Genomic DNA, 72,089 nt, shown 5'->3' with positions numbered 1-72,089 from the left:
GTACTAAGTCCGCCTTTCCTTTCCTGAATTAATCTGTTTTCCTTAATTATCCTGTTTTCCTTAATTATCATGCTTTCCTTAATTAGCCTGCTTTTTTGGGCTTTATTTTACTCACTAAGCATCATGAATTCATCACTTTTAATATTTTTTGCACAAAAACTTAAATGATGTTAATTTAACAATTATTTCCTCAAAAAGGAAGAATTATAAGAGAAAAATTACAAATTCCTATATAATTTAACCCCAAAATATACTCATAATTAGCAGTTATCAAACTCTCATAAATTTAAAGTTTTGTTTGTCCTCAAGCAAAAGGAAAAAGTTCAAAGTTTACCAATCACAATTCAGGAGATAACTGCATACATTCCCAAGAAAAAACTTCATTAGCCAATTCTTAAGTTCACAGTTGTCATAAGTTCATGAAAGAAGCAGAACAAGATGCACTTCAAATGAAATGATTAACAAGAATGACAAATCACAAGGAATAATCACCAAACTTCAGTCCTCACAAGGCTAGTGTTTCTCTCAATCCCACAAGTGTCTCGGTAAAAGTGTTTCAATTATAACAACTGAATAGTAAAATTCTCAACTTTGCACATCATCTTAGTTAATGCAATCATCCATGCACAATGTGGATCACTAAGGACTTTAATAAGCTTGTAATGTGGCTGGACTAACAAAGAAATCATGGTTTTTCTAGGATTCAAAGCTTAGGATCTAGGAGAGCATTCACTCCCCCAAATTAATAACAAACCACAACTTAGAAATTTTTACAACACCAACCTTATTACTTTGCTACTTTTTTCAGCATAACTATTTTCTTTGATGATGGCTTACCCCAGCTTTTATTCTTTTAAAGTCATTTTTTTAATGCAAATGTAACTAGACATTCATGATGGGCTTGAGTAAAACCATATTTTGTGACTCAATTCAACTTGTACTGTTTATTCGTTTTCCTACAATAGAAAATCACCCAAAAATATTCCCCCAAATCTGGGACCAATTTTTCTGGGTCCATGAGTAATCTCCTACAGACAAAGAAAGGGTAGTTAGTAAATATCACATTTTGGGCTTGGGTTCCAATGACAAAATTGTTACATTAGGCTCAAAAAAGGTGCAAGAGATGCATTCATTCACAGGATGACTTTTTTTGGCTAAGTAGCTGAATAAAATAACAAACAAGGCCTTGATCATTTCCACACCATACATGCATTTCAAGCAGTCCAAGAATCATGCAAAATCAGAAATTAAAACCAACCGTTCTCTCACAATTTAAAGATCACACAACTTACCAATTTTCATTGAAGTATAAAGGTTCTCATTCCATACCTTTCTATCAGAAATACCAACATTTTCACTCTTGTATTGTTAGTTCACATTCCATCACTTACACTAACGCCTACTTGCACGAGAATCAGTAGTTCACAAAAATATCCATTAGTGCGCAGTTCATCTCACTCATGCAATTGATTCACTCAAAATGTGTTGCAACAAATCAATAAGCACCTCCTCTATCATGCATCAACTAAATTAAAGCTATTAAATGACTGAATTTAAACTACTAAAATTAAATTGTCCTAAATGCAAGAAATTAAAATGAAAATAAAATATAAGAAAATGAAAACAAAACAAAATAAATAAAGACAAATAAAGAAAATTAAAGAAAAATCCTGATCAAAATTGGTCTCAATCTTGTGTGGGCCCTGGATCCCAAGCTTCCAAAGCAACAGTGATGTCCGCAATATAATCATCATCGTCTCCAATCTTTGTGGCATCATCATTACCAGTACGAGAGGTATCACTCCCACTTGTTGATGGATTGACAAGTGTACTGATTGGTCCCAAGTAGTAAAGTTAAAATGGAAGTCCGAGTGTTGAATCCACATGGACTTTGTTTGTACTCAAATAAATGAATATTTTATTAATAAAAGAAGTTAAAGAAAATTGACTTGAGAAGGTTATGAAAAAAATAATAATTTAAATTGTATGAAAATGAAATCAAACAAGAGGAGAAATTAAACAAGAATTTAAATTGATTAATTAAAGATAAAAAAATTAGAGAACCCAATAATATTGTAGAAGTAAATTCAGAGGATGAAAATGGTGAAAACTTAACTTACGAAAATTACTCTTTGATGTAATGTTGAAAACTTACTCTTTTGTAACGTAAGTCACCAGAGACAATATCTATAGTGACATCTTATGTTTTTCGTTTGTACACTAACATGAAACATAATACTATGTGATTCCTTTTGTTTATTGTTAGTGTCACACAAGAGTGGACCTTCAATATGTTCTTTTTGTTTATTATTCAAAAACTTCATAAGGTTTTTAAAAAGGTCCATTAAAGACTATTTAAAATAAATATTTTACATAGTTTCATAAACAACACTATATATTACATATCTATTTAAAATTTTATTTTGAATTATAAAATAACTATTCTAAATAAGACTTTAAAAAAGAGCCTAATATTAGCAAAAAAAATATGATGAAATATATATTAAATATCAAAATTTCAATCAAAAATATTTTCACTACCTTTTTTTAACTGTAATATTAAAAAACATAACAAAAATGTTAAAATACAATACTGAGGACCACATTCATGCTACATTTACATGCAAAATAAAAAAGAGTCAAAACATAATATGCAATAACTAACTAAAATAAGCTTAAAAAATATATATTTATATGTCAAAAAACAATATAATATTTTTTTTAAAAAAAAAAGATCACTTGGACGAAACCTTCGGCAAAACATGTCCGGAAAGCAAAAACATGGACGCTGGCTAGGGTGCGAAAGGCCATCTTGTTTTGTATCATGCGTGAGTTTGGATGACTATAGTACGCTGGAAGGCAAATCTCACCTGAGCCATAAGATGTGTCATTAAAAACAAAATCAAAGAATAGGATTTATTGATAGGTACCTGTTTAAGATAGATCATATTAAAAAATATTTGGCAAAATAAATATTCCACTTGTGTGCATCGTTATATATGAATTGCGTGTTTTTCCAGAGTGTCTGGGTCATACAATGCACATACGGACAAAACTCAACCTTGTATGGTCCTGCCAAAACAATGTCATATGTTCTTTTTTTTTACTCAATTTCTTTTCCTTTTTTTTGTCATTGTTGCATACCATGTTTATGTATCCAAATAGAAGAAAAAAAATTGTACCAAAATAAAAACCCACGTTCCATTTTATTAACAATAAATTCTTCTTATAAAAAAACAAAAAGTTATTAATAAAATTTTATACTCCTTATTAATGCAGTATCTATTTCTTGGAGTGTTTATATCCATTACTAACATATAATTAATTATTAAATTATTAATGAAGCCAAACCTACCAAATAAAATAGTAGTATAAAAAAAAGATTAATAATTAATTTATTTCGGTTTTTACTAAATTAGTATTATATCTTACCCCCTTATTAAATGCTATACATAATGATCCAATTACAGTTTTTTTTATAGAAAATGATACATTTAAGAGTGACCATTTTTTGTTACAATTAAATTGTGTTCATAAACGGGTAGATAAATTGAAAATAATAAAAATAAAAATTAGTATTTTATTATATGAATTAGATTTATAGTATAATGTTGAAAATTGATTCTATATAAACAAGAGCAATAAGTAGGCATTTATGAAATTATTATATTATTTTTTTTCATTACTTTATTATCTAAACTTTAGTGTGTTTATGTTCAGAGGAATAAGTAGGTATTTTATAAGTAATAATCATATGAATATTAATATTATCTGTATTTGTAGAAAATTTAGTTATATTAACTAGTGATTTATAATTGCAACCATGTTATGATTATGATTTATGATGAAATATTTAATATGTTAAATAATTTCTTTAAATATATTATTAAGTATTTGGTGTTTTATTTACCATCAATTGAAGAAAAAAAAAGTAGCACAACTAAATAAAAAATTTTAATTTAAATTGTCAACAAATAGGTTGAACCAAAATTTAATTTGAGATTTTTTTTTATTCGTGAGAATTTAAGATAGTATGAAAGAATTTATAACAACTCATGTATGTTCAACCAGCTAAATTAAACTTCATTCACATTCAATTTGAGCATGGTCAAGGCCTCCAAAAAAAATTAGGCCTAAAGAAAGTATTAATAATTATAAGACTCATATTTTCTTATAATACCCATAAAAAATAATACATAAGAAATATAGTTTTAATTTCCGGTAAGACCCATAATTTCATTGTTTAGTTTCCACTTAAAATTAATTATTCGCTTATTTCTATTAATTAGTATGTCTCCTTATTGGCTATATCAAAGGTCTCTGAATCTGAATATATCAATTTTCATTAAAATTAATCTAAAATCTCTTTTCTTATAATCGCCTAAAGAATCATTTAACATTGATTACTTATTTATATAATAGATCAAGCAATTACCGCATTAAGAAATAAATTTGAACAATTTAAAATATATGAAGATATTTTTGCTTTTCTATTTAACATTAAAAATTGAAGTCTTTATTAGATAGTAATAATTTAAAAGAATATTGTCTTAACCTTGAATGTTCATTAAAACATAATAATCACTTGGATATTGATGAATTAGATTTATTTACACAACTAAAAATTGTATAAGAGAAATTATAGAAGTAGTAAATGATACATCGGTGGACGTAGGAGTGTTCACCGTACGGGTCACCCACGAACCCGAGTTGCCCCAAACTGATCCAAACAGTTTTGGGTTAGATCATTTATGTATTTAACTTAAAACAAAATCGAACCGATGGGTTGGATCGCGAGTTTAGATTTATGGATCCAATCAAAACCGATCAAAAGTTTTAGGATTGTTTGGTTTGACGTTAAATACTGCTAATTAATATTGGGACTCCAAGTGTTGGAACTACTAGTGTTGAAACTTCTTAATGTATTACTTTTAGGTACATTGTTATTTGTTTCACCTTTTTTCATATTTATTTTTTGTCATATTTATAATATTAATGGATTATATTTTGTTTATTTATGTCAGCAAATATGGTTACAATAAATCTAGTTACAACGAAACTTATTGCAAGAAATTAGTTTGTAGAAAATAGTTGTGATTCAGACCATTATAATGAATCTCATCAAAAAATATTTTATTTTAATTTGTATTAGTCTATTTTAGAATATTATGTTGGTAATATTAAATGAATCAATTTTACTACTTACATTTGATAATATTGTATTAATTATATCGAATATTTAGAAGAATCATGATATAAAATAGTAGTTCTAAGGAAAAAAAGATCAATTTTAAATGAGTAACCTGTTGGCTTGAACCGAACCAATTCGAGAAAAAAACCAATTCAGTTTTAAGTTTAGTTACAATCCGATTCAATCCGAACCAGTTTTTTTTAACACCGCTAATATACCGATTGATATACTTAATTATATAAAAAAAATTGATTCTTTTCCAAATGCTTTTATTTCTTATAGAATAATGTTAACAATTTCCGTAAGTATTACTTTGCCGGAAAGAAATTTTCCAAAACTAAAATTAACTAAATCTTATTTAAGATTATCTGTATCTCAACAAATATTAAATAGATTAATTTTAATATCGATTGAAAAAGAAATATAAAAGAAAATCAAATATAATAAATTAATAGATAACTTTGTATCCTTAAAAGCTCCAAAAATAAGTTTTCAACAAAATATAAATATTTAATAAAAATTTAAATGTGGTTTGCAACAATGACAAAAAAAAAGGAAAAAGAAATTAAGAAAAAGAACATGCGACATCATTTTGGCAAGGGCCATACAATGTTGAGTTTTGTTTGTATGTGCATTGCATGACCCAATGGAAAAACACGCAATCCATATAACAATGTGCACACATGGAATATTTATTTTGTAAAATATTTTTTAGGATAAATAGTCACTTTTATCCCTAAAAGTGTAATTCGCTGACAAATGTGTCCTTAAAAGATCTAAATGCAAAACTTAGTCTTCGAAAGTGTTAAAAGTGTGAAAAAATATCCTGCTGTCAACTTTCTTCTGTTACCTTTAAAAAAGTTGCTTACGTGGCATAGAAGAACAAATTTGTCATAAAATTGATTGCCAATGTGGTCATGCTGATTAAATTAGATGAAAATATCAATAAGAAATCATTTTTGGACGTAAATGTCAGTAAAAATTTTATGGATCAAATTGTCAGTAATTTTTTTCTTGGAGGAATTTGTCAGTAATTTTATTTGGACCTAAATGTCAATACCTTATTTTGGAACAAAATGTTAATTTTGTGATATATTTTGGTCATTTGGATGAAAATAGTCATCAATTTTGGACAACAATGTCAATAATTTCATTTTTAATGGGTAAATATAATTTTATAATAGATTTTTGACATTTTTTATCGTTACAAACATAACGTCACAATAATCACTTAAAAATAATTTGCAAAAATAATTTATAACAAACATAATATCAATAATATTGATTATGAATAATAATTTTTCTGTCACAACAAAAATTATCCAAAATAAATATTGTACCAATATACCAAAATAAGCATTGTATTAGTGTATCAATCGTTACAAATTTATCCAAATTATAATAATTAATCACTATCTACTATAAACAAAAGATTAATCTATCTCATATTTTAGTTCTTCGAATCTTGGCGGTTGGGCATTCCTGGGGTAGGTACGAAGCTCATGTAATTCGGTTGATTCTTGTTATGAGATACTCCATCTGGCATTATAATTCAAATTGGTGCTAGAGGCCTAAGTGGAGGTGGTCTAAATGCAGTTGACATCGGTGGAAGTATTAAGATTGTTTCCTACAACAGTTATAAATACTGATTAGTTATGCATAACATAATTTAACAATAACCAATCAATAAAATGTAAAAATCACGCACATGAGTTGGAGTTGGAACATTTTGAGATGAAGCATTTTCAGCATTAGGAATTTGAGTAATTTTCAAATTAGTTGAAGGCTATTCAACTTGTGGAGCAGATTGAGAGCCGTTAATCTCATCCTACATATATGTAAAATAGTCATTAGCCTCTACACAAATTTAACATAACTATAGATAAATAAATTATTGAGAACTAACATTAGTAAGTAATCATTAGCAACTAACATTCCACATGGATAGCACAAATTTAATGTAACTATAATAAACAAATGGTGTATGCAGTGACATCCTCCGAAAGGAGTAATCATCAAAATTTAGTCTTTAAAGGTAACCTTTTGCAACAAAACATAGTAGCCAAATGATTGCTAACTATATATATATATATATATATATATATATATATATATATATATATATATTCCCTTCTTATACAACACAAACAACATTTAACAATAGCATACCTGCATAGTCAGAATTGCATACTCAGTGGATTAACAGTATCAATTCATAGCATACAAAAAAAATGGATTTAGAACAAGTAGATCAGTTAACAACAAGTAATCAGTGCTTAATCTGTTACAATCATGCCCCCCAGGAACAATAAAAAACTTAGTCAGATGACCGATTAGAAAACTCAGCATTCCCATCATGTTCTTTAACTTCATCATCATTTGCATATTATTCACTTCAGTTTCAATTCCAACAACTTCATGTTCTGTTTCAACTCCTGTTTCAACAACTTCAATTTTTGCATCTTGTACACTAGTTCCAAGTACTTCATTTCATCATCTGAACCACCTTTAGCACCATCAACATCCATATCTTTAATACCATTCTGAGTACACTCTTCAACAACAACCTCAATCACATTTTCTGCACTGCAATTTATAGGCATTCCATGTACTTTAATCACTGGCCCAATGTCATTAACAGGACCCCCCTTTGGATCATCATTTTCTAAGTATACAAGCACTTTTTTTTCTGGATCAGCAAGCCCAATTTGGCATATAGACAACACATCACGATCATTCTCCAACCTTTGCAAACCAATACCAGACACCAAGTAATATATTGAAACAAACTTCACATAAATGCGGCAAGCTTTGCACAATTCTTGGGCTGTCCAGACATTAACCAAATTTGTTTCAACTTCCTTCCAAACACAGAATTCACCACCAACATACTCTAGTGCCCCATTTGCATTTTGTATGAATTTACCATTGTGGTGCAAAATAAGACTGATTTCATCAGACATCCTATAGAGAAACATAATGTGGAAGCAATGTTTTCCAAGTTTATTTTGATGATGCCAAAGACTCAAGTCAAGAATCAAGAGTCAAGCAAGTTTCAAGAATCAAAGAGTCGTTCAATCAAAGCAAGTTTCAAGAATCAAGATTAAAGTGAAGATTCAAGAGAAGACTCAATTAAGATAAGTATTAAAAGAGTTTTTCAAAATATTGAATAGCATAATTTTGTTCAAGAGAATTTTTCAAAAAGAAAAATCTTTTACCAAAGAGTTTTACTCTCTGGTAATCGATTACTGCCTTGGTAATCGATTACCAATAGCCAACTTTCTTTTCAAACTGATTTACAAAGTTGTAATTGATTACCATAATCATGTAATCGATTACCAATGTTTTAAAATGTTAGATTTCAAATTTCAAGAGTCACAACTTATGATAAAACATTTTCAAATCATTTCAAACTTGTGTAATCGATTACACAATACTTGTAATCGATTACCAGTGTTTGTAAACGTTTTTTATTTTCAAATTTAAACATGAAGAGTCACATCTGTTGATGTGTAATCGATTACACTATAATGGTAATCGATTACCAGTGACTTATTTTGAAAAATAAATTACCAAAAGTCACAATTCTTAAAGTGACTAGTTTCTGAAGATTTTTTAAAAGTCACAACTTTTAAAGTGACTAGTTTTCAAAAGAGTCAGAACTTTTAAAGTGACTAGTTTTCAAAAGAGTCACAACTTTTAAAAAGTGACTAGTTTTGAAGAAATTGCCAAGAATCATAAACTTTTAACTTGAGTCATCAAATGACTATAAATATGTGACCATGGCACGAATTTTAATGTGGACAATTTTCAGATTTCTTTCATTCATTCAAAGCATTCTTCTAAGAGTTTTTTTTCAATACTTTCTTTATTCAAGAAAAGTTCATTGGCCAAAAACTTGTGCTATTCTTTTTCTTCTTCCTTCTTCCTCTTGCCAAAAGATTCAAAGGACTAACCGCCTGAGAATTCTTTTGATTCTTCCTTCTCCCTCTTGCCAAAAGATTAAAAGGACTAACCGTTTGAGAATTCTTTTGATTCTTCCTCTTCCCTTTAAACAAAAGATTTTAAAGGACTAACCACCTGGGATATCTTTTGTTTCCTCTTACAAAGATTCAAGGGACGTACCGCCTAAGAATTCTTTGTCTTAACACATTGGAGGGTACATCCTTTATGGTACAAGTAGAGTGTACATCTACTTGGGTTGTAATACTGAGAACAAGAGAGGGTACATCTCTTGTGGATCAATTCAAGTGGAGGGTACATCCACTTGGTTGTTCAAAGAGAACAAGGGAGGGTACATCCCTTGTGGATCTTTGCTTGTAAAGGATTTTACAAGGTTATTGGAAATCTCAAGAACCGGTGGTTGCTTGGGGACTAGACGTAGGCACGGGTTGTGGCCGAATCAGTATAAATCTTGTGTTTGTTTTTTTCTTCCCTACACTTTTTATCTTTTCGCTATGTACTTTTTATTTCCGCTTTACTTTTGTCTAAGTTATTGTTTCTATTCTTTACTTTCTCATAACTTAGAAGTAAAGCCTAATTGAATCTAGTAACATTAAGAAGGATAAATTTTTAATTAGTCAAGACATGTTCACAATTAATTCAATATCCCTTCTTAATTATTCCGAGGCCACCTGATCCAACACATAACAAACATTAATTGTATTTTCACAAATAGAGAACACAAAAAGTTTCAGAATGTAGAAGCAAGCTTCATGATGATGAATCAAGTTGATTCAAGTAGTTTTGATGATAACAAAGATGATGACAAAAATCCCAAAGAATGATTTCAAGATTGAGTCAACAAGTTCAAGTCAAGATAAAATTCAAGTTTCATGAGAAGAAATCAAGAAGATTCTAGAATCAAGAGAAGTTTGCTTTCAAGACTCGAGAGAAGATTAATTCAAGATTCAAGAGAAGAAATCAAGAAGACTTCACAAGGGAAGTATTGAAAAGATTTTTCAAAAAACAAACATAGCACATTTTTGTTTTTCAAAAGAGTTTTTCTCAAAATTTTCTAAGTTACCAGAGTTTTTACTCTCTGGTAATCAATTACCAGTTTCCTGTAATCGATTACCAGTAGCAAAGTTTGATTTCAAAAGCTTTTAACTGAATTTGCAACGTTTCAATTGATTTCAAAATGGTGTAATCGATTACAAGATATTGGTAATCGATTACCAATGCATCTGAACGTTGAAATTCAAAATCAATTGTGAAGAGTCATATCTTTTCATAAAATGCTTTGTGTAATCGATTACATGGTTTTGCTAATCGATTACCAGTGACAAGTTTTGAATGAAAAGTCAAGAGATGTAACTCTTCCAATGGTTTTCAGGTTTTTCTCAAGGTTATAACTCTTCCAATGGTTTTCTTGACCAGACAAGAAGAGTCTATAAAAGCAAGACCTTGACTTGCATTTCAATTAACTTTTCCAATTTACTTTTGAATATCTTCTTCTTCTTCTTCTTCCTTTGCCAAAAGCTTTTTGAGTTTTCTGGTTTCTAAACTTTTTTCTTTCACAGAAAACAAAAGTGTGTTATTCATCTTTTTCATTCTCTTCTCCCTTTGCCAAAAAGAATTCGCCAAGGACTAACCGCCTGAATTCTTTTTGTGTCTCTCTTCTCCCTTTTCCAAAAGAATGAAAGACTAACCGTTTGAATTCTTTTGTGTCTCTCTTCTCCCTTTGCCAAAAAGAATTCAACAAGGACTAGTGTCTCTCTTCTCCCTTTTCCAAAAGAACAAAGGATTAACCGCCTGAATTCTTTTGTGTCTCCCTTCTCCCTTTTCAAAGAATTCAAAACGACACAGTCTGAGAATTCTTTTGATTCTTCCCTTTCCCTTAAACAAAAGATTTCAAAGGACTAACCGCCTGAGATATCTTTTGTTTCCCCTTCACAAAGTTTCAAAGGATTAACCGCCTGAGAACTTTGTCTTAACACATTGGAGGGTACATCCTTTGTGGTACAAGTAGAGGGTATATCTATTTGGGTTGTTGTAACTGAGAACAAGAGAGGGTACATCTCTTGTGGATCAGTTCAAGTGAAGGGTACATCCACTTGGTTGTTCAAAGAGAACAAGGGAGGGTACATCCCTTGTGGATCTTTGCTTGTAAAGGTTTTTACAATGTTGAAAAGAAATCTCAAGGACCGCAGGTTGCTTGGGGACTGGATGTAGGCACGGGTTGTTGCCGAACCAGTATAAATTCTTGTGTTTGTCTTCTTCTTCCCTACACTCTTTAATTTTCGCTGTGCACTTTAATTATCGCTTTTACTTTTGGTTAAATTTCTATTTCTGTTATTTACTTTCTTAACTTAGTAGTAAAAGCATAATTGATTCTAGTAACATTAAGAATGATAAGTTTTTAATTAGTAAATGTTCATTAATAATTAATTCAACCCCCCCCTTCTTAATTATTTTGAGGCCACTTGATCCAACACAGAATGGAGAAGAGAAGACAAATTTCATAATAGAGAGGAGAAGAAGTTTGAGAATAAAGAAGAGAACACAAGAGAAAAGGTTTGACGACAGAGGCCAGATGGACGATGACCACCAGAAAAAATGCGATGGTGACAACGTCGTTACAGTCATCATCGAAACCCCAAAACAATCGTTTGTCGACGATGAAGACACTAGCCGACGACGGTGCCATTACGACCAACCAATAAAAGCCATACACATAGAAAAAAAAATTAAAAAAGCATACAAAGGCGACACAACATACGATAAAGTCCAAACCAGGGTGTGCATTGTTGTGGTCACCATCGACGGGAATGATTGTATGGGTGTGCATTGTCGTGCGTTGTTGTGCATTACTATGGTTGGGAGATTTTTCAGCAAAATGAGGCTGTGGAAGTGTGGGAGATGAAGCACTTCTCTTGTAGAAGTTTCTGGAAGTGTGGGAGATGAAGAAAAATCAAGAACATACAGAATGAAGAGTCAATTTTGGGTTGTGTAAAAAATATCCCTTTAGGAACGAAGAAAATCAACAAACACCAAAAAACCCTATTTCCCATAGTCGAGCAATATCAAAATTCACTACATTTGCATATGACAAATATGTCCCCACGTTGGCAGCCATGTAGGTAATTTTTTACTGACAAAATTGTCTCTCTATGCCACGTAAGCAACTTTTTTAACGGTGATGGACGGAAGTTGACGGCAGGATATTTCTGTCAGTGAATTACACTTTCAAGGATAAAAATGGCTATTTACCCTATTTTTTAATATGATCTATCCTAAACCGGTACCCGTCAACAAATCTTATCCTTTTATTTTGGTAATGACACATCTTATGGCTCAGGTGAGATTTGCCTTCCATTGTACTATAACCATCCAAACTCACGCACGGTACGGAACATGATTGCCTTTTGCACCCTAGCCAGCGTCACATAAACATGTCCTGGGGTCAGGAAACAAAACATGAAACTCCACTCCAATCTCGCACAACAAGTCCAGAATTGAGTGACCTTAACAACACACATAAGGAGCCATACAGGGTGACGCTTCTTGTTGACTACAAATAACACCTCCTATACTGACTGAATACCTGAAAAGAAGAAGTCAAATAAAATGGTGCATCCTATTAGTGGACAAACGAAAAACACAAGACGTCACTCACGATCATGCCTTCTACATTTTATATGACAAAAATTACCTCTAGTAGATAAATAATTTTAAAACTCTACCGCTTTGATAAATACTTTTAAGAAATAACCACTTAGTAAATAAGAAGTCCACATAAACGGGAAGGATATGAAGAGGCCAGGAGATTAATGATTATTGTATATCATTTTTAGGGTGACCTCAATTGTTGAATACGTATCTGCGGTTGAAACTATTGTTGTTGACTATATTTAATTAACGCTAATGCATCGTTCCAAATCATTAAAGTATAAGCCGTGCATATCATTAGAAGCTTAAGAGCTATGATACAAAGCGTGGGAAGCGTGCTGATATCAACCACCAAAAAACATAATTTAACAAGTATTCCAGGGTTTAAATCCTAATTGATCTTTTGATATAAAATATATCATGTTGGAAAGAAAATATACATTTTATGTGCGTTTAATCTCCGATAAAAATTAATCATCGCCTTTGACGGATCTACTTTATACCAATATCATGATAAAAAAAATAAAATTTTATAATTTATACATAGCTATTATGCAAATTTTTATGGGTTTAATTTTTATTCTAATTTTCATTCAGTGTAAATATTATTTATATCATCAATTAATTAGAAAATATTTTAGATATGACTTTTGAGTTCCAAATATTTTAAAAGTTACTAAACTTTTATTTATATATATATATATATATATATATATATATATATATATATATATATATATATATATATATATATATATTAATTGGTAGTGTAAAAATCTTTATACTTGTTCAGCACAAGTTCAAAAAGAGGCACCATCACGTACTTCACCATTTTAAGAGAAAGCAATGGTTCTTCAATAGTAAATTGCAGAAGAATGAGGAGGACCTCTTCAATGGTGATTAAAGTATTCCGCATCAGAGGAGGTATATTTGCCGGCAAGAATTTCGATGCTCAAATCAATAAAGATCAGTCAGAGTCAGTCATAGTAAAGGAAGGATAATGTGTATCTTAAGGTAATTAGATTGGAGTTTTTATATTCTTTATGTCTCTACCTTTAGTTACCAATTAGAATAGGTCATTAGGCCTTTCTTGGGCTGAAAAACATTCAACAATATTTTAATATTACTAATTAATTTTTAACTTTTATTACATGAATTATTAAAATAAAACTAATTTTAATGAAAAAATAACAAAAAATTTAAGAAATTGTGCATAAGTTATGTTCTTATAAATGAAACTTCGGTTGATTTTAGGTTCTTGCTAGTACAGGATGATATGATAATCAAGTGTATTTTTCTTTCCTTTAGGCCTAGGTCTCAATTTTTTTATAGACCAATGTTAGTTATTAATTATTATATTTTGTTAATAAGAGAAATTGAATCTATGACATTTTTCTCTTCTTTTTCTTTATATTACCAAATCAATACGTTAGATTCCAATTGAGAGTAGTTCAGCCACTAAAAATCAGAATCACTACCAACATTTCTCCTATGTAGGGAGCATCATCAACTTAAAGTTTGTAAAATACCCCTCCACCTCAAAATCCTCAAGATGTAAAACAATAGAAAGATATAAGATTAGATTACTGATGAAGAAAGAAGGGAGAGAACTGATGTCATAGGTTGAAATTCTTCTATTAACAAAATTAATGAACTAACAACTCACTATTTATTAATAATAATAAAAACTCAAAATGTAATAGCCGCCCCCATACCCCTTTCTGTAACTTTTATATGAAAAACCAATTAGTAGTTCTTAACATTAACTTTGAAACTTGAAAGGGCAGTGCAATTGTCAAACACTAATTAAATGACTACCCCTTTAAGCCGTTGCATGCAATCCATTTTCCAAATGATTACTTCTCTGTTTTGTAACATTTTCCATGAGCGATGGAAGTGGTTGTGGGTTAGATTAATTGGTTCACCCTTTCTCTTTGACCTTCCCAACCTTTATCACTTTTTCCCACTTTTTTAAAATTAAAATTTTCATTCAATACATGGATTCCATATATCTAAACCCTCGTGAAAGTCCTTGGCCGTGTTGACTTGCACCCATTTGATGGCTTTATTACAATTCTATGAACACAAATTCATTCATCCAAAGTAAAATAATAATATAGGAATAAATAAATTATGTAAGAGAAATCCCTTAACTTCTAAATTCTAGAAGCTGTCCTTGATGATCATATAAAGAATTTTAAAGGAGAGTTTCATTGTCGTCTTGCTATTGTGTGATCATGACATCCTAACAACAATAACGTAGATGAACCTTACCTACCAAATATTGGGACATATCAATTAAACTATAAAATACTACTCTATATCCACATAGCACTTTTCTATTGTTATAACAAGGCATGTGTCTGCAATATAACCCATCGAACGATTAAAGAAAACCCGTTGACGTGTGCAACAACAAATTAGACAATGGAATTGTTGGTTTGGCACTAATGGAATTTTGTTACACCTCTTTCATTTTCCGATCTTCCCGGCGAATGTACATCAATTGCTAAACACAAAAAATAAGTGGACGGCAAGGGATGCAAGATAGATAGATAGAGATGCATTCATATTAGTGTAACATTGAAGTCAATAATAGGTAGGCAAGTTACTTGACCTATAATTAATTGAAGATATATATCACAAATATTGTAGTTATAAAATTAAAAAGTCGTTAAAAATGAAACAAAATAACATAGAAACCAATTATGCACATCGTGTGGTATAGTTATAGCATGATTAGCATCCACATTCAAGAGTTCTAGAAGTCAAGGAATCTCCCCACAATTTTTCTTCTAAGGTAGTAGGTGAAAATATGTACTTATAAATTTCATTAGCTTACACTTATTTTTTTCCAGCGGCATCAATCATTCACAATTTTATGTCGTCTTTCTCATATTTTAGAATCAGAAGTAGTAGCTTGTGAAAGAAAATTATATACATACACAACAAGGTTATTGCAATTGCACATATGAACCAAATGAGTACTAAAAGGAACACATGGAAGTCTGTGATCTTGATCCTAAGTTGTTACAAGGTTAAGTGTTCCTTGGAGGAATCAGAGAAACAGGTCTTAAAACAAGGTTCTTTCCAGAGGCTATGCCTATCTGATGTGAGCAATTCAAGCTCCACTCAGGCCATTGAAGATATTTCAATTTCATTCGCTGGCTCAAAGCTCTATGCATTCACACTTGAGGAGCTAAGGGAAGCAACAAACAGTTTCTCATGGAGTAACATGCTAGGTGAAGGAGGGTTTGGACCTGTTTACAAGGGTTTTCTTGATGACAAACTTAGGTCTGGTTTGAAGGCTCAGACTATAGCTGTGAAAAGGTTGGACTTGGATGGCTTGCAAGGTCACAGGGAGTGGCTGGTTAGTTTGCTTTTCAAGTGCCCTTTTTAACTTTTTTCATGATTAGTCCTCCCACAGAAACCCCATTTATTTGGTTGTCACATCAATTTAAGATACCGACATATTTCTTTTGTTGACAAAATACTACTACACTATTGAATAAATACCTTACAAGAATTAATTGAACAGCAACATCTCAGGAAAAACTGTTGTTTTGAACATATTTTCTTTTCTAGGCAGAGATTATATTTCTTGGACAACTAAGGCATCCGCATCTTGTCAAGTTAATTGGGTACTGTTATGAGGATGAACATAGGCTTTTGATGTATGAATACATGCCAAGAGGCAGCTTGGAGAATCAACTATTCAGAAGTATGTCTCTTTTCTCTCTTCTACTTATCCTCCTTTAATTTTCTCATTCTTTCCTCAAAAGGGTAGGACTGTACATGAAGTTCATAAGGTCATTTGTTGCTGTATCTCTGATTATATCAATAGTAACTCACCCAAAGTCAAACATGATTACAAGATCAAGCTGAATAATGATTATCAAATGATTTAGATTTTTGGATGTTCTGTTCCATATGGTCAAGCACACCTAATTGTTTCAAACCTCTATGTTTTCTTTGGATACTGATGAGTGATTACAAATTGACAATCCATCATATTAATGCAAAAAATTTGGAGTCTTACCATAAACCAAGGTTTAATAACAGCTTCTTTTGTTCTAATACGAACAGAATACTCTGCCGCCATGCCATGGTCAACTAGGATGAAAATTGCATTAGGAGCTGCCAAGGGTCTGACCTTCCTACACGAAGCAGATAAGCCTGTAATATATCGCGATTTCAAAGCTTCAAACATTTTACTAGACTCAGTATGTTCTTTGATCTCTTCTGAAGAGTCGTGTTATATCTCTTGCATCATTTTCCTTGGGGTCATATCAAGAAATTAACTTACTCTTAATTTTTGTCATTTCCAAATCTAGGATTTCACAGCTAAACTCTCTGATTTTGGGCTAGCTAAGGATGGCCCTGAAGGGGAAGACACACACGTAACAACACGCATAATGGGAACACAAGGTTATGCTGCTCCTGAGTACATCATGACAGGTATATGCACTACCATACAAAATGTTTACCAAGTTTCTAGCATGAATTGGCACATAAAAAGTAAAGGGGGAAGGGATACTATTTCATTTCTTAATCCTAAAAGCATGTTACAAGCCTCAATAAAAACTTATGCAGTGCAAATTGAACTTGTGCCTTTCACATTACTAGAAATTAAACTTCCCTTTATTTTGTCACTTTATTTAGTGCATGTTTCGAAACTCCTCAGAAATCAAAGAATCACGTCAATTCAGCCCAAAAACGTGAAAGTTACAACTATTAGCTTCTGGTTAAAGATAGAAAATCACATCCACATCGTGCAACCAAACGCACTATAATTTCTTATGTCCAAAATGGTAGAAAGTTATATTTGATGAAGCTAACCAATTACTCATTGTCTGTTTAATAGGTCACCTTACAACCAAGAGTGATGTGTATAGCTATGGAGTGGTGCTGTTGGAATTGCTTACAGGAAGACGAGTAGTGGATAAATCTCAGTCAAATGGAAGGAAGAGCTTGGTGGAATGGGCAAGGCCTTTGTTGAGAGATCAGAAAAAGGTGTACAGCATCATAGATCGTAGACTAGAAGGGCAATTTCCCATGAAAGGAGCCATGAAAGTTGCTATGTTGGCTTTTAAATGCTTGAGTCATCACCCAAATGCAAGGCCCTCTATGAGTGATGTGGTGAAGGTATTGGAGCCACTTCAGGACTATGATGATGTTTTCATTGGACCATTTGTGTATGTTGCCGTAAGTGAAAATGGTGACAAACATAAAATATAGAAGCAACACTCCCCAGCAACGTAGATAATATATATATATATATATATCAGATAGCAAAAGGTTAAAAAAAAAATGTGGTGTTATTTTATAAGGTACGGCATGGCTTGGTGGTCTTCTGTCTTCACAATCATGGAAGGGGATTCAAGTAGTTCTATGATCACATCTGAACTGAGGCCAGAAATAGAGAGATCAGCTGCAGCAAAATGATGTTTAGGGTGGAAGAAGGTCTATCACATTGGAACATATGGTGTTAGAAGTGGTATTGAGTTTTCTATAGTTGGATGATATACACAACAATGTACAAGCACTAGAGACTCTAGTTCAGAATACACAAACTAAAATTTAATCACATGTAATGTATTTGGAAAAATTATAGTTGGGCTGTGTTTGGACATGATTTTGGATTTCAAGTTAGTTTAGAGAAAGTGGAAAAAATTAACCATTGAATCAGTAAACTGTAATCTGCACATATTAATATATTATTAGTATGATTCTTGAAGCTAATATCGTCATTGCTATTAAAGGGTATGGTCAATTAATTTTAGTGCCCTCAAATTGTTACGTGTGTTTTGAAATGAACTAGGTATAATCCTGAGGAAATGACTCCTTATGTCCTTGAGACATTGAGGCTACTGTTCTAGTTCTAACATGTACTGAATTGGCGAAGAAGTAACTACCTTAAGGCCTCAAAATTATTATTGTTCCTAATCTTTATATAACATTTTTTTTAATCCGTAACAATAAAAATAATATAAAAAAATTTACACTACTCATACATTTTGTTCAATCATTGAGTTAGACCCCTTTAGTATATGACACATAGTTGAGTGTTATTAATTTTTTTCTCAAAAAATTGAAAAAACTTTAATATATGTCACATAGATATTAGTCGGGACCATAAACAAGTAGTGATCTTAAACTACATAATAATTTCTCCTCTCTATCAAATTACCTTATAAGATCAAATAATTTCATTAATTATTCAAACTAGTTGACATGTTTCTAAAGTGGTTAACTAAACACACTATATAGGTCATCGCATCCTCATAGGCTAGTTGAGATATCCCATCACTTGCAACCTTAACTTATCTAATTATTTGTTCTTACATTAACATATTCAATCAACTAGTTTTTAAGCATTTAATTTTTCAACTCCTATGATACAAGTTTCAATTAACTTATCAGTTAGTTTTGTCAAACGCACCTTACAAGTGTAATTTAATCCTATATATATAAGAGGTTTGGCTAACAAAAAAAAAATCATATCTAAGAGGTAATATCTTTATAAAAGTGTTTAAGTATCATATTTCTCGTATCACCATGTGCCGCATCACACCATGTAGGATCTCGAGAGAAAATCAAGATCAACATTGATCCTAGGTAAAGATGAAGGAATTAAGGGTTCTTAGCATTTGATTAGAAGAGTGTATATGATGCAAGGAGTAATTCTCAATGGTACAATTTAAATGGATGATTTAAAATTAAATTAAGTAATTTTTTTTGTCATGACTATACATACATAAAGAAAAGGAGTTTTCTTAACTAGTAGTTTAAGGGTAAAAGTTAAGAAATTAATAAATAATTTATTATTAAAAATTATGCTAAAATGCATTAAAAATTGCACTGGAGTATTCATAATGTTTTTTATAAAAAAAAAGTTAAGAAATAGTAATTATTAGTATTCTCCTCGAGAAAGGAATATATATAAATATATATATATATAACATCATCTTATATGAGATTAAAAATATTAAATAATGACATGATATTATATGGAGGGTTAATTAAGATTTAATCACACACACACAAGCACAGATACTTAGATTTTGAGGGCTAGGGGCCTCCTAGAGGAAGAAGATGAGGAAAAGGATTGTATTATTTCTCTGCTGTCCTTCGTTACATGATAAGTTTCTATATATAAGCATCACACAAGTTGTTTGCCAAAACGAAAACGAAAACGAAAACAAAATGGAAACATTGAATAACAGAAATTGGATATTCCATAGACAAGCAACAGACAACATATTTTCCCTAACCACTAACATTTTACCAGCTCAGTAGCTCTAATGGAATTTGTTAAATGAAATCCACCTAGTGATTTGCGCCTGCAGCACGTGACTAGTGCAATACTTCATTCTTATCAATATCTCACAGGGATCTGAAGAGAAAACGATTCTCGTTTGTTAGTTGTCTTTTTTATGTATGATCACTTGTACCATAACTGGGATGCAATCATTCACAAAACAACTGCAATGGACAAGCCACTATCACTCATAGTATGCAAGTGATATTAATAAATGCCAAGCTTTGTATCACTCGAACCTAAAAATTTATCATAACAGCATGTTTTATATCCTTTATTGCTCCTAAAGTATCTCAGCACTTGAAGAAAAATGTGACAAAATAAAATAAATATCACAATTATGACATTTAGAAGAAAAAAATTAAAAATGGATATACCTGAGAAAAGTAGCCAGCAAGATGGTGTATTAATATTTTTATTATGAAAATATCATTACTATAAAATATAAATATTATTTTGATACCACTTGTTATTACATTGTTGTTACAATTCTACTCTATTATAATAAAAAGAATAAAAATATACCTTTTCATATCTAGTAACACACTTATTTTAATTAGCCTTTAAAATTTAAGACTTAAATATCTTAATTTATTAAATATTAGTCCTTTTAATGTTTTTTATAAGATTATATAATAAAATGATTTTGATAAGATAATTTTGTAAAGTAAAACAATATTTTTATAATTTTATGAGTTAGATAAATTCATTTTTTTATTTCTCTTTCTTTTGATATTATTAAACTAAGATAAATTTTACATATAAAAAATTATATTACTTTTAAATTATTATTTTTTAATAACAAAAACATATGCATTTAACATTCACACTCCTTCAACATATTTGCAAAACCAAGTATAGAGTTTTTTTTTTTTTTACTGCAACCAAGTATAGAGTTGGGTAATTGTTTTGGTGGTAAAATATCATACACATCCCAATACCACAATCTTAGCTTCCTTTTTTTCTTCTGAATTGTCTGGGCAAAGACGCTAACAAATTAATTAATACCCAAATGGGCCGGGAGTTAATTACGTCAACATCTTCCAGGAAGGATTTAACAGCTAAAACAGAAAGAGAATTATAAAAACAAACATAATAAGATAAAAATAAATCAAATTTGGCAAAAGAATATGCATCATAAAAGCATTGTTGGAATTGATCTTCCACTTTCGAAATCTCGAACATAAGCTCTCAGAACTGGCTCCTAGAATAACAATCATCATCCAAGAGTTTAACAACATCAAGGCTATCAGACTCCACTATCAATTTCATTATTCTTGAATCCAAAGCCATATTCATGCGGTATAGAATGGGCCAAAGCTCAGCTTCCACGATAGAACAATGATCAAGCCTTTTAGAAAAGGTTTGAATAAACTTCCCTTCATTGTTAAAAAGGGCAACCCCACAAAAAGCGAAGGAAAAAACACCAAGAGAATTAAGTGTATTTAGAAGAATGTTGACAAAATTGATTTTGAATGGAATTAATTTTATAAAATTGATTTGATTAAAATTGATTTTGAAGTAATGTGATTTATGTTTGGATGTTTTATTATAAAATTAAGTTAAGAGTGAAATTTAATATAAAATCTGGGATGCAATGCAAAAGAGTTACTCTAAGTTATATCAATTCATAGTCAGTTATGAACCTATAATCAATTCATAATTTTTTTCAAATGTGAAATTAAATATATAAAAATGTATTTAAAATCAATTTTGGATTCAATAAATTCCCCAACACCAAATCAAATACTAACTTTTGAAAAACCCTCATATGGGCACTTCCAAAATCCCCAAATCAATATCAAAGGAAGAAATGGGATTCTCAGGATGTAAGATATTTTGAATATCCTTGCCTCTGATCATATCACAAACTAAAGCCCGAATATTAGCAACTACAATAGTTGTGGAAGTCCACTTATTGCGAAATATGAACTCATTCTTCCTCAATCTATGTGATCTAAACCCAAACCTATAACTAGCATCATCAACAACCTTATTACTTCGAATATTCTTTTCTTTCATTCTCTCTTACGAAACCAATCTTGCATGCTATAATTATGGGATCAACCTAATACCATGATTAACCTCTCCTAAACGAATGGCTAAGAGAAGCCATAGACTATAAGGAGCTCATGAGCTACAAAGCATTTTCGCAGTCCGTGCAGATCTTGTAGGTCATAAGCTCCTCGAACTAAGTATAACAAATTTTAAATTTTTCCTGTGGATGACTAAGATACCATTCACAACATCTTCCAAAAAAGATTATAATTGTTAGAGAAAAACATGTTCGTTAAATATGTGTGATCAACCTTGGTCACATAGGTATTGCTCATTTGACTCTTGAGTTCACACCAAACTTTAGAATATTCACCAAGTGTGTTCTCGAGAGTAAACACAACTAAAAAATAATAACAAAAAACTACTTTTTCTTTTTAAAATTTGAGTTAAAGGTGTTTCCAATTTTTGAAATCTACTCCTATATTAGTATAATAGTACATTACATTCTCCTCTTCTAAGGTATACAAGTATTAAGTGCCCTCTTATCTTATGTTGAAATATATAGTTTAGTACATTAATTTAAATTAAGAGAAAATAACCTATGCCAACATTGTAAGTAAACTATTAAAAAACATTGAGTAAACTATACTCATTTTTCTTGAGAAATGAAAGTATTCCACTATCAACTCCTTGTTTTAAAATGTATTTTTTACAATGCTATAGTGCAAAGTATCTATCAACTTTATCAATAATGAATCATCATTGAAGAATCAGAATAATTGTCTTTAGTAAAATTTTCTCTTCCAAGCACTTTTTTTTTTACTTTCACAAAGACTCAAATCTAAGTTCTTACTAAAATGATGTGAATCCAACTTCAATTAGGTCAATTTACTGGAATTCTTCAATAATTTTAATGAGAAAATAGATGATGGATTAAATAAAATATTTTATATTGTCATCTAATTACAAATTTACATATATATTAAGTTTATTTTCTTTTGTAAAAAAAGTTTATTATTTTTATAATAACTACATTCAAAGTTATATTTACCATATTTTTAATTAATTAACAATGAACATGCATAAAAATGAACCAATCTCAGACTTATCAAGGTGATCCTTGTGGCGTCTACCCTGACTTATCATCCCTCTCTGGCGTCAACCCAAAACTCTGTGACCTGTATCAAGTGATCCGCTCCTAGTAAGGATCACATCATCTGATATCAGAGCTTCAGCTCTTGTTACAGGTTCTATCCCATCCAATTTTTATTTTTTTCCTTTGTCATTTGTGTCTCAATTTCGTGTTTGCATCTTGTTTCATTCTTGTTTACATCTTGTTTCGTTCTTGTTTGCGTCTTTGTTGAGTTCTTGTTTGCATCTTGTTGCATTCTTGTTTGCGTTTTTGTTTGTGTTCTTGTTTTCATTCTTATTCTTGTTCTTGTTCTTGTTTCTTTCATATTCTGTGTCAAAAAATTATGTTTGAATTCTGTTACAAATTTTGTTTAGGGACAATTTGGCTTACTAGAAGAATTTTGGGGATTTAGGGTTTTAGTAGGCCATTGAATTTCTCATATTTGTTTGTTTGACTATTGAACGAATTGCCCAACTGCCTATTGAATTTTGACTAGTGGAATTGATTGAATGAAAAATAGTCTATTATCCTAGACGAATTTTGAAAAAGAAAGCAAAAACGAAAAAGCTGCAGAAAGTTTGAAAGAAAAAGTGGGTGTTTGAATCTTTGAACACGAATTTGAGGCTGTTAGTTTGTTATCCTAGTTTGTTATCCAATCTGTTAGTTTGTTATCCAATTTGTTATTCCATAATTAAGTTGTCTTTCTTGTTCTATTACCTTTGTGCGTCCAATTTGATTCATCCAGGAACTTAAGAGGGAGTGAGTGGTAAAAGGCAAGAGTGAATAAAAATCATACAAAAGCATATATTGAGAGCATCAAACACGAGTGAACTACCATCAAAGAGAGAAACACGCGAGTAAAGTGTGGTGAGGTCCTATAATCTTTGTTTAAATTACTGCAGAATTGTTTGTTCCTTAATCATGGCAGGAGCTGGTGACGGTGGTGGTGAATATCATCAATTGGACGGATCTCGACACTTATTACTGGACGTGATGACTACACAAATGCAATGTTTGTTGAACTGTAACTATGAAGAGCTCTACAGACGAATAGAAGGACTAGAGCACCAAATGTATCCAAATGCTGGGAGACCTTATGGTGGGAATAGAAGGGCCAATGATGGACCAAATCGAATGGAGGGGCAGAACAGAATTGAAGGAGTAAAACTTAATGTACCCTCTTTCAAAGGCAGGAATGATCCAAATGCCTACCTTGACTGGGAGATGAAGATTCAGCATGTATTTTCCTGCAATGATTATACTGAAGAGCAGAAGGTGAAGTTAGCAACAACTAAATTCTCAGACTACGCCCTTGTTTGGTGGAATAAAAATCAAAGAGAGATGATAAGAGAGGAAGGGCAGGAGATAGATACATCGATTGAGATGAGAAGGGTTATGCGAAAGAGGTATGTTCCAACTAGCTACAACAAAACCATGCGACAGAAACTCCAGAGGCTGTCCCAGGGAAGTTTGATTGTGGAGGAGTACTACAAGGAGATGGAGATGGCACTAGTGAGGGCCAACATTAAAGAGGAAACTGAGGACACAATGACTCATTTTTTGAGTGACCTAAATCTAGACATTAGAGATGTTGTTGAATTACATGAATACATGGAATTGGATGACTTGCTACATAAGACAGTCCGGGTTGAACAACAACTGAAGAGTAAAATTGCAGCAAGAAGGAATCCATCCAACAATTTCAACCAGAACTAGACCGACAGATCCAAGAAGGAGGGAGGCAACTCGTCCAGTCTACATGGAAAGTCAGTAGTGTACAGTGCTGAAACCAAGCATAATTTTGCCTCATCATCCAACACTAGTACTAGAAACATAAAATGCTTCAAATGTTTAGGCAGAGGACATATTGCTTCTGACTGTCCACAAGGAGAACCATGATCATGAAGGCAGATGGAGAAATCACCAGTGAATCTGAAATCAATGAAGAAGAAGTGGAAGAAGGGCTTGAAGAGGAAGTCATGCATGGTGATATGCTAATGGTGATAAGACTCTTGGGAAGTCAGATGCAACCACTGAATGACACCCAAAGAGAAAATATTTTCCACACTAGATGTACAATTAATGGTAAGCTTTGCTCTTTAATTGTTGATGGAGGAAGTTGTACCAATGTTGCAAGTTTCAGGTTAGTGTCCAAACTGAATTTGGATACTAAGCCCCATCCTAGGCCATACAGACTACAGTGGCTTAGTGAAGATGGAGAGGTAAAAGTGACTCAACAGGTTGAGGTGTGTCTCACCATTGGAAGATACAATGATAAGGTGTTGTGTGATGTGTTTCCAATAGAGGCGACTCATATATTGCTAGGAAGACCATGGCAATATGACACCAAAGCAGTGCATGATGGCTTCACCAACAAGATTTCTTTCCAACACCACGATCAAAAGATTATTCTTAAACCTCTATCCCCTAGAGAAGTGTGTAATGACCAAATCAGAATGAGAGAAAAGAGAGAATAAGAAAAAGGAAAGAGTAAGGAACCAAAGAGGAATAGGAAAAAGAAGAGTGATTCATCTAAGAGAAAGAGTGATACATGAGAGAAAGAGTGATACACATTAGAGAAAATTTAATTGTTTAGCAAAGACGAGTGAAGTGAGAAAAGTGTTACTTGCTCGTGAGCCACTCTATCTACTGTATTGCAAAGACAATAAAACTTCTACTGATAATTCTAATGTGTTAACTTTTCTATTTTTCCTAGTGTTGAACCCTTATTGCAGGAATTTAAAGATGTTTTTCCCAAGGAGATTCCTCATGGACTGCCAGCTTCAAGAGGCATGGGACATCAAATTGACCTCCTCCCAGGAGCTTCATTGCCTAATAGGCCAGCTTATAAAAGCAATCCCCAAGAGACTCGACATAAGGATGTGCATGCTAAAGTTGAGTATGTGAAAATATTGCATGACCAAGTGAATGCGCAAATTGCAAAGGAGGATGCCAGCTCTGCCGAGCAAGCCAACAAGAACAGGAAGGAAGTGGTACTTGAACCCGATGATGATTCTGAACATTTGAGAGCAAATGCTTGAGAATGATGAGAATCCTAAAACTGCCCAAATACAGGGACCTATGACCAGGTGTAGGACTAAATAGTCAGTGGATACCCTCTAACAAATAGTATCAGGCATACTTAACAAGGCCTAAGTGGAGAAGGATGAAGGCCCAACGGTAAAGGCACTACTAAGAATTTTAATTGTTGCCGAAAGCCCAGACTAATTTGAAGGCCCATGCCAAATATGTTTTTTTTTTATTTTTATTTTTTAGTTGTCATTTTGGCCCAAACTAATTAGAAGACTCATGTCATTATTTTCTATTTTCGTTTTAATTTTAAATTTAATAAAATAGGTGTCTTTCCAGCTGCTTCTCAAATACACTATATGTATTGAACTCGTTTTCAATAGAAGGAACTTTTGACATTTGATGAAATTTTGTGAGAACTTCTCTCTGGCTTCCTGGCTAAACCAATTTTAGACATATCAAGGTAATCCTTGTGGCATCTACCCTGTGGCGTTTACCTTGACTTATCTTTCCTCTTTGAAAGTGGCGTCAACCCAAAACTCTATAACCTGTGCCAAGCGATCCGCTCCTAGTAAGGATCACATCAACCACCATCATTGTCATTACCATAACTAACTGTCACCACCAACATCGTTACCACTACCACCATCATCACTAACACTACCATCGTCATCGGTATTGCTACCACCATCACCGTCATTATCGCCACCACAACCATCACCACCACCACTTGGTGCCACCACAATTACTGCTGTCATCACCACCACCATCCACCCACCCTCATCCTCACTGCTACCATCATTCCCACCAACATTATTATCACACCAACATTGTTATCACCACCACCACCATCATTAATGTTATTGCCACTGCATTGTCATTGTCACCACCACCACCACTGCCAACAATGTCACCTCTGTCACTACCATTACAACTATGATCAATGTCATAGTAACTATCACCACCATTTATGCTACCACCACCACCATGGCCACTGACATCATCGAGATTGCTATCATCACCACCCATGTCACTCACATTGTCATTACAACCACCACTAATATCTCTAGTGCCGTTCGGCTGACATCACCACCTCACCATTGTGATTACCATCACACAAAAGTATTCTTAAATTAATTTTAATATAATATGAAACTTTCAAAATAAATTTATATAAAATTAATCATATCTTAAAAATTGATTTAATTTTTTTAAACTAAAACTAAAAATTAATTGTTATTTTTTAAAATTTCAAAACTCAAAACTAAAAATAACTCCAAATAAAGCCTAAATTATTAACCATAAATTCATAGTCTGATTAAAATTTTAATTTATTTTTCACAAAAATGAAATTTCAAAACGGTTTCACTACCTCCTCTGTTTTTCTTCATTTCGCAGTGAGTTGGAATTGATAATCTAGAGAGTGACTACTGATCGCCGACAGCGAGCTTTTTCCGTGTAATGGCGACCTCCGTCGCAGTCGCCGGCGCTTTGACGGCGCACGATCGCCGGGTTCTGACGGCGGTGAACGCCGGAGCCTCGAGCCTGTCGTTAGCCGGTTCCAGCTTCATTGTAGTGTGCTACCTCCTCTTCAAGGAGCTCCGCAAGTTCTCCTTCAAGCTCGTCTTCTACCTCGCTCTCTCTGTATGCTTCTTTTTTCTCTCTTTCCGTGTTCCTCTTCTTCAGATCTAAAACTTGCGTTTTTACTTTTTAACGTTCCTTCGAATTGACTCATTCGTTAGTTTAGTAACACTTATCAGTAATCACGATTGGCAGAAACGATACGGTTAAACGCGCTTAGGCCTTTGCAATTGAATTTAACGATGGTTGATTTCGCACTTTGATATGTATGTGAGTGAGTGTGTGTTTTAAACCTCATTGCTTGTTTTTGTACTCGGTTTCTAGTTGCTTCTTTTCATTGGCGTGATTAATCGATTTGGTTATGGAACGAATGTACATAAAATAACGGTTTTCGAGGATAGTTCTAAATAAATTTACTGAACTTGCAACTCCAAGTAGGTCTTGAAATAGGAACCTAATTGATTGCGAACCTTAGGTTAAGTTAAACATATTTTGTAAAAAAGTAATAATTAGGAATCTAAATATCCTTTAGTATGTTTGAGAATCTTATCTATGCCTAGTGAGCTAGTAATTATATGACATTGTTTGGATAAACTTCTTCATAAGCACTTATAGCCTTCTAAAAGAAGAAAAAAGAAGATAAAGGGAAAAAAGAAGATATTGCCAGCTTGTTATTGATTTCAATTGTGATTGTAAAAGGTATTTTATGAGTTTATGTTGATGAAAACTGTAAGATTGACAACATTTTATGTTAAGCAACTAACATTTGCAATCTTTTTTATTTTGTTTGTTTATGCCCTTGGCAACTTTAATTTCTGTTTCTAATGCTGTTTTACAATTCAGAAAGAAGTAGATCCTTTGGCATTTCAGGAAACATATCTGTCTGTTCCTTTGCATTTGTTATTTGGTTATTTATGCCTTTCTTCTTCTGAGCCGTAATGCTCTTTTCATTATGTTTTTGCTGATTGCAGGATATACTTTGCAGTCTCTTCAGCATAATAGGGTATACATGCTAGATCAAGCATGACTTTCTTCAATGTATGTATCAAGTATCAGCTGAAGTTGTTTATCACATGATTGATAGGAGTTTCATTTCGATACAGGGACCCGTCCAAAGGTTTCTTTTGTTATGCTCAGGGCTATAGCACACATTTCTTTTGTGTGGCATCTTTTCTATGGACTACAACAATTGCTTTTACCTTGCACCGCACTGTCGTAAAACACAAAACAGATGTTGAAGATTTGGAGGCCATGTTTCACTTGTATGTCTGGGGTATGCAGCTATGTATAAATCAACTTTTAACATTCTAGTTTTGAGAAATGGCCTATTTTGCAATAATCTTCTTATCTTCGCATTCTCTAACTTCCCAATCCCTTGATTTTTAATCTGAATATGATTTTTTAGAGCAACTTAATGTGAATGGAATAGCTTCAGATCCTGGTTATGTATCAATAGTAGTAGGACTTCCTACTTTGGTCTAAGCTCAACCATTTCATTAGCAACTTGCGATGCAGAGAGCTTATTTGATATTTTTTTTTAATACTTTTGATAGGTACTTCTCTGGTTATGACAGTTATGCGCTCCTTTGGTAATGACCACAAACATTTTGGTGCATGGTGTTGGACACAAACAGGTCGCACAGGGAAGGCAAGTAGTAGTAGGAGTACATGTCACACATTGTTTTCATATATTTTCTGAAAATTTCTCTTTTTTGTTTATGATTACATGTGGTAGCCAAATGGGTTTTCAATTCTCTTAAGGGGCACTTGCAATGCAAAGCAGTTTTCTCCCCTTTTAAAATAAATAAATGTAAGTTGTCTTCAATTGTAATTTTGATTGGCACTTAAGTGGTAAATTGTGGCGTGGGCTTTTGCAATCAATTTGGAATGACATTTTGTAATCCACTTGTAATAAAAATATAATATTAAGTGTTTCAGGAAAAGTAAAAAGGATACTAAGTGGGGTATCCCCTTTCAATAATGGTGTAGATACCTCAATTACCTGGTTTAGTGTCAACTTTTTTTTTCTCCTTCTGTAATTTGACATCCTATAAATACAAATGGACTGGACATGAAAGCAAGGACTTGCTTATCTGTGAGAAGAATAATTTCCTTGTTGAAATTCATTATTATTCAAAACCTAATATGTAGTTATTAACATAAAAGAAGCTAAAATTAACAGCTGAAAAAAATCCATGCAAGAAATGTTTACTAGCAGATGAATATTCTATACAGCATTCTATCCGCCTTTTTGTTTGGGTTCTAACTTCTAAGATGGTTGTCATTATGGCATTATGTAAAAGTAGTTTGTGATGGTAATAGAAAGAAAGCAGAATAATGACAGTCATCTCCCAATTTTATGCAACTTTGCACTGTTAATATATGGTGTATATGTATCATGTTTATTAGACTAGTCTACTAATTTTTCTTTTTCCTCTGAAAGTGAATTCTCTTTTCTATGCAGGCAGTTCATTTTGTAACATTTTACATGCCACTCTGGGGTGCAATTCTGTATAATGGGTTTACATACTTTCAAGTAATACGCATGCTAAATAATGCAACCCGTGTATGTATCTAATTTTACTGATTCTTTCTCAAACAAAAACAAATTGCTTGTTTAGGCACTTTTTGAGACCTTACTTTTCTTGTTTCTTGGTGAATTTCAGATGGCGGTTGGTATGTCAGGCCAAACTTTTGTGTCAGATACGAGAGATAACATGAGGGTAATTTATTCTATTGTCTCCAAACTCCAAGATTGGAAATATAAAGATCCATATACTTGGATTAGGAAACACCCCCTCTCCTGTGTCCCTTCCCCCAAAAAATAATAAAAAAGAAAACACAAGATATGCATTTATTTATTTCTAGCAACTTTATCATAGTCGTCCTTAGTGCCTTTGATATTTTATAGTTTATGTTGTCATGAGGCTTATTCATTGTAATGTATTCTTTTTGTGCAAAGGCCTTATTTAGGCTAGGTTTGTTTTGGAATTAAAGGAATTTTTCAATTTTCACACAAGAGATGTACATTATAATGTATTTCACAGAAGGGAAATTTTCATGGATAAAAAATAAAATTAATACTCTGTTTTTTAATTTCTAACGTGGTTTAGAGATGCTCACCCCTTTGTTTTTTTGTTGGATTTTTCATAAGTAAACTCATATTCATGCTTAAACTGATTTTTAGAGGAAACTGTTATTACCTGTTGCATTTACATTCCCACTGAACTTATAGCATTTTTTGGTTTTACACTGCAGGCTCTGAATCGCTGGGGATACTATCCACTGATTCTGATAGGATCATGGGCTTTTGGCACTATTAACCACATTCATGATTTTTTTGAACCCAACCATAAGATCTTTTGGCTCACATTTCTTGATGTTGGAACAGCTGCTCTTATGGTATCAACAAGTAACCATGTTAATTTTAGCTTTAATTTTGGTTCACTGAATGTTCTGAAACTTACCTGGAATTCTGGATTCTCAGCATGGTTGTCATTAGTTATAAATCTTCTCTTATAAACTTTTGGCATCTCCACTGATCTTCTAGCACCCACTTGTGAGCCTTTTACACTTTTGAACAGTCATATGTATTGTCTTCCCGGAGGACGAGCCCTGGTGCAGCGGTAAAGTTGTGCCTTGGTGACCTGTTGGTCATGGGTTCGAATCCGGAAACAGCCTCTTTGCATATGCAAGGGTAAGGCTGCGTACAATATCCCTCCCCCATACCTTCGCATAGCGAAGAGCCTCTGGGCAATGGGGTACGAAGTTTTTATATGTATTGTCTTCCCTACTAATATGTTAATAACAGATTAAAATGCATTATCTAACTGGTATCTCAGATACATCTAAATAATTGATATTTGATATATTTAAGCATTTGACTTGATTGGTGCTAAAATGTGGATACGACTAGTTCAAAATTGTTATTTCGACATCTTTAAACAAAAAATACAAATATTCATATAGACACCACGTGCATAATGCAACCTTATATAATTTAGAGTTTACTAGCTTGTAAAAGGTATTTTCTGGTGTTTGGTTACTGAACCCCAGTCAGTGCTATAAGTTGATTGTGCTTGTCAGGGTTTTAGAGTGGTTTGATTCCAATTTAAGCCGCATGTTGTATTTGCTCAATGATTATTCTCTGGGTAACAGAAAACAAGAGGTTAATTCTTACAATTTAAACACTAGCAGGTGATGCCAAAGTCACCATTGTTTTAGAGGAGGATATGGCAATATAGGAACATTTTTGTATCATCAGCCTATCCTCAAATTCTAACAAAAAAAATGGAAGTTCATCAATGCTATGGAACGTTTCCCTGTTGTATTAGCATACAAACATATTTGACTTATACACAAGGGTATTGCGTTGTATCTCTGCAGTTAGTCGCTTTCCATTTTGCTGGAATATTCTGTGTGCTTTTCCTGTAAATGTAATTAGCTTCCATTGGTACAGATTTGATATCATGTGATGAGTGAATCAAGTGTAGCATTGTGAAACTGAAAGGTACTATTATCATTATTATGGTATCTTACTAAGCTGTCACTTTGTCTACTTATTGCAGGGCCTCTTTAACTCAATTGCTTATGGTCTCAATTCTTCTGTTCGTAGAGCAATTTGTGAAAGACTGGACAAGTAAGTATTGATTCTATTCATCTGAAGAGATTCCAGTTGATTTTTTTTTATCTCTACTTTGGTCCCTTGAGTTTCAAGGTCAGTGTAATTGTAATATCTTCATCACCTATTCTGAATTTAACTTGTGTACTTCTATCACCAATCTAGTTGTGTCAGCTTTACCATTCAGCTTTTTTGTGTGTACGTGTCTTGCCACTATCCTGCATGATTTGTGTGTAGCTTAATGCTTACTCAGCTACTTCTTGTTTTCTACCTATTGCCACTACCTCCTCCTTAATGCTTATTCGGTTACTCTTGTTTTCTCCCTATTGCCACAAACTCCTTATCTTCTCTAGGCCACACAGCTAAACTGGTGGATGTTATACTCTCACACACAAAAACTATAATTAAGTTGTCATCTTATTGGTTGAAAAATTATGGGCAAGTCTATGGTGCACCCACATGTGCTGCACCTGTTCGGAACATAATGCAGACCATTGGGTAGCTATTGTCTATCTGGCTGTGAATTATGAGGAGGTCTGTAACCTCCAGTGGTCATTTTCACAACCTATTTGGTGCTACCATCACAGCTTTATTGATTTATTAGTAATTTTTACTTATTTTCTCGGGCCAAATCATGTTATATTCCCCATTCATACTTTGGAATCAATCTGCCTCAGTCTTTTCTAAATTGATTTAGTTTTCTTTAATAGAAGATTAATTCTTTAAAATATATGCTTTTGTATTTAATACTAGTTGAATTGTGAAACAATATACAGTAATAAGATGGTATCCTAGATTCATTAAAGGGCCACTCACCATATTATCCATGCACCAAGCCCAAAAGTGTTGGGTGTGAGGGGGTGTATTGAAAAAAATCCAAGTCCCACATAAGCTAGAGATAAGGCCAAGATAGAATATATAAGTTGGAGGCAACTCTCACTCTAAGAGCTAGCTTTTAGGGTTGAGTTAGGCCCAAATCCACTTTCTAAGAAGTAACATGCATGAAAACATTTTCACACCAGAAAACATCTTAAACTAAGCAAAAACAATTAGAGTAAGAACATTGTACAATGAAGCAAAACACTTATGAATTTGTTCAGAAAAAAATTTGTGACAAAAAAAGTTATAAGCTGAAAAAGGAAAGAGATCTCTTAAAAACTTCGTACCCCATTGCCCGGAGGCTCTTCGCTATGCGAAGGTATGGGGGAGAGATGTTGTACGCAGCCTTACCCTTGCATATGCAAAGAGACTGTTTCCGGATTCGAATTAAATAAGGATAAAATATTATAAGCTTTCCTACTTTATGCAATTTATGGGCCAAGTATATAAAGGCCCTATCCCAATCACTTTGCCCACATTCATGCCCAATAAATGGTCTGTAATGTATTTTTCTGATGCATGATCTGTAATATATAATGAAACAATAAGTTGTCAAAAAGCACAAAAGTAACATCATCTCATATAATTGTGTTAACATTTTCATACCAGAAAACATGTTCCTAAACTAAGCAAGAACATAGATAATATTCAAAAAGTAATCACAAAAGTACATGCATAATAAGTTGTTTATATGCTTGCCAGTATTAGAATTGATAACAGAGAAATGAAAAAAGGGGGAAATTCAGTTTCATTAACCCAACTAACTCAATGCTTACAGCTTCATATTTATAGACTAATGAGTTAGTCAGGACAGCTGTCAACAGCTATCACTAACTAACTAACTCTAACTAACTGAGCAAACTAACTCAGGTAACCTAGGACTGCAGTTGAATAACTGCAGTTCCTTTACAATACTCCAATACCCTCCCTCAAACTGAAGGTGGTCGAGACTTAGAAGAAGAATCAATAACATTGAGTTTGCCTTTTAGAAACTGAAACCTGGTTGGAGATAAGGATTTTGTTAAAGCATCAGCCCACTGATCAAGACCAGGAATGTGATTAACAATCAGCTGCCTTGTTAGAACTCTTTCTCTGACAAAAAACACATCAACTTCCATGTGTTTGGTCCTTGTATGGAGAACAGGGTTGTGAGCCAGTGCTACAGAACTTTGGTTATCTCAAAAAACCACTGGTGTTTTAAAAGGAACACCTAATTCAGACAAGAGAATCTGAATCCATAAAATCTCTGCTGTTACTTGGGCTAAACTTCTGTATTCTGCCTCAGTACTTGACCGGGCTACAACTTTCTTGACCACCAGGAAATGAGATTAGGTCCTAGATAAACTGCAGCTCCTGATGTTGACCTTCTGTCATCAACATCTGAGGCCTAGTCAGCATCACAAAGACCTCTAAGAGGAATAGGTTGACCTGATATAGCTGGTCTTAGTTGAAGTTCTTGATAGAGAGACCCTTTTAGATATCTTAAAATTCTCTTGACTGCTGTCCAATGAGTTTCCAATGGATTAGCCATGAATTGACAGACCTTGTTAACTGCAAAGCTTATTTCTGGTCGAGTAATTGTAGTATACTGTAAGGCTCCCACAACTGATCTGTAAAAAGTAGGATCAGAAAATAAGTCATTACCAGACTTAGACAACTTGCAGGTGGTTGTCATTGAGCGGAGATAGACTGAGCCTCTGTCATCCTAGTCTTTTGAAGATCTCTGATGTACTTGCTCTGAATGAGAACAAGAGAGTTATCAGGCTGTGCTTTGACCTCAATTCCCAAAAAATAGTCCAATTTTCAAAGTTGCTTTAGAGCAAAGCTGGAATTCAGTTTAGAGGTAAGTTTCTGGATCAGCATAGAAGAGCTACCGGTAATTATTATGTCATCAACATATACCAGGAGATAAACAGTTTGATGTTGAGCTGTGTAAACAAACAATGAGGGGTCACACTTGCTTGCTATGAAGCCAAACTGAAGAAGAGTGGATTGTAGTTTGTCAAATCATTGCCTAGGAGCTTGTTTTAAGCCTTAAAGAGCCTTTTTTAGCTTACAAACCAGAGAGTGATCTGAGTTTTCAAAGCCAGGTGGCTGTGACATAGAGACAGATTCTTCAAGAGTACCATTTAAGAATGCATTGTTGGCATCTAGTTGAAAGAGATTCCATTGATGAGTCAATGCTAGAGTAATAATGAGTCTAATAGTGACAGGTTTTATGACTGGTGAAAATGTTTCATTGAAGTCAAATCCTTGAACTTGATGAAAACCTTGGCCACTAGTCTAGCTTTATATCTGTTAAGAGATCCATCTGAATTTTCCTTTATCCTGAAAACCCATTTGCATCCAATAGCCTTTTTGTTAGGAGGAAGAGAGACTAGATCCCATATATTATTGTTAATGAGAGCTGAGTACTCTTGCTGCATATCATGCTACCAGTTGGGATCAGAAATGGCATGCTTAATACTCTTTGGTTCACAATGAGCGAGAAGAAGTGTAGGATTAATTCTGGGTTGAAATATTCCAGATTTTGATCTAGTTTGCATAGGGTGAGCATTAGTAGTTATGGTAGGTAAAGGAGAATGAACATCAGGGTTGGAATCTGAATGCTCAACAGAACCGGCATTAGAACCACCAATAGAAGGTAAATTATCATTAGAAACAAAATTATCAACAGAAACAGGTTGAGAAGAAGCAGAATTCTCAACAGAAACAGAATTCTCAATAGAAGCAGATGGAGAAGAAACAGTAGGAGATGTAACCTGTGGAGAGTGAACCAGAGGAATTGGACTGAGAAAAATGAGTGGAAGATGAGGGAATAGTAGAAGAGACTGAAGATGACTCAAACAAATCAGTATATGGAAATCTGATTTCATTAAACACAACATCTTTAGAGATAAACAGTCTTCCTGAAGATGAGAGGCACTTATAGCCTTCGTGAGAGGTTGAGTACCCTAAGAAGAGACATTCTTGTGACCTATAATCAAGTTTATGTCTGTTATAAGGTCTAAGAAAGGTAAAACAGGCACAACCAAAAGTCTTCAAAACATTGTAATCAGGTGGTTGTTTAAAAAGCACAATATAGGGTACATCAAAGTTAAGGGAGGATGACGGTAATCTGTTTATTATAAAAACAGCTGTAGTGAAAGCTTAGTCCCAAAATTTAAGAGGTAAGGATGCATGTTTGAGAAGTGTAAGGCCTGACTCAACTATATGTCTATGTTTTCTTTCCACCACTTCATTTTGATGATGAGTGTGTGGACATATCAATCTGTGATTTATTCAAAGTTTAGCTAGAAAAGGGGCAAGAGGTCTAAACTCTCCTCCCCAATCAGTTTGGAGATTTTTAATTCTGGCATTAAACTGAATTTCTACCATTGCCTTAAACTGTTGAAAAATACTGAAAGTTTCTGATTTATTCTTTAAGAGATAAATCCAAGTATACTTTGAAAAGGCATCAACAAAGGTTATGTGATATAAAAAGCCATTGGCGGAAGCAACATGAGAAGGTCCCCAAAGATCACTGTAAAATAACTCTAAAGGAGCAGAGTAAACAGTATTAGACAGAGAATAAGGAAGTCTGTGAAACTTTCCTACACAGCAAGATGCCCAGAAATCAACAGCATTTTTATTGGATAGTTGTATATTTCATTTTGTAGTACAAGTTTCATTACATGGAAATTTGGATGACCAAGTCTAGCATGTCATAGGTTGCTTGACTTGGTCTCCACAGAAGCAACATAATTTGTACAAGTAGAAATAACAGAATTAGAAGCAATGGAATTGGAATCAAAACAGGAAGCTGTTGATGAGTTGATTGGAAAGCTTTGTAGTTGTAGAGATTCGGAAATGAATAGAGTCCAAGGTCCATTAGAGCCTTGAAGTAAGATCTCTCTGGAAACCTGAGATTTAACAACACAGAAATGTGAGTGAAATTCAAAGTAAACTTGATTATCTTTAGCAAATTTACTTACACTCATAAGATTTTTAGTAATAGATGGCACATGTAAAAGTTGATTAAGAGACAGAAACTTTAGACTTATGAGGGGAAATAAGATGAGAGGAACCAGTGGATCAAATATTCAGACCTGGACCATTACCAATGAAGATTTGGTCAGGTCCTTCAAAAGGAGCTAATTGCTGAATATTTTGGGATTCTCCAGTAACATGAAAAGATGCTCCAGAATGAGGGATCCAATTAGAATTATTAGACAGTGGATCAGTATTTGTCAACATAGCACTAGGTGCATTAGAGGTTGAAGCTTTATAGCTATTAGGATTTATCCAAACATTGGAGGGATGAGAACCACTAGTGGTCTATCTAGAAGCAGCATTAGAGGTGTTTTTGCTTAGAAGAATAATTCGAAGATGAGTAATTTTGGGCTGGTTGATAATTCTGACTTGACTGATACGAGTTAGGAGGTGGAATTAAGGGATCATTAAGTGTCAAATTAGGGTTTGGTTGATAATTCTGATCATATCAATAATGACAATGAGAAACGGTATGGCCATACTTAAAACAGACTTGACACTAGAAGTTTGCAAATCGACCACCGCGACCATGGGCACCATCATGCGGCAAATTGACCCCAGGGGGTTACTTTTACAAACTTATTCCCTAAGTGGGTCTGTTTTGAAACTTATTCCTCAGGGGGTCTATTCCTAGAAGCATTCCGCCATGCAAACTGGCGAAACACGCGACTCGCCATGCAGACTGGCGAAACAGCCTTGGGGCGCAAGACAAGTGGTGCAGGTTTTGCCATTACCACTGGCGAAACAGGTGGCAGACCACGTGGGCAAGGCTGCAGGTTTCACTGTTTTGACTGGCGAAATGCATGGTGCAGGTTTCGCTGTTTTGGAAAAATTAAGCCACTTCTTTTTGGATGTATTTTGCAGCTGTACCACTTGTACAGACCTGCTTATCATATACGATATATAATTCTTTTGTCGTAAAAAAATAAAGAACTAATTGTGAGTTATTTTTTTTTATCTAACTACGGGTTTGGCTTCCTCGCAAATTCATTAACCCAACTAACTCAATGCTTACAGCTTCATATTTATAGACTAATAAGTTAGTTAGGACAGCTGTCAACAGCTGTTACTAACTAACTAACTCTAACTAATTGAGGAAACTAACTCAGGTAAACTAACTACCCATATTCAACTGCAGTTCCTTTACAATACTCAAATAGTCAACAGCAAACACTTTGCTTCACAACTCATCTTTACTAAATGGTTTGCAATACATTAATGAAACAAAATAAATTTTGTAATTAAAAAAAGTGAGAAAACATGACAAGAAGGCCAATAGGTGGTTGGTTCAGGTGGTGCATGTTAGATACTCCATTAAAAAGAGTTCTTATGAAAAAGTATTTTTCATGCCAAAAAAATTAAGAATTTGATTTATTTCATATAACCAATTATTGAAGAATATGATAATGTGAAACTTGTTTCATTAGTGGGAGTGTGGCACTAGTCAAATTTGTGTAATAAATACCGTATTTTTAGTCTTTCCAGAGACTTGAAAACTCACATCAAGCATCATCCATTTCATTCATCTTACATGTGTTCAGTTGCTTTGATGAGGCAAACATGAAAGTTGCCCACCTGTGAGAAGGTGGTTTTGGGCATAGGAAGTCCACATAGGGAACCAAAGGAAGGCGTTACATCTACTTTAATGACAGGTACTGAAAGAAGAAATGAGAAAAAAAAAACTAGAAATGATTGGCAACATTGGTTTAGGTCCTTGTAAACATGCATAGCCATCAATTTACTCAATTCTCGACCAACGGGCCATTACATGTGCTGAATTAGTTCACTGAATTTGTGTGTGCACTAGAATTTGCGGAACCAACTTCATAAATTAACACTTATTAGTCTATTGATGAGCACTTAATTTAGGGGTAGTTGGTGCTGAAGGTCCAAAGTTTATGAGGTTCTTGTTTCCCTTTTCAATGACAAAAATTGACGTTTATCATTTATTCAATTTTACCACCTTTAATTATAGATGCTTCTTTATTGCTTTATACTGCATATTTAGTTTAAAATATATAACCAAATTTGCTTCTCTCTTTTTTCTTATGCCAGGTACTGGCCTGAGAGATTGAACAGATGGCTGCCTAACAGTTTGAAGTACAAGAACCTACAGCAAGAAAGTGAACTAGTTTTGTTCAAAACCGAAGATCAATAACAGTGAATGGACATGTTGTGATCCTCCATGCCATGTTACATTTCTTATTCTAGTTTGCTGAGATGTTGTTTTCATAGACAACAGAGGATCTGTAGGCAGCAAACATTCCAGGCTATTTGTTGCTCCACTGCTTCAATTACGTGAATCGTGGCATTCACTCAGTGAATTTTATACTGCTGATGATCCTTCTCAAGCAGATCAGAGGATGGACCATTTCGTGTGAAATCTGCTTCAGCTAATTGAGGACTACTTGTGACTGCAAAGAGTGCTTTTATCTTTTTCACAAAAGGCTTAATATCTCTCCCTTTGATTCATCTTTTTAACAAGTCTTGACTTAGAGCATCACTGTATGCCCCATTGTATCCAGTCCTAATATCTGCAATTGAATGGTTTCTTAAATTTAGTTGTATAGGTTAGATGGACACTTTCAGATTGTTACAAATTGCTAAACAACTTTCCCAAATTTGCTGTGTATATGGTTTTCTCGAGCTAAAAATGTACTTCAGTTTGAAACATACATTGCCCATATCTTGTTTTTTCTTTTCCCCCCCTTCGGTTGTCATGAAGTAGAAGCAGGGCTCCCTCAGCCGCGAATGAAGGTTCAAAATTAGGTGAAATAATAATTTAAAATAACTTGTGCTTTAATGTTGGAGATAGTTCTTGTGCAGAGCATGTATTTGGGCCCTCTGATCTTCCACGGAACGACCATATATAATTTAAGTTTATTTACAGAAATTCTTTTCCTGATGCATCATCTTATGATGGCCTGACACCCTTCTATTCTAAAACACTAATACTAATCATTTCTCTCTACATCTTTCTTTTTATCATCTATATTAATACTATTTTCATTTTTTTCCTCACTAAATATCATTTAGAGTAAATGTGTCTACTTATTATTTTTGTAAGGGTATTGCTAAAAGGCAAAACATTTAGTTTGAAAATCATAGATCGTAAAAAAAATCATAGATAGTACAAATTTTCGTCTTTCAATAAAAATATTTCTAAAGTTTCATAATTAATACCTTAAGGATGCTGATTAACATTTGTTTTTTGTAAGACCTAACAAAAACACAAGCTCGAGGCACACGGTAGGGTTGCTCTTTCCCCGTCTGTTTCTAGTAGTGGTGGCGATTATGTCCAATGCATAAAAATTGTTTTGGCCATTAATTTTGATGATATTAATCACAAACTGTTTTTGCTTTTCCAAGATAAAGCCATTACTTCATATCTGTCTAGTTCAAAGAGGTACAGCTTACTCACGCATGCAGAACCTTTGAATCTTTGATCGGTTCGCAGCAGTTAAATTTCGCTAGTCTTCCCTTACTCTACACCTGAAAATTCCCATGATCTTCCTAATTGGGACAACAGAACAAGATTTTCCTGCACCACATGATTCACATTTCTAGTTTCCACCAAACAGCTTTCTCTTTCCAATCCATCTCCCATTGCAAGGAAAACAGACCCCTTTTGGCACACATTCCTACCATTCATTTACACAAAATAAAACGCGCTTCCTCTTTTCTAATTTCCACAATATCATCTACCACATCCCCAGATAAAAAAAATTGGTCCCAAACAACACAAAACCAGAATTAAAACCTCCCATTCATTGATCACACCTCACAACTACACATTCATTCATCAACACAAAATTACACAGCACAACAGATCTCAAAGAATTAGAGACCAACCCAATTCACAAATACACTATTACATGAAATGCATGACATTACATTACACAGTAAATGACCATTTCGGTCCAACCGGTGAAAATGTAGTCTGAAAGATGAAAATTCTTATTTTAGTCCCAATCTGTAAAAAATACGACAATTTCATCCTTTCCTTTCGGGACAAATACAATTTTCAGACACTAAATTGTTACCAAAATAAAATTTTTGCAACATTACGTAAGATGATATTAACAAGCACTAAGCACATGCACAAGAATTATTATCAACAACAAGCGCGTCATTCTCTCCTTCATTCCTGAAGAAGAAATAACCAATGGTGAGACCCACCGCAATTGCCAAAAATACCCCTCCATTGAAGGACATGACCGCCAACATCAACAAGTACCCGATCGCCGAGTTAACCCCGAACAGAACCGCTTCCGCAAACTTGACCCCCAACTTCTCCTTGTCGCCGGCGACGCCCCACCGGAGAAGAGGAGCGCGGATCTCCGGCGCCGGCGAGGGCCTCCGGCCGCCGGCGAGGAGCTTCAGGCGAATCCGACGATTCTCGAGGTACTGGTATAACGCGGCAGCGACGAGGCAGGCGAGTAGACTCAGAAAGTAACTCGTCCAGGAATCTGTCTTCCATGAATCGATCAAGATCGTCACCTTCTTGCCCCAGTAAAATGTCATGTGCATCATTTTCGCACTTGAGAAATATCTGACAGACACGGAACCACGAGAAGAAGAAAACGCTATGTTTTGAAATTTTCGAGGGTTTTTATTGTTTTGTAGGCGACGAATAAGAAAATTTCCAACAACCACCAACTTTTTTTTTTTTTAAATCTCTTCTAGCAATGATATATTTTCTTACAATTTTTTATTTTATAAATATATTAAATAAAAAATAAATATACTCTCTCGTATCTCAAATATATGAAAAAAAATCAACTCACCCTCACTAAGTTAATTAATCATATTTAATTACATTAATCTCAATTAAAAAATAATTTTTCTCCGACTTATCTTTCATTAAAATTTGATATTAAAAATAAAAGAAAACATTAAAACTAAAATCTCAATTAAATGAAAAGTATTTTTAGATATAATAATATTAGATAAGTTAAAGTCAGTTGAAAGTATAAAATATTTAATTTACTGAGCTATGTAACTATTTAATATTTTGTAAAAAAACTATACTACATTATAGGAATTTATAATTATCCTTCATCTTTTGTCTTATAATATAACAATGATATATTTTTTCAATACTAATAAGGTTTGGATTTAACATTTCATGTGAATACTTTTATAAAAAAAAATCTCATTTAAATTATCCAAAATTTAATTTAAAATTATGGATAAGTTAATTTTAATTTATAAAAATTACTTCTTTTTTATGTAAAATAGTTTTACATCATCAATACACAATATATAATTTTTTTCTTTTTTATATTACTTTATTTTATATTTTATTTATAAACATTTATTGATATATTTATCTAAATCTAAACTCCCATGCATCCTTTTATAACTTTTTTTAAATATTAAATTATGTTCTTTATAAGATGAATATTTTTCTTTTAATATGATCTATTTAACACTCAGAGTCACAATTCAATCTCTTGGATTAAGAGACAAAAATTATTACAAACTGATTATATATATATATATATATATATATATATATATATATATATTAAGTCATGCTCTTTATAAGATGAATATTTTTCTTGACACTTAAAGTCATAAGTTGATTCCTGGATAACTTGATTTAATATTTTCTTATAAATAACCAACAACAGTTGGTGGTGTGAGGGATATCCTTAGAGATCCAGCTCTAAACACCGGGGTATATATATATATATATATATATATATATATATATATATATATATTTATATATATATATATATATATAAAATACATGTATAGTCTTCTTTAGACTACTAATCAAAGTAGTATTTTGGTTAAATGACCAATTCAGTCAAAAGAACTCATTTATTAAGAAATGAACTAATAATCAAATTTCTCATAAGATATGTTACAAATTATAAAACAATTTTTTTTTCCATTTTTTTTAATGAAATGCTTACTTCTTTACGATACCTTCTATTTTCCTTATTTTATCATTGAATACAGTTTTGCTTTTTTTCACTAGATTAACATTTTTATTTATGAGTCAACTAACTTAAATTCTCATTTTTACTTAAATTTTAAGGCTTTTAGTATTAGAGCTGTGTATTGAAGATTACATAAGAGTGCATTGTTTACATTATATGTTTCGATAAAACAAAAACAAAAACTTTATACTTCTAATTTCTTAACTTTAACACTTATTAACATTTTCATTTAACAACAGGAGAATTGAAGTTAATCGATTCATGGTAGCCAAGGAGTTTAATTTAGAAGGAGACATTGTTGTGAACTCCTTAATATTAACAAGTTGAAAATCTCAATTTGTGAAAGTGATACATGTAACCAAAATAAAATAATAATAACAATTTTTTCTCAACTTATTTCAACTTCTGAAATCTGAACATATTACTAAACCTTAATTGAGGGTTATAATATCTTCTGAAAAATTATAAATACTCATTCACTCTTTCTTCTATCCTATTTCTCTCTCTCTCTCTTTTTTTTTTCTCTTCTCTATCTATAATTTAACACATCTATCTGTCTATATCATTTCCTCAATCTCTTCTTTTCCTTGAATATTTCTCCTTATCCTAGAAAATTATTTTTATTTTTTTTATTATGTCATTGGTATGAAATATTCACCAGTTTTTGTTGATGAATAATATCCTTCAACAAACTTAAACTAACCACTTTTGTTTCTATTAGAACAAAGGAGAATGTAGATGAAAGTTTGAAAAAAAAGAAAGGAAAAAAAAGAAGAAAAAAAGGCTTCAAGTCCCACATCACTCAGGATAAACACTTGAATAGTGTTTCACTCCCTATATATAGAGAGAGCTCCTTTCTTCATTTTTCTTTGCCCCAGTTGAGAAGCATTTCCTCAACTTTTCTTTCTCCATCTCATATTTCAGCCGATGCATTTCCGGCAAACTTCTCCCTCTTTCTTTCTATCGCTCTAAAAATTTGGTTGGCTTTAAGAGTGACTTTTTAAGTCATAATTTCGGTTGGCTATAAGAGTGACTTTTTAAGTCATATTTTCAGTTGGCTATAAGAGCGACTTTTTAAGTCATAATTTCGGTTGGCTATAAGAGTGACTTTTCAAGTCATACTTTTCGGTTGGCTATTAGAGTGACTTTTCAAGTCATATTTTCGGTTGGCTGTTAGAGGACTTTTCAAGTCATATTTTTAGTTGGTTTTAGAGTGACTTTTCAAGTCATACAAGAGGGTGTAATTCTAGAAAAGGTTCCCTTAGTGCAGTGGGAATCTTATACAGTGATCTTGGCTGTTTTATCCTGGGGACTTCGTGGTTGATAGTCTGCTTGCACATTTTTTGACAGTGCCACGAAACGTCTTAAAGAAAGCGACATTGTCTGTGACTCAGCCAATAATTTTTTCGGTTTGCCATAAACTATTGTTCCAACAGTTTCCTTAGACTAACCACTTTTGGTAAGTTTTTTTATTTCTAATCATGTTTTTTTTCCACACTACTTGAACTCGAGATCTTACATGACTCCTACAGAGGCATGGGAAAGCCAAAAGAATGAAGCTCGCATTCACGGAATAGGTTACATACTGAAACAGAGTGGTTCATAGTTTATACCTCCCCTTCCGAGTGAGGTTCATCTTTTGAAAACTATTTCGGTTACTCTAATTACTTTCATTTTTAGTGACATACATATATATTCTCTCTGAAATTAGAAATAGCAACTTGAAATTAGATTTTAACTGTAAATATATGTTACTATTTTACACACACACACACACACACTTTTAAAACTTTTGAAATTCAATTTAGAGATAAAAGATGGTAGGTTTAAAGAGATAGACTGTTAAAGTTAAATAAAAATAAAAGATATTTTGAAATGATTGAGAAAGAATTTTTTTTTGACTAATTGTGAAGAAATATAGTGCGTGAAATGCATATCTAGAGGGAAAAAGAAAAAAATTGAGAATGTTTAATTAAATTAGAGTGAATAGAATGATGTTAACAATTTTTTAAGTATAATAATAGATTAGCATAAATCAATAGTTAAAATGATATTTTGTAAAAAAATAAAATAAAATGATATTTTAAAATCATTAATTGATAGCTATGGATATATTGGATTATGTAAAAATAAAAATATGATAAGATAGATTTTTGTAATAATAGTGATTTTGTGATAGGTTGAGTCATTCAAAGTGAGTAACCTATTGGAGATACTCATAGGGACGGAGGGGACACACTCATTAGAGATTTGAAAACACTAAATTTGGAGCTTTGCTAGGGTTTTCCCCTAAGCCCTTTCGCCCATAATCTTCGCCACCTTCGTCATCTACCCTTGGGACTTTCTAGGCTCTCTAGCCGAAAACTCAATATTGCTCTTGAAGACGACACTCTCACCCCTCTCAAGGCAAAACCTTTGCCAAAATCCTTTCCAACTCGTTCATCTTTCCGCTGAGTTAGTTACCCATACCACGTATCAAATGCGGCTCAGTCTTAATCAAGATATCAGAGGACAAGTACAAGGAGGACCTCCTATGCTATAAAAAACAATATATACTCTAAGCTAATCCTCACCAAGGCTCCCCCCTAAAGATGTCTGAATTGAGACACAAATTAGAAAAACTATGGAAGCCAATCGACCATTGGAAAGTGATTTTGCTTGGAAGAGGCTTTTACGAGTTCTCTTTTGCCTTCGAGGAAGACCTTAGAAGTGTGTGGACTCTAGGGGCCTGAATTTACAACCAGGTCTCCTAGACTCTACCAATGGAGCAAAGATTTCAACCCCAGCAAAATGAAGCAGATACATACAGAGGCTTGGGTTAGGTTCTACGACCTGCCACAAGAATATTGGCGCCCAAAGACACTGTTTGAGATACTAGCAGTAGTGGGAACCCTAATCACTTTAGCTGACTCAATGAGACGCAAAGCTTTCAAACATATATTATGCAAGGCTTTTGGTGGATGTAGATTTAGCTGGAACCCTCTTGGAAGAAGTGATGGTGGAGCGTGAGTCTTATATGCATTTTTTGTGTCCATAGAGTACAAAAAACTACCCTTTTTCTGTACCCAATGCAACACAATCAACCACAAGGAGCCTCAATACAAGAAAAAAGTTCAATCTTTAGGCGAAAGGGTGAAACAACAACCTCCGACAAATCTTAAACCCCTAACCCTAAACCAAGCAATTGCCCAACCAGAGGAACCCAAGCCTTTGGAGCCTACAACTCATAATGGAGTTTTAGGGGAGCAAAATCCGAAAGAGAATTTGATTGAGAACACTGTATCTCCTAATTTACAGATGAATGAGCATATTGCATAGGAGCCCAATGTTGAAGTGGAGACAAAGGCTAAAACAGAGGTGGAGGACACCCAATTTGAGAAAACAATAGAGTCCATACAAGATGTGGATCATATTGCCCTCACACAACAGTCTCAACCTTTTTTGCCAGACCTGAGTACCTTTCCTGATGCAGTTCAAAAAGATTTGCAAATTTTCTCCAAGTTTTGGGTAACCTTGTTGAAGACATATCTGATTACAATTCAAAGAAACCTAACAAAGATAGAGCGAACCAACTCAAGCTTGTGATCTCAAAGTCCAACAAGAAGAAAATGAAGAAGAATGAGAATCCTTCAATCTCATCAGTCTCAACAAAACCTCATATTAAGGGTGGTTCTTTGAAATCTGCATGATGAACATAATCTAAGCACTAGACGGTCTCTCATCAATAGTTGCTTCTTTCGCAATCCCAATTCTCTGTTCGCAATTTTGCTTCTTTCTCTAGAATGCGGGATAACTTCCTTTTTATCAATCTATAGGTTTTGTTAAGGCTTTTGTTTCATGGGTTTGGTGCTTATCCCCATGTGTCTTTGTTTGTTACATACATATCATATATAACAATCTATAAGAAGATGATATTATAGAAAAAACTTTATAGGAAAAAGAAAAGTGATGAGAACCTATGCAAACTGATCACGAGGTACACCACTAGATTTATGCTATCTTGTGGCGATGCTCCTTTTACAAGTATTACGTTCTCAGAAAATTCCGGTAACCTAGTTATTAATTACTTTCATTTTTATTGAAAATTAGAAAGAACTTAATCAAAATTTATTCTCAATATAAAAGTTACACCACCATCCAATCAAATATTGAAATTAAAGATAAGTTTCTTAATATTTATAATAACTAACTTAAAAATGATGATGTTTGGTTTTTTTTCTTTTTATTGATATGGGAAGATGCCATGTTTGATTGATTAACATAATAAAGATCTTTAAATTTAATTAGGAAATATTATCAATATAGATGTATTTTTCACTGCCATATCTTATGTATATTTGTTAATTTTATGATAATAATTATTTTTAAAAATGTATTTACAATGATTTTTTATTAGCACTACTAAAAAAATAGTTTTTTACGTCACTGATTTTACGACAGTTCTAAAGGACCGTCTTAGTAAGTTAGGCGGTGGCATAATCGTAATTAAGAGAAAGACAACGACGACATTTTCTGAAACCTCCATGGCGCACACGTGCTTTTTGTTTCGTGTTTCTTTGCATTCGCGTCTCCTAAGATTCCCACTTTCGTCGTTTCAGAAACATACGTGCCCTAGGCAGCAGCCCCGCTCTCCTGCGCCATCCGTACCCATTTGCCGTGCCGCGCGCTCCGTTCAACCTTTCGTCTTCTGGCTGAGCTCCGAAGAGGTCTTGAAGACACCCTTCGCCACAGAAGCAACTTCCGTGACCACTCTTTACCTGCCAAGTTCTTTACGATGTGAGGTTTATTGTGAAATACCATTTTGTTTTCTGTTCCCCTTTACACTTTTAAGCAACAAAAATACTTACTTTTTTAACTTTGTAACTTACCCAGCTAACGTGCTTGGGCACTTTCTTGAAGTTGGAAAAGCTTGACTTGAAGCTCAACAATCTCACTTTAGTTCAGGTACATTTTCCTTTTTTTTATAAAAAAATGATTTCGATTTTTAAAAGTATAGTTATTGGCTCTTGTGATTGGTTTGTTGTGCACGCTGCTACAAATTTCAAAACCCTCTCTCTCTCTCTCTCTCTCTCTCTCTCTCTCTCGTTAGTTACTCGCACCACTAGCGAGTGCTTCTTCTTCACGAAATTCATATGCGAACAAGGGTTTGATCTCTCTCTCTCTCTCTATTACTTCTTTATTTATTTTTGTTTAATTTTGTGTAATTTTACGAGGTTGAATTTGAGTTGACGTGCATTTTTTTGTGTGTTTTGTGCAAAGGTAGGAATTCATGCTCCTGTATTCTCAGATCGTTAGGATTCCAATTGTGGTTTGTGAATTTCTTCTGTGTTGTTTGAATTTGTAATCGATGATGAACTCGTTTGTTTAGGGTTTTGCATGATTTTAGGTTTGTGTTTGATTAGCTCAATTTTTGTGTGATGCTAATTCTCTTACTTATGTGCTTGGGCAGCCTAAATATATCTTGTATTCTGCGAAGAAGAACCTGAGAGAGGTTGAAGATGGTGTGAGCATATTTTAGTTCTTTACGTGTCCTCATTGTTAGTTGTCTTTGGGAGAATATGTGGTTCAAAAAAACCTTTTTATTTTGATTGGCAGGGAGGAGATGATTTTGATTGGAATACTGATGATGAGCTTGAAATTGAGAACTATAACTCTTCATGTTCATGTTTAACCCTTCCTATTGGGGATGCTGGAGAGGTAAGCTTTTAGACACTATTCATTTTCTTTGTGTTATGAGTGGTTGAATATTAAGAATTTAGAGGATATATAACAAGAAAGACAACGATAATGCAAATACTTTGTCTTTGGCAACTATAAGTTTTTCTTTTGGGCTTTTGGCCTTCTCTAATTCCTATTGTTGTTGGTGTACTTGATAACCAACTAACCATGATAAACCAAAATGATAAACTAACCTTGCAGGTCAACGCAGAAAAAGAAAATAAACCTTACGAATTGGCTAATTCATACATGTATTAATTTTTAGCTACTAATGTCCTATTCTCTCCCCCTTCAGGCAAGCTCGTATGTAGTTTTGGCTAATTCCAAGGTACTTGACCACTTCATCAACATGGGATTTTCTAGAGAAATGGTTTCTAAAGTAATTCAGGAATATATAAGGTAAAGCATTTCTTTACTCTATTTAAATATAGATTTGATTCATAAAGTTCACAAATAAATATTGCTCTGATGAATATCCAGGTGAAGAAAATGAAGATAAGCTACTTGAAGAACTTCTCTCATACAAGGTGAATTGATGTTTTCATAAGTCTTGAGCATTGTTGTGACCTTGTCTCTTTGAGCTTTTATTGAATTATAACCAATTTTCTTTCTATAGTTGTGTTGCCTTATTTTTTCTAAATTAATAAACATGGTAAGAAAGACACCGTACAATCTTGTACTGTAAATAGTAAATCTCTTTCGGATTTAACTCAATAAATATGGTTTTTATTGGACAAGGATGGTACTATAAAAAAAGTTAAAAAACGTTAGTCCTCAAAAACAAAATAATGATGTCTACTTTAAGGGAATAAATATTACTGTCGAGTGTCGACCTTAAAATCAGAAAAAATATCAATATTAATAAACAGCAAAATATAATTAATGTTTGGTTTAGTTATAAGCAAGGTGACGTGGTTCATGGTTAGTGTAGTTTACGTACTCTGTTTCTTTCTTTAATAGTTGATTGATCATCATATAAATAATATGGAAGTTTCCTTGGCTCCACCAATTGACTAAGTAAATAAATTATCTACGATTTTATCCCACATCTCTCTTTTTCCTCTTTCTATGTTTTTTCTTTGTTGTGTAAATAGAATATCTGAGTTAGTTAAACTCCCCCTTCCAAAGAAATAATCGATTGCTTTGTAAGAATTGGCATATGCCTCTTATATAAAATGAGGATATGAAAGTTGAAAAGTAGCTAACACAGCATACTCAGACGTCCTCAGGGTCTTTACGTTAGTTTGAAAGAGAGATATAATTCTTTATTTTCCTGTATTGGTATGCAACTTTCAGCCACATTTGGCACAGGGTTATAAATACGTTGGCCATTTGCAGGGGTAAAATCCTTGAGGTTTTAAAAAACTGGCCTGAGAGGAGTATTCAAGTTATTGTTGTAACTGACGGTGAGCGGATTTTGGGACTTGGGGATCTTGGATGTCAGGTATTTCTCCAAGGGAATTGAACTTGTTAATTTTCAATGAAAATATAGACATGGTGAAAGTTGATGAACTAGCCTTCACATAATTAATTATGTTGGTTGCACTTCAGGGGACGGGAATTCCTGTTGGTAAATTGGCTTTGTACACAGCACTAGGAGGAGAAGAAAGTTGCTGAGGAACTAGCCTTCACATAATTAATTATGTTGGCTTTGTCCAATTGTTGAGGAATGCAGTTCCCCTGGACATAAGAAAGAACCGTAAATTTACTTGACAGCCTTTTCCTATCTTGGGATCTTTTAGGAGCCACTTTGTGTTTTTGGAGAGGAGAAGAAAGTTGTGCAGATCTCTGCTGGTTATAATCATTCTTGTGCGATTAGGGGTCTGTGCTCTTGCATGCTGGTGTCTACCACACTAATAGTAACAAGCCTCAACCCTCGATAACTTGTGAATTGATATTGGATGGATTCTTTTTACCTCCAAAATGAATGTTTAACATCTTAAGTTCTTTTACCCTTTAAATTTCTGCATATTCTTTACCTTCCTATTTTTAAACAGTGTCCCCTTGCCCCCGCCCCCCTCCCCCCTGATGGAGAGCTATACATGTGGGGAAAGAAAGCAGGCAGCTTGGACTTGGAAATAGTAAGAACTAAAACTTGTATTAGCATTTAATGGTCCTAACAATTTTTTTTCTTGAGCCTAGACATATTATTATGTATATACCTTTTTAATACTGGATACTCGTAGTAGTCAGAGATGTTATAAAGCTGTTAAAAGAATAACACCTTTTTGGCTGAAATGTAGGGGCTCCAAACATAGTGCCTTTGCCAACTAAAGTGGAATACTTGAAGGGAATCAACATTAAAATAGCAGCCCCGGGTTCACAGCACTCAGTGGCTATTAGTGGTATGCAAAAGATAAACAATCATTAATTTATACTGCATTAGCTACTTAGATGATTTTATCTGTTTTTCATTCTATATTTTTTAGATGAATTTATTTAGTTTTTTTTATTACATATGATTTGAGTGTAAAGTGAGAATGCACAAAAAGTTAGGTTGGTGTTATGTTTTTGTCCCAATCAATCTGCACAAAAATCTTGAATGGTTTGTTTTGTTCATATTTGATTTTCCATGTCCCATTTTTCAACTAGATATCAATCTTATCATGATGAACTTGTATGACAGTGGAAGGCTAGGTTTTAATAGGTTAGGACTTTGAATTAGGGTCTTGTTGTTGGTGGCTATTGTTAGAATATATGAAGAATGTCAATATCCCGGACATGCTTGAAGAACCTAGCTCTGTTTAAAAAAAAAAGTAGCTCGAACTTAAAACATAAAAAAAGACATTCTATATCGGTTCTGAGATGACCGATGTAGAATGTTAATCATTCTAAGACAGTCAAGTGACAAAGACCGTCTTAGAATGCAATGCATTCTACATTGTTTTTGAGATGACCAATGTAGAATGCTAACCATTCTAAGACGATCACGTGTCAAAGACCGTCTTAGAATGCAATGTATTCTACGTCGTAGAATAAGTTACCCCTTTTTACGGGGTCGTCTACGACGACGGTCGTCAAGCAATGTAGAATGTCTCTAATAATCGATATAGAATCCACGTTTTCTAGTAATGTAGATCATAGTATAAATATATTTTTTAGGGAAATAGTATAGATACACTACTTACAATAAGCACCGTATATAAAATTGAGTTCAAAATCTTTACCTATAGCATGAAAATTAAATTTAATTACAAATACCTCCTCAAAATTGCAAAAATGCTAAAAATATCCTACACCCCAAAATTATTAAATGGCAATTGTTTACTAAACTGTAGATATTTTAGTCCTTAAAATCAACCCATAAAGACACCATAACAGTGACAAATGACAATTTCAAATATTAAAATAATATCATAATTTTAAAAAGAATTTAATTGATATTATTGTTAGGGTAATTTTTTTTACATGAACATTTGAAAGGATATAATTATTTTACCACATCATCATCTTATTTATTAATATACAAACAGAATTCATGTTAGATACACTACTAGAAAAAAGGACTACGATGATGGTTTTAAATAGTCTTTGAAGTATATATCGTGGAATATATAAATTTTTTATGACGGTTTCTAAAAAATTGTATTCGAAAAATCATCATTCTAAGACAGTTTTTTGGTAAATAATCATCTTAAAATGTCTGTTTAAAAAAATCTTAAAATGTCATAAGCTGAAGGTAATGTATATTATATTACATGTATAATATAGAAAATAAAGTATAAACCTAAGATTCTATATATATTAGTGCATTTCTAAAGTTATGATATATAAGAAATGTAGAAATTAAGGGTTAAAAGTGTCACTTGCAAATGCTCCAATTCTATAGATTGTGACCATTGCTAGCATGAAGAGCCTTCTTGAAAATCTGGTTTATTATAAAATGTTTTAGCATAGCCATCAAGGCACTAATCTTAGCCACCCAACATCCTAGGCATCTAGTCAACCAAATTAAATAGGTAAATATCAGAACAGTCAATTCCTTTCAAATGAATTTCCATCAAGTTTTGTTTAAATCATTTCAAATTACTCTCAATAATAAATTTATATTACAGTATAAGTATTTTTTATGTTAAATAAATAAACATTAAAATTACCAGTATTTGAAACTTATATCTTATCCTATAATATAAGCACTTATAGGTATTATAAAAATGAGTTGTTATCTTATTAATTAATTCATTAGCTTTTCAATTTATATCAAAAAATTCCATAGTAAAACTTATCAAAATAAATTCATCAGCTTTTATCGTATAAATAAATAGTTATTTAAATTATTCATCCAACAATACATATATATTCTATGGATAACAACTTTTGTTGAAAGTATATATATATAACATGAAGTCAATCATAAACCAGCTAAGTCCATCAAACACTCACAAATTCAAAGAAAACTCCAATGTGTCAAAGAAATTAAAGCTCACCAGAATGAATCAAAAGTAGTATGCTATTATAATCTGATACCACAATTTCTAAGAATACATTTTTTTTATAATGTACCAATTTTATTGGTTAAAAGTTATTAAAAATTATATAATTACAAGAGAACCATTAAATAAAATGTAAACTCATAAACATTTTATAACATTTAATTAATTTCAAGCAAAGAATATGTAAAAGAATGTGTTCCTAACATTTTTAATTATAAACTATCTTTCAATTTTCAGCTACTACTAAAACTTAATTAGGATAATACCCGAGTATTCCGAATTCCATGGTTGCTTTATATTGGAAGGAATCTCCATGGGAGCAACCAGTGCAAAAGCTGCTTCCTTTTCCCACGGGCTTATGTTTTTAGACATGATTTCCGTGAAATTAACAAACTGCACCAAAGGAAAAATGTGCTTCAATAAGTTTCTTTTTCTTCAATAATGAAATCATTAAAAAATATTAAAATTAATCTTGAAATTCCTAAATATTATTATTTGAAAACAATTAAATAGATCTTTATACTTTAAAAGCTTACGATTAGATTTCTAAATTTCTAAATTACTTTAAATTAGATCTCTGATTAGGGGATCTATTAAGATTTCTTCAAGTACATCAACTAAATTAAAATTTAAATAATTTAGAAATAATGTCACTAGTTAAATAAATCGATATTCTTATATATTTGAGATTTTTTTTATTAAGTTATATATTTAATGGAACCTTTAACATAATCTTAAAGAAATCCTACCTAGATGCAATTAAAAATGATTTATAAACATAATAACCTAATTATTCACTCAATTGAGCTTGTACTAGCTATTGTTATACCTGAAAATTATTGTAATCACGTGTCGGTATCCTGTCATCAAATTTCCTCATGTCTTCCCAAGACCCGTCACTAACTCCAACCAGAACTATCACAAGCGGATATGCGCTGGTATCAGAAATTAAAAAAAAAAAAAAATAGATCATATATCAATGTTAATAAGATAATAAGACATGCATGTTTTTATTTATTTTTATGTTTATGTTGTTTATTGGTGTGTTTTGTATAAATATAATTCAACAAAATTGGCATCACTAAAAAAATACAAGACTCTACTTAAGCCAAGAAACAAAATCAGTGACAAATAACTCTTAGAGTCTTAATTCCACAAGTATGGAGAAAATAAAATTGATAATTCAACTTCAAAGCATCTAATACATCATGAAGATTTTAAAGACACGGATTGATGGGTCAAATATACATGCCTCAAACATTTCAGTCAAAGGATCCTTCTTTGAATCCTGTTGTTTCCTTCTCCTCCTTGAATTCCCCTTAAAATTCTCAAAATCTGACTTCATGCTGTATCGAGTTTTCTCTAATACATCTTCCAGGGAGTGCTCTGCCACAGGGTAAGTAAATCCCTGGCACATATGTCCAAATATAATTAAAAAACATAGGAACACTTTATTTTCATCGAAATCCACAAATATAAATTGTTAATATGAAATATAAAATCATGCATATCGGTATGTGCATTGTTGGGGCATTTGCAAAGTATTTGGAGAACATATCAGCATTAATGGTGGCACTCATCAGAATGAGACGCAAATCCGGACGCCTTGGAAGAAGGTCACGCAAAATTATAATTAAAAAGTCTTCATTCATGCCTCTTTCATGAATTTCATCCACCAGGAAATGAGGAACACCTGTCAAGTCTGGGTCTTGTAACTATTTAACAACAAAGACAGTAAAAACAAGCCCACTAGTTGCTAGGAAGAATATAAGAGCATCCCATATATAGATGCAAAATTCTCAACTATATATTCTTCCTCTTTCCAATTAAAAATAGAAATTGAGTTATGGACCAATCTTGTAATCACCTAGCTATTCTATCCTCTCCTCACAGTATGAATTTTATGTTCTATACAAGAACCAGTGACACAATCTGCATGCAGAAACAGTCCCAAAAACTTAAACTAGGTGAAGGCTCACATTTAGTTTTATAAATTTATATCTAACTCAATTGATCACACGAGCATTTAGGACCGAAAAAGCACAAACTAACCTTATGTTGAAATTCATTTTTCTTTTATTTGGAATATTGGGGACAAGAAACAATTTTCTGACCATTATACCATGTCATCATCAACTCTCACAATTCAAAAGATTACGCTATTAGAAGAAGGCTCATAAATGATTTTATATTTACTATAAGTATGAGACGTGCAACCTTAAAAAACTTAGGAAAAATAGCATAGGGAACATCAAAACCTCAGACAAATACCAATGAGTGACAATAGAAGAAAAACTGAAACATAAACATGTTTAGATAGGATCTGGAATCTAAAAAATAGGAGACTTTCAATTTGAGAGGAATCTAATATTACCAACTGTTGAAGTAATACACCAGTGGTGCATAAAAGAAGGTGTGTTTCTATAGAACGTTTTGATTCAAGACGGATTTGGTATCCAATTGCTTCCCCAAGACTCTCACCTCTTTCAGGAGATATTCGAGCTGCAACAAAAATTGTAGATACTCGACAAGGCTGAGTACAAATTATGTTGAAATCAGCTTCACGCAAACAAGACATTTCTTTTTCCAAAAGGAATTGTGGCAACTGTGTTGTTTTACCACAACCTGTCTCTCCTGAAACTACTAATATCTGTGCAAACACATGCCAAATTTTATGATGTTGAAGAACCAAAGGTATAACTATAACCAATAATAACTACAATTGACGATAATTCAAAAATAGTCAAATACAATGTAGGAAAAGAAGTCCACACTACTAGAAAAGAGGGATTCTACATCGGTTATTTGAAGCATACTATATCGATTTACGATCGTCGTCGTAGGGAACGTCATAAAAAGGGGAAGCCTTTTCTACGATGGTCGCGAACGATCGTCTTAGAATGTTAAACATTCTACATCGGTCGTCTCAGAATCGATGTAGAATGCATTGCATTCTAAGACGGTCTTTGACACATGTCCGTCTTAGAATTGTTAGCATTTTACATCGGTCGTCTCAGAATCGATGTAGAATGTATTGCATTCTAAGACGGTCTTTGACACATAACCGCCTTAGAATGGTTAGTATTCTACATCGATCGTTTTAGAACTGATGTAGAATGCCTTTTTTATTTTTATTTTTTTAGTTCGAGTTACTTTTATTTTTTTTTACAGAATTGAAAGCTAGGTTCTTCAAATACTTGCAATAAACACGTGAAAATATAAAATTAATTAAATTTTATACAATGAAAAATAACAATATATAAATTCAAGATGGTACATGTTAACCAAACAATGTTTATCACTCCTTCACCTAAACCCTTCACCTAATTAATTCTCATTCTCACTGCCCTTCCTGCAAATGCCATATAGCACCATCTGAACTAGCCCCGGCCCAGTGTAAACCCTCCCACATTTCGAATCTGCAATTTAAATTAATTTATATATCGTGCTAGCTAGTAGAATATGGAATTGAATGGGCTGCTTACATAAATGCATTTGTCTTGCATAGACAAACCATACATACTATAGTAATTTATTCTGACAATCTACATAGAAGTATGAAGTGACAGAGAATTAATTAATTGATGGAAAATAAATATAAGCTAAAGAAGAGGCAGAGACAATCAAGTACCTTATTTGTGGCGTGGTGTAGCCTACCATGTCCTTTAGGATTTCATCATTTCATAGGGGTTTCCTATTGAGTGTGCATCGAGCAGCATACACAGGTGTTGCGACAGTCACTAAAGGGAGGAACAAATTTGCAGTTTCGTAGCGCACAAGGCCAAGTTCTGCTAAGAAAAATGCCATGTTTTTCGTCAGCATAATATGAATTAAATGACAAGTGAAACATGTAACCTGTATTTGATAGTTTTTTGTATTTGAGTTCAAGTATATTAATATTACCTGCGCCATGTTCTTGGTGAACAATTGCAGCATTGTCTAGTGCAGGTACAATAACGTTCTGAAAACAAACATAAGGCCATTGAAAGAATGAAAGTGCATTAAGTCTTCGTAAGGATTGTTCAAGTACAAAGCATATTTAAAATGAGACCGGAAAATAACTTCTTAATGGTACTTTACTTTCTTCCCTTGTGTAGCTCTTTGCTTGTTAGCTTCAACTTCTAACACCTTTGCCAGATTCTGCAATCAACAGGGACAAATTCACTGAAAACGTGATGCATAGATAGATGTTTAGTTCAAGTTCATTGCCAAATAAAGATATAGCAAAGAACACTTAATTTGCCAACAGTTTTGCATGGATGTTCCTGCAAGTATAACAAGCAAGTCTGGTTAATAAATAGCAGCAAGACACAAGGCAAGCTACTCATGAAGAGCAACTAGGAAATTGAAGAACCTTGTTATTGGCCTTGAAATCAATTTCCCTTCAGTGATTCTAGGCACCTCCAAATTACCAATGTCTCCAAGAACTTGACGGCACTCTTGTCCAACTTCCATATCTACACTACTAATAAATAAGAAAAATTAAGATACACTACTAATAAATAAGAAAGCACAGCTTCAAATGAAAAACACCAAATTGCAAAAACAAACCTCAATACATCCAATTTGCTCAAACAGCAGATATGGCATCCATGTGTGCTCCTCTATACACCTTTTGTCTTCAAGTAAGTTGCATCTAAATGCCATAATTTGAAGAACATCCTTGCAAGTTACAAAAATGCCTCCAGCTCATTACGAGTATACAAATATTATATAAGTAAAAATTAATCAACCATGTTTAACTTAAGTAAGGAACAAAGATAAATATATGAAGTATTTAAATACTGTTAGAAATGCATTTGGGATTTCTTTTCGTAAATTCCAAAGATATTTGTTTAAATTAAGATTCTCCAAAATCATATATAACGAGATATTTTTTTTGCAAAATAATTTATGAAAATGATAAATTCTTTATTCTAAAAGAAAAGGATCCGATGAAAATTTTAAAACCAATATATGCCAATAAGGATTAGATTAATGTTCAAAAATTTTGAAAAAATGTACCAAAAGATAATAAAATAGGTATAACTAATTTTTGCTGCAAAAGAATTAAAAAAAATCCAGACAATGATTTTTAGTAATTAGCTTATCTACATATCTATTTTTTTTATATAATTAAGAAATTAAGAAAACTAGTCTTGATTTCAAAACATAACAAAAGACATTAAAAACTTAATAATTTCACAAATGTTTATTGTGGAGATTAATTAATTAACTTCTGGAGTCATGTATATTTTGTTCAGAGCATGAAAAAAAGTTGCACAATAATTTTGAGATTCAATCTTAAATTTAATTACTATATGCATGTCAGTTAAATTTTTTAACAAATATTATTAATTAATAAAATTAATAAATATTTCATATTAATGATATGATATTAAAAAAATATTAAAATTACCATCACGAATAAACATGTATATATATAAAGGGCACTCCAATTCATCAGACAAAACGCAAAAAAAAAGTGCACTCCACGTTAAAGCTGGTTTATTTTTGCCCCCACCGCAGCCCAGAAATAGAAAATAAATACCTGGTTTTCCAAGATCCTTTGAAGTTCCTTGTTCTCTGTTAAAGCTGTTTTATTTTTCTTTGTCTCCACGTTAATAATGAGATCATCTTCATCTGTTGCACTATCTTCGCATTCATCAGAATGTAAAGCATCAGGTGATTCAAAAGAATCCTTCTCCTCTCCAAGGTTCTTGGCATTGGAAACCTGTTCTTTTCCAAATAGCTTGTTCACCACAGCATTCATTATGCTAATCTCTTCATCATTTATTCCACCACTTTCAGCTGCCCTATCAATAGATAGCTTTTCTCTTTCAGGGACAAAAGGCTTACAATGCTCCTCACAATCACAAAAATGCACAGGGAGAGGAGGAACTTTAATATTCTGAAAACTGTATTTGTGCTTTCCAGTTCCACTGAAAGGTATGGATTTCACCTGCAAAGGTTTATATGTAACATTTAAAAATCGAGTCAAATAATTTAGAACTAATATATTTATACATAATTAGAAATAATGCAAAGGCAAGAATACATTCTATATAATTAAATGATTATGTATGTATACATAATAAATGCACCAAAACCCTCTTGAAAGTCACTACTCTCGATTTCTCACATGCTGAAATAGCGATTCAGTTAGGCCATTCTCACTGTCAGCATTTTTTGTCTTGTCCTTACCCAAACGAACTTTGCGGACAGCCTGTTGGATTTGCCTTTCATGTTCCTTAAGCATTTCTTCACGATTATCCTCTGGAGCCAGCAACGGTCCAGAATGGTGCATGCGAGCATTTTTGTTAGCATAGCCCTGCAGTCACAAACAAAAGCAAGTAATTACTTGACAGCTCCATAGTCATTGAGCATAAAACACTGATTACCTAAAAGAACCATTCTCCTGAAAGTTTCATACAGGCTCCAGTATTAATTGTGAGTATGTACATGTACACACACACATTAACCACATTGCAAGGAAATCCTTATATCAAGACCAGTCTTAAAACCCAGCAAACTAATCTTTTTCCCATTCTCTGAGAGGTTCATCCAATGTTGGCTGCAAAATACTTGAAAAATTGCACAAATTAATGTTTATCAGTAATTGATTTACCTTAGTACAATCCTTATCAACAGGATGAAAGTCCTTCTTCTGAGAAGATTTGAGTCCATCTAATAATTTGTTGGACTCACCATCAGCCTGATGGCTATATCTCATGCCAAATTGATCTTCTGGCCACTGCGAATTCACACTAAAGTCACCACTCATATCAAGCAGTGAATCACCTCGAACTGCAACTGAATTAGAAAATCTTGACAATTTTGCAGTACTACCTTGGCATTAGAATTTTTGTTTTCTCATCTCAGACTTTCTTGATCTAAAGCCATGATCTGGGCAAGTGAGATTTTCCTCTTTCAAATTCATATTGCGTGAGGATCCATATACACTTGGATGCATTAACTGGCCAGAATGAGATAATACATTGAGTGCTCTTGACTTTGCAGGTTCATGGTGGAAGCCGTAATGGCCATCCTCTTGAGGATTGTACTTCTCAATAGTGCACTTAGAATTACACTGTCCTTGTCTCTGGGAGAAAAAATCACATGGAAAAATGTGTATCAGGCAAACCCAAATAACTCAAATGACAAGGAGGCCCATTAACATTGTTTTTATGATTTAAAGTACCCTCATAGTTGCCTGAAACTCAGCATTAGCATCAGGTACTGGCACAGCTTTGGACTCTCTAAAATTTCTCCCAACTGATTCATGTTCATATCCTTTATTTGCTGCTCTTCGTCTGCTTAAAAATAGACAAATAGGTGACAGGAGTTACACACTTAGACAAATAAGAAGGATCACTATCTCAAAAAGAAGAAGGAAAAAAAAATCAGATACTCATTACACTAGTTGAAGGTTCGTGAAAATACCAAGAGAACAAAAAGAAAAAAAAATGGAGAACTTTTCTATCGTTCTTGTCACTGCACAGTAGATTTTGAAAATTATAATGTCATTCTGCTTGAGACTTTAGTTTACGATATCAATGGGAAAAACAAATTATCATTAAAGCACACACCAGAAGGGTGTCCAAAACAATGTGCTATTGTTGCAGATAATGCAAAACTCAGATATGACAAAATCACATGAGAATCTCCGATATAAAAAGATTCAAAGAAGAAATACCTTCTAGCTTCCTCTTCGCAAAGTTTGGCATCAAACTACTTAATTGGTGGGTACTTTGGCAAAGTGGATGGATCACAAGGACGTGGCATTGCTGTGAAGAACTAGACATGAAAAATGTCAGTGGCTAAGAAACGTGAGCACGACTAAAATTCTAGGATGTGTAACACGCATTCTGTTCAGACAAATTTCCAGGTGAACTGCACTCAAATAGAGTTATAGTTACCTCATGCTGAAGTGCTAAAGAAGCAGTTCCTCGATCTTCCGCTTGGAGCCTTGTTCTCTCTGGACTCAAGGGCACGTTCCAGAGCAACAATTGCGGTGACGGAGCGCTTTATCACCACTGGGAACTGTGAAATCTGAACGTCGTGATCGGAGAGGACCTCCGTCTCCACGTGAGGTTGCGAATTAGGGTGGTTGTGGTGCGTTTGGTTCTCCGAATCGTAGTCACGTTCGGCGAGGTCTTCCTCCGCATTGGAGTTTTCGTCATCGTCATCCTCCTCCTCCTCCTCCTCCTCATGCTTCTGGTGGTGCCGGCTGATTTGCGAATCTCTCTTGTGCTTCCTCCATCTGGTTTGGTTCTCTGCAAAAAAAAAAAAAAAAAGCAACGAAAAGAGAAATTGAGAGAATAGTTGTGATGAGAGGAGAAATTGTGGGAATTGGAAGCGTAGGGTTGGCATTGGGGGAGTGAGGGTTTTAGAGAGGAATGAATGAGTGGATGAAAACTTGAAGGAGAGGCTGGCATGGCAAGAGGAGAGGGGTGGGTTTAAGGGAGGGAGAGAGAGAGAGAGATTCGAAAGTGAAAATAATCAAATAAAAATGACAATTCTTCAAAGAAGGGTGATTATCAAAACCGTAGTAGTCTATACATGAACAAAGATCGCCTTTGTAACATACACATCAAAGGCGGTTTTATAAAAATCATTGTTAACAGCTCTATATACTTGGCATTAATTTCAAAAATATCACCGCGTCATGTACTACATCAATTTCTAAATAACCGATGTAGATAGTGCGATATGGAAGCCTACTTTTGTAGTAGTGCCAAACAGACAATGTATCATCCATATTCACAATGTACTCCACCCATAGATCTAGTAATAAAGTTTTCCCTTTCTTGCAGACTTATTATGAATCAAGTCAATAAACTATGGTAAATAAGACATTTTTGTTACAATAGATAGAAATATCTGCCCACCAAATTCTCTTGAACATATTTCAGAAACTCAGACTTCATTTTAAATGTAGGAAGCTTCTCCCTAAATGATTTCATTACCTCCAAACTATCACTTGTCTGCACATAAATAATATCCCATCCTAGTGTTAGTTTAAAATAAAACATGAGGTTGTCATGTAGATGGCACAATACATGCAAACAAATGATACCAAATTATGGCCAAATGCTTAGGTACTTGTACAAGTTCTTGCCTTTCCTTGAGTGCAACACTAAGTTTCTCCTTAGAAGAATCAGTTTGTTGTGAAGAAATAGATTTTATAGTGGCTGCAAATTGTTTTTGTCCAAGGTCAGCTGATATAGAAGGAAGACTAGACAATGTTGCCCCAATTGATTGAGCTATTCAAAAGATTTCCTACTCTTCTCTCAATGTCTGTGGACATTTTAATCTACCAAAAACTGAACATAGTTAGCACATTTCTATATGCAGGAAGAAATAAGTAATCAGACATTAAAATAGGATAGGTATACTCCATCTCTTTCTGTGTTGATCCATGACGCTCATCAAGATCTGCACAATAATCAAGCAATGGAACTTTGCTAACGATGAGAACCTTCCCCTTACTATAAGCATGGCTTTCTTTGCCCAAGTACAAATCAAGCCATTAAGATGTTAGTTAAAATATAAAAAAATAAGATTAAGCTCAAAATATTCATTAGTACAGTTAATCTATGATTAGTATGTAAGCATATTCTATGCCACAAATGATTATTTCCACAAATTCAATTACAGTCAAGAATTTAGAAAGTTATGGTACACATTATAGTTGCCTAGCCCTTCTAGATACCAACATAATACCAGTAACAAAAGTACAATATGCACCTTCGGGTAGCCAAAAAATTGGCCAAACCAAGTACAACACTAAAACAAATCCAGACTAAATAATGTTGTACCATTTGGTTCAATGCACATTACAACAACAAAAGAAATCGGTCCATACCATAGTATGTCTGAAGCTAAAATAAATAAACACTTTATACACTATATGAGAAAGAGATCATGTCCTTCCTTCATTCATCTCAAGCCTTGACACTGACCACCCTAAAATAAAAACAATCCATAATTGAAACCACAAACTGTTAGGAAAGTCAACTATATTCTATGATTCTTGTTGTTATGAGTTAACTGTATCTCATAATTCTTGCTGTAAATATGGTAACAGTCATATTAGTCATATTAGAATGGTTTGATTGTAGGAATAGATTGTTGAGTTATAGGAGCAGAACCATCTAATTAGAGATATGTATTTGTGTATATATTGCCTCTATGTTTCTAAATGAACATACAATCAAATTATTTCCATTTTCTCTTTTCATTTTACATGGCATCAGAGCGGTAACGATCTGCTCTCTCTCTCTTTCCCTTTTTTTACCTTTCAAACATTTTTTAGTTTCTAAACCATTATGGCCAATGATGGAAATAAATCTAATTCCAATAGCTCTTACTTTCTTCACCATTCCGATCATCCTGGAACGGTTCTTGTTTCTAAACCTCTCGATGGTGAAAATTATTCGACTTGGTGTTGAGCCACTACCATCTCATTGAATGCAAAATCTAAATTTGGTTTTGTTGATGGAACCCTCAAAGCACCATCTGCCAAAACCAAACCAGAAGACTATGTAGCATGAAAAAATGCAATGATATGGTTTTGTCATGGATTCTTAATTCAATGACCCCTGATATTACAGATAGTGTTATTTTTTTTTACACTGCTCATGAAGTTTGGGAAGATCTTCAAAATTGTTTCTTTCAAAGCAACGCACCACTCATTTTCCAGATCGAGAGAGAGATTGCTTGCCTTACTTAAGATCAAATGATAGTTGCTGCATACTATACAAAGTTAAAAAAAAATTGTGGGATGAGTTAGGATCCTATAATGATGCTATTTGCACATGTGAAGCAAACAACAAAAGACGCAAGTTGATGCAATTTCTCATGGGGTTGAATGAATCTTATAGTGTTGTTCGTGGTCAACTCCTTTTGATGAATCCTCTACCTGATGTTTCACAAGCTTATTCTTCCATCATTCAAGAAGAAAAGCAACAAAATTTAGGTACAAGAAGAGAGACTATTGAAGCTTCTGCCATGACTGTCCAAAAGGAGGAACCAACAGCCCTTGCTATTCGACACAAATTTGGTCAGTCTTCTCGTCCCAATTCCAATAATCGTAAACTGCTGCATTGTTCCCACTGTGACAGAGATCATCACACAAGGGAGACATATTGGAAGTTACATGGTTATCCACCAGGATAGTCCAATCATACCACGAACTATCATTTCAAGTCCAACAACAACAATCAATCTTCAGCAAATAATGTCAAAGAAACCCCATCAGCACATGTTCAGCCCCTTGTGAATGGATTGACTGAATTACAATTACAACAAATTTTGTCTATTATGCAGGGCAATAGAGCATCTCAATCATTTGCTCCCAAGGCAAATAATGTCAGTCTTTCTTCAGGTTTGTCCGCACCCAAGTTGATAATTGATAGTGGTGCAACAAATCACATAACTTCTTCGATCTCCATCTCTACTTGTCAACAGTAAAGAAAACACTTCTTTACCACCAGTTGTTATGCCAAATGGAGATCAAGCTCCAATTATTTCAACTAGAAATTTACCTTTAAGTCCTATTATTTATTTGAAGAATGTACTTGGGGTGCCATCTTGTAAGGTGGATTTGATGTCTGTGAGTCAAGTCACAAGAGAATTAAATTGTTCAGTAACATTTTCCCCTCAATTATGTATTTTGCAGGATTTGATGACAAGGATGATGATTGGTTTGGGTCAACAACGAGATGGACTCTATTGCTTGGTTTCATTGAATAAGACATACAAAGTAAATACCATCAAAGATGTCTCCACTTCAAACACCTCAAGTATCTTGTGGAATAGACGTCTAGGACACTTATCCTCTTCTCGATTAGACTTTATGGCCAAAAACTTCCTTCATTTCCCTTTCAAGCAAAATAATGATTGTACTGTTTGTGCTCTTGCAAAACAAACTAGGCTTCCTTTTTCCACAAGTTCAATTTCCTCTGATAAACCTTTTGAATTAATACATTGTGATATTTGGGGGCCTTTCAAAGTTTCTTCCCTTTCTGGTGCAAAATATTTTTTGACTATTGTGGATGACTTTTCTCATTTTACTTGGGTTTTTCTAATGCATCATAAAAGTGAGACAAAAAAAATTCTAACCAATTTTTTTCTCTTATGTGAAAACCCAATTCAATGCTACAATAGCAAATATTCGGGTTGACAATGGAGGAGAGTTTTTTCTCTATGCGAGAATTTTTTTCCCAACAGGGCACTAATTATAAACATTCTTGCATTTACACACCTCAACAAAATGAGGTGGTTGAGCACAAACATAGACATATCCTTGAGTCAACTCGAGCTCTTCGTTATCAATCTCATCTCCCTTTACACTTTTGGGAAGAATGTGTCTCCATTGCTGTTCATATAATTAATAGGTTGCTCACACCTATACTTTCTCACCAAACTCCTTTTGAAAAACTTCATAAAAAATTTCCCTCTTATTCCCACCTTAGACTTTTCATATGTCTAGCTTATGCTACAAATGTTTATGTACCCCATAAGTTTGCTCCTCGTGCCACCAAATGTGTTTTTATTGGTTATCCAGTTGGTCAGAAAGCTTACAAATTATATGATATTGAATCTAATAAAGTCTTCACTAGTCGTGATGTTATTTTCCACGAGGATATTATTCCCTACGAATCCATTTCTCCTTCCCCAACTAAAACAGATTTTGTCCTACCCATTGTTGTCTTAGATTCCTCACCCATCCAGCCAACACATGCAGAATCTAACCATGCCACTATTGCTTCTCCAACAATCCTTTTGCATCGTTCTCAAAGAGCTCATGTTCCCCCTGTAGCCTTGAGTGATTATGTTTGTAATCAAGTAAGTTCTCCTGAATCATTGTCATTCTCATCATCTTTTCCAAGTAAAGGTACGTGATATCCTCTCTGTAATTTTATCTCATATGGTTGCTACTCACCACAACATAAATCCTTTATTGCTACTATTACTAATGATGTTGAACCTACATGTTATGAACAAGCTGCTTCCCAATCTTATTGGCAAATAGCAATGCAATTTGAGTTGGCTGCTTTAAAGGCCAATAATACTTGGTTTCTCACACCTCTCCCTCCTAGAAAGCAAGCTATTGGTTGTCGTTGGGTCTACAAAATCAAGTGCAAATCAGATGGTTCTCTTGAACGCTATAAAGCACGGTTAGTAGCAAAAGGTTACACGCAACTTGAAGGGATTGATTACCATGACACTTTTCCACCTACTACTAAAATGGCTACAATATGTTGTTTATTAGCTTTGGCAGCTGCTCAAAATTGGTCACTTCATCAACTTGATGTCCACAATGCATTTCTTCACGAAGATCTTTCTAAAGAAATTTATGTCTCTTCCTCCTGGTTTTCAACGACAAGGGGAGAACCTTGTGTGTCGCCTCAATAAATCCTTATATGGATTAAAACAAGCCTCTCGCCAATGGTTTGCCAAGTTCTCTATAGCTATTCAAGGTGTTGGGTTTATTCAATCAAAAACAGATTATTCGTTATTTACATGTAAGAAAGGCAAATCATTTACTGCCTTATTGATCTATGTTGATGACAACCTCATAACTGGTAATGATCCCAATGCCATAATTGTTCTTAAATTTTTTTTGCATAATCAATTCCGGATTAAAGATTTGCGTGACTTGAAGTATTTTTTGGGCATGGAGGTTTCTCGGTCAAAGAAAGGTATATTCATTTCGCAAAGGAAATATGCTTTGGAAATTCTAAAAGATGGAGGATGTTTGGGAGCTAAGCTTGTGAATTTTCCCATGGAGCAAAATGTAAAATTGTCAGATGAAGGAGAATTGTTGAAAAATCTATCCCCATATAGGCGACTTGTAGGACGCCTAATTTATTTGACTATTACTCATCCAAATATCACCTACTCAGTGCACATAATGAGTAGATTCATGCATGCTCCTCGCAAACCTCATATGGAAGCTTCCATGCGAATATTGCGGTATCTAAAGAACAATCTAGGTCAAGGTTTATTTTTCTCTTCCCAAAATGATTTATATTTACGTGCTTTTTGTGATTCAGATTGGGGAGGTTGCCCAATATCCAGAAAATCAACTATAGGGTATTGTGTTTTTTTGGGGATCCTCTCTAATTTCTTGGCGAACAAAAAGACAAAAGACAGTTTCTCTATCATCAGCTGAGGCAAAATATAGAGCTATGGCAGGCACATGCTGTGAGTTGTCTTGGCTACGTTCATTGTTGAAGGATTTGGGGATATTGCACTCAAGGGCAACACTGTTGTATTGTGACAACAAAGCAACTCTCCACATTGCGTCTAATCCGGTATTTCATGAAAGAACTCGACATATAGAGATAAATTGTCATTTTATTCGTGACAAAATTCAAGATGGTTCAGTTCCAACTGAGTATGTTCCTTCAGGAGAACAAGTTGCCGATGTGTTCACTAAACCACTAAGGAAGGAATCCTTTCTTACAATGAAGCGCAAGTTGGGAGTTCTTGATATCCATTCTCCAACTTGAGGGGGAGTGTTAAGAAAGTCAACTATATTCTATGATTCTTGTTGTTATGAGAGTTAATTGTATCCCATGATTCTTGCTGTAAATATGGTAACAGTCATATTAGTCATATTAAAATGGCTTGATTATAGGAATAGATTGCTGAGTTATAGGAGCAGAATCATCTAATTAGATATATGTATTTGTGTATATATTGCCTCTATGTTTCTGAATGAACATACAACCAAATTATTTTCATCTTCTCTTTTCATTTTACACAAACAACACCTCTGTAACCATAATTGAACCTACAAAAACCAAAACCAGGCAAAACAAAAATCACCACAGACATCAAAGCATTACAAGCACACTCTGCTGCCATTTGAAAACCTAAAAACAATGGGGGAAAAAGAAAGTATAGATGAGGCAGCACTAGAAGTTGGAAAGAAAACACAAGATTGAAAATGGAAATTATTTCATTGATTACTTCGTGAAGTTTGCGTAGCAGTACTCCGGCGCGCCGATGGTGCGTGAGTCCAAACTCACGCTTCACAATTTCGCGCATGGATTCAACTAGGGTTTGGAGGTTGGTGTCGGAGACGAGGAAATGGAAGATGTTCTCTAGAAAAAGGGAGTTGTGGAGGATGGAGTGCACGGCGACGATTGAGCTGCAGAGGTAGTCAACGTCGAGGATTATAGCCACATGAACCAAGGAAGGGTCGCAGATGGTGGTGGTTTCGCCAATTTTTTTTTTTTGTGCGATTTGAGTGTGAATCAGAGTAGGGATGCAATGGGGGCGAAGCGAGTTGGGGGAGAGGAATCCATGGGGTTCTCTCTTCCATCATTGGATATACGCGCACGTGGTGAGGGAGGCCAAGGGTCAGCTAGTAGGGAAAGGTAATACAACGACTGTAATTTTGTAAATAAAGTGAATATAAACTAAGACGAATTTACGAAAAATCGTCGTCATTTTAAGATTTCAAAAACAGTTTTACTAAAATCTTCTTTGAAATGTTGACAATATTTATGAAAATATCACCACTATCTAAAGGACATGGTTTTTCAACAATTGCCTTTAAATGCGCGTTGTAAAAAAAATACTTTTTTTAGTATTGATATTGTATTTAGAAATATTTTAGTCCTAAAATATTTCTTATTTATCTCAATCACACAATGCCATTACTGCTTCAGTACGTACACCCGCACTAGCAAGTATTGATTGAAGTTTGGCATCTATTGTGGAAATAAATGATTTATAAAAATTCACTTTATATTAAATATATATTATTAGCTTTACTTTTGACATACATTATTCTTGGCTTAACAATCATAAACACAAACTATTACATGACGAAGATTATTACAGTCCTTACCAAGAACTAATTTCAAAATATTAAATGCATATAAATAATAACCAAACACATACATAATACATACTTGAAACAAAATTATCAATATATATGTCAATATTTAAATAATTAATTAATTAATTAAATGCATATAGTATAGGTTAAATTTTAAAATAACTAACATGACTGAAAAAACATGAATTTGTGGATAGCTATGCAATTAGAAGAATTAATATAGAAAACTCTGCTGAGAGCATATAGATAGCATGCTGAGCGAGCTCTAAAACATAATTAAGTTTGGAGAATAATTCGAGATAGTAAAAAATAGATTATTTTTTTTGGAAAATTAACTTTCAGAAATTATATATACCCTACTCAAGAGGGGATAGATATTACTCTAAAATTAAGGGGATAAAGTTATTTCGATAATACTTCGTCACTTCTTTTTACCTAAATAATTTGTTCAGTATCTTGATATTGAATTAACAAATAAACTTTTTTATTTTTTGACTTTAAATTAACAATTGTCTGAATTCTGAAATAGCATGTAGGCTTTCGAGACATTTATTTTTTCCTTTTGTATTTAATCTATATATATATTTACAAGAATGATAAAAGGTGGCATGGAAAAGCAGATAATGAGAAACATATATAATCATGAAAACGATGACTTATCTAAGAAATCCCGAGGCAAAGAAAAGATAAGTGATTCAAAATCTTCATGATCCTTAATAACAGAAAGTTCTGAAGGAGGCACTAGTATCGATACTACACATGAGTTTTATGGACCCTCATCATGTATAGTTTCTCATCATTAATAACTATAATATAAGTGTTCATTTTAAATTATTCCTAGCTAAGAGTTCCAAGATTTCAATTTGATATAGGGTTGTGATCAAAAGGAAGATTTGAGTATAAGAAGAATCAAGACCAAGTTATCAACAATGGAGAATCAAGATCATAAAGCATTAATCAACAACGGTGATGCTAGAAGTTTATTATTATTATTGGCAAATAAGATTTCACATATATGCAAAGCATAGATGTATGCAAGTAAATGCATGTGATACTAAATTGGAATAAAGGGGTGTTGTGTACTTAATCCCATGCATCTCCTACACGGTACAAGCCATCATCCTATATAAAAGTTTTATTGATTTAACATGTACTTCTGAATTACACATGGATAACACTATTCATAGTACGTGTTTAATTGTTGATAACTAACTGATATATTTAAATTACACTCAACAATATACAATATACCGTCAAGATATCGTGGCTTTGACCACGTTATTAGCATTGTAATCGATTCATAGAAGATATTCTTCCCCCAAAAAAGACTCAAATATATATGTTTATTGGTATTGACTAAATGTTAGAAGTTACTAGTAGTAATTATTAGAAATTACTTGAAGTTAAGAACCTGTATTGATAAATATGTATGTACCCATCTTTATAATGTAACAAAGGTTGAAACTTTGTCATTAAAATTTATGTATTTTGATCATTCGTTATCTGCTATAAAGAGTCCTATATTTTCATTAAAAATAACTATATTTATATATAATATATTCATCACTAGTCAAAAGATTAGTTGGGTTTCAAGCAAGTTTTCAATCACTTTCTTTTCATTTACCATTACAATCTCAATTATTTCAATTTCATTTTGTTCTTTTCTTTTCTTATCTTTTAATTCATGCTTTTTTCCTATGAGAATGTAAGATTGATTTCTGAGTTCGAAGATAATGACGGTTAAAACTGTTATTTTATTAAATTAATTATTTTAAAATATAAAATGTTAACGGTATTAGTTTTGAACCGATATAAGAATGAAATTGGCTTATTTTTAAAATTTAAAGGTCTAAAACGAAAATTTTAAAACATAAAAAATCAAAGTAGGAACACATAAACGACTTAAAAAAATATTTTAACAAAAGAAAGTATGTGAGACTATTATGCATATCGTTACACTTATAATAGCCACATGTTAAACAACTCCACATTCTTTCAACTAGTTTCTTAAAACTGATAAATTTAAGATTGATATTTTAGAGGAATTAAAAATAATCATTTGAAATTCGTCATGAACTAAAAATGAACACAATTTTTTTTAAAAAAAAAAGACTAAAAAATCAAAAATTTAAAATAATGGAGAAAATAAAATTAATTGAAGCCAAGAATTTAATATAGCCCAACCTCAACGGACTTAGGGACCGTTGTTCACCTCTGTGTGTATAATCACCATCTTCCCCAAATGGTTGGTGAAACATTTTGTCGAATCAATATGCATTATTAATGACTAATTAAGTTTCTGGTATCTTAACAACGATACCAAAAATATAACCACAAATAGCAGCAGCATAAATCTTCAATTTCATTTTTGAAGTATTATTCTTTATCCTAAATGATTATTAAAGTATAAAATTATTTAATTAATTATTCAAATAATAAAAATTTAAAATCGTGTTGAATAGTCTCTTAGATATTAAAAAATTTAAATTAATTATTGTATGTTAATAAAATATATTAATTTCGATAATATTGAATACTTAAAAAATTACTTATATAATTTTATTACTTTAATACCTAATTAAGAAAAAAATATTAGAAATATAAAATTAGTGATTTATTATAACAGAATATGCAATAAAAAATTTAACTCGATATATTGCTCAGACAGTCAGTATAAATCATTATAAATTTTTTTATAATTAAACTTGGTTCTTACATTAAAAAGATGAAGAGAGCATGTAATATTT

General features: G+C 33.1%; 4 protein-coding genes and 1 long non-coding RNA gene across 7 annotated transcripts; 3 read left to right on the top strand and 2 right to left on the bottom strand.

The window, feature by feature from the left end:
- Window positions 1-15,482: 15,482 nt before the first annotated feature.
- Window positions 15,483-18,437, top strand: LOC114384169 (serine/threonine-protein kinase RIPK-like). The gene is made up of 6 exons (XM_028343829.1): window positions 15,483-15,602; window positions 15,707-16,172; window positions 16,388-16,523; window positions 16,889-17,025; window positions 17,137-17,260; window positions 17,667-18,437. The coding sequence occupies exons 2-6, from the start codon at window positions 15,774-15,776 to the stop codon at window positions 18,038-18,040; spliced, it is 1,170 nt and encodes a 389-aa protein (XP_028199630.1). The 5' UTR covers window positions 15,483-15,602; window positions 15,707-15,773; the 3' UTR covers window positions 18,041-18,437.
- A 9,202-nt stretch (window positions 18,438-27,639) lies between these two features.
- LOC114385346 (G-protein coupled receptor 1-like) lies at window positions 27,640-40,094 on the top strand. Of its 2 annotated transcripts, none has more exons than XM_028345386.1 (9): window positions 27,640-27,927; window positions 28,836-28,867; window positions 28,968-29,137; window positions 29,418-29,512; window positions 30,329-30,430; window positions 30,531-30,587; window positions 31,123-31,266; window positions 32,433-32,503; window positions 38,938-39,383. In XM_028345386.1, exons 1-9 carry the CDS (start codon window positions 27,745-27,747, stop codon window positions 38,975-38,977), a joined length of 894 nt encoding a protein of 297 aa, XP_028201187.1. In that variant the 5' UTR covers window positions 27,640-27,744; the 3' UTR covers window positions 38,978-39,383. The 2 variants fall into 2 exon arrangements, with proteins under 2 accessions (XP_028201187.1, XP_028201186.1); XM_028345385.1 differs by lacking the exon at window positions 38,938-39,383 and adding an exon at window positions 39,452-40,094 and having other exon boundaries at window positions 27,643-27,927.
- Window positions 40,095-41,145: 1,051 nt separating this feature from the next.
- LOC114383541 (copper transporter 5.1-like) lies at window positions 41,146-42,000 on the bottom strand. Its single transcript, XM_028343225.1, has one exon. It carries the CDS (start codon window positions 41,927-41,929, stop codon window positions 41,486-41,488), a length of 444 nt encoding a protein of 147 aa, XP_028199026.1. The 5' UTR covers window positions 41,930-42,000; the 3' UTR covers window positions 41,146-41,485.
- Window positions 42,001-48,608: 6,608 nt separating this feature from the next.
- On the top strand, window positions 48,609-49,033 carry LOC114383621. Its single transcript, XR_003660553.1, has 3 exons — window positions 48,609-48,658; window positions 48,800-48,851; window positions 48,946-49,033. It is a non-coding gene; the product is annotated as an uncharacterized LOC114383621 (long non-coding RNA).
- A 5,546-nt stretch (window positions 49,034-54,579) lies between these two features.
- On the bottom strand, window positions 54,580-61,900 carry LOC114384523. 2 transcript variants are annotated; one of them, XM_028344218.1, is made up of 11 exons: window positions 61,400-61,900; window positions 61,177-61,277; window positions 60,682-60,793; window positions 60,109-60,582; window positions 59,685-59,811; window positions 59,032-59,442; window positions 58,053-58,163; window positions 57,856-57,958; window positions 57,582-57,766; window positions 57,405-57,462; window positions 57,070-57,289 (listed from the first exon to the last, which is right to left on the bottom strand). In XM_028344218.1, the coding sequence occupies exons 4-8, from the start codon at window positions 60,165-60,167 to the stop codon at window positions 57,875-57,877; spliced, it is 792 nt and encodes a 263-aa protein (XP_028200019.1). In that variant the 5' UTR covers window positions 60,168-60,582; window positions 60,682-60,793; window positions 61,177-61,277; window positions 61,400-61,900; the 3' UTR covers window positions 57,070-57,289; window positions 57,405-57,462; window positions 57,582-57,766; window positions 57,856-57,874. The 2 variants fall into 2 exon arrangements, with proteins under 2 accessions (XP_028200020.1, XP_028200019.1); XM_028344219.1 differs by lacking the exons at window positions 61,177-61,277; window positions 61,400-61,900 and adding an exon at window positions 54,580-56,151 and having other exon boundaries at window positions 57,133-57,289; window positions 60,682-61,095.
- Between the last annotated feature and the right edge of the window lie 10,189 nt (window positions 61,901-72,089).

Source organism: Glycine soja, chromosome 14 (assembly GCF_004193775.1).
Source record: "Glycine soja cultivar W05 chromosome 14, ASM419377v2, whole genome shotgun sequence".
Taxonomy (NCBI): Eukaryota; Viridiplantae; Streptophyta; class Magnoliopsida; order Fabales; family Fabaceae; genus Glycine; species Glycine soja.
This window is presented reverse-complemented; position numbering and strand designations above follow the sequence as displayed.

What these genes read in the sequence shown, in the direction of transcription:
- LOC114384169 (XM_028343829.1), top strand. Translation starts at nt 15,774, where the DNA reads ATGAACCAAATGAGTACTAAAAGGAACACATGGAAGTCTGTGATCTTG. An exon ending in AAGGTCACAGGGAGTGGCTG is followed by an intron (nt 16,173 to 16,387) that starts GTTAGTTTGCTT and finishes TTTCTTTTCTAG; the next exon opens with GCAGAGATTATATTTCTTGG. An exon ending in GGAGAATCAACTATTCAGAA is followed by an intron (nt 16,524 to 16,888) that starts GTATGTCTCTTT and finishes TAATACGAACAG; the next exon opens with AATACTCTGCCGCCATGCCA.
- LOC114384523 (XM_028344218.1), bottom strand. Translation starts at nt 60,167, where the DNA reads ATGGACTCAAATCTTCTCAGAAGAAGGACTTTCATCCTGTTGATAAGG. An exon ending in TTGATAAGGATTGTACTAAG is followed by an intron (nt 59,812 to 60,108) that starts GTAAATCAATTA and finishes TTGTGACTGCAG; the next exon opens with GGCTATGCTAACAAAAATGC. An exon ending in TGTCCGCAAAGTTCGTTTGG is followed by an intron (nt 59,443 to 59,684) that starts GTAAGGACAAGA and finishes AAACCTTTGCAG; the next exon opens with GTGAAATCCATACCTTTCAG.
- LOC114383541 (XM_028343225.1), bottom strand. Translation starts at nt 41,929, where the DNA reads ATGATGCACATGACATTTTACTGGGGCAAGAAGGTGACGATCTTGATC.
- LOC114385346 (XM_028345385.1), top strand. Translation starts at nt 27,745, where the DNA reads ATGGCGACCTCCGTCGCAGTCGCCGGCGCTTTGACGGCGCACGATCGC. An exon ending in AGTCTCTTCAGCATAATAGG is followed by an intron (nt 28,868 to 28,967) that starts GTATACATGCTA and finishes ATTTCGATACAG; the next exon opens with GGACCCGTCCAAAGGTTTCT. An exon ending in ATTTGTGAAAGACTGGACAA is followed by an intron (nt 32,504 to 39,451) that starts GTAAGTATTGAT and finishes TTCTTATGCCAG; the next exon opens with GTACTGGCCTGAGAGATTGA.